General features: G+C 37.1%; 2 protein-coding genes across 3 annotated transcripts; one reads left to right on the plus strand and one right to left on the minus strand.

Moving 5' to 3' along the window:
- Positions 1-10,968: 10,968 nt before the first annotated feature.
- On the minus strand, positions 10,969-40,646 carry hace1 (HECT domain and ankyrin repeat containing E3 ubiquitin protein ligase 1). The gene is made up of 24 exons (XM_084089590.1): positions 40,343-40,646; positions 39,160-39,214; positions 38,899-38,988; positions 37,630-37,734; positions 37,341-37,416; positions 36,396-36,527; positions 36,240-36,322; positions 33,801-33,897; positions 32,518-32,619; positions 30,908-31,014; positions 30,667-30,817; positions 28,403-28,710; positions 26,027-26,095; positions 25,287-25,374; positions 23,660-23,771; positions 23,473-23,570; positions 20,296-20,383; positions 18,707-18,856; positions 17,601-17,797; positions 16,654-16,785; positions 14,394-14,492; positions 13,980-14,050; positions 12,526-12,639; positions 10,969-12,334 (listed from the first exon to the last, which is right to left on the minus strand). Exons 1-24 carry the CDS (start codon positions 40,431-40,433, stop codon positions 12,232-12,234), a joined length of 2,718 nt encoding a protein of 905 aa, XP_083945716.1. The 5' UTR covers positions 40,434-40,646; the 3' UTR covers positions 10,969-12,231.
- Positions 40,647-47,053: 6,407 nt separating this feature from the next.
- Positions 47,054-57,862, plus strand: cyb5r4 (cytochrome b5 reductase 4). 2 transcript variants are annotated; one of them, XM_084088610.1, is made up of 17 exons: positions 47,054-47,255; positions 48,212-48,330; positions 48,429-48,582; positions 49,404-49,504; positions 50,954-51,038; positions 51,224-51,259; positions 51,347-51,419; positions 51,855-51,912; positions 52,008-52,101; positions 52,190-52,222; positions 52,631-52,753; positions 53,376-53,516; positions 53,615-53,764; positions 54,576-54,726; positions 55,952-56,038; positions 56,358-56,519; positions 57,666-57,862. In XM_084088610.1, the coding sequence occupies exons 1-17, from the start codon at positions 47,144-47,146 to the stop codon at positions 57,718-57,720; spliced, it is 1,734 nt and encodes a 577-aa protein (XP_083944736.1). In that variant the 5' UTR covers positions 47,054-47,143; the 3' UTR covers positions 57,721-57,862. The 2 variants fall into 2 exon arrangements, with proteins under 2 accessions (XP_083944736.1, XP_083944737.1); XM_084088611.1 differs by lacking the exon at positions 47,054-47,255 and adding an exon at positions 47,902-47,923.
- Positions 57,863-59,760: the final 1,898 nt, after the last annotated feature.

Below are 59,760 nucleotides of genomic sequence, written 5' to 3' on the forward strand. Positions count from 1 at the left end.
ATGTGGATCTTTTATTTTTATATAGTCCTACCTACCCTGCCTTTAAACACTATTTATATGTACAGTACATATAGAGAACACATGTTGATTTATACTGCTGTTCACTTATTACGTGTGGGCTGACATTGAATCTCATGCCCTCGGCTGCTGCATTTTACTTTGATCTAAAGGTCACAGGTCAACATGAATACAGTTTCCACCCACAGAAAGACTCACCTCTGCTTTTCAGTGGCATCTGAATCAGTGGATCTCAAAAAGTTTACATTGAACATCAAGTGGTCACCCAATACAGTAGCCAAATTATTTATTGCATGGAATTTGCTAATTTCACACATGAGCAACCAATGTTTATGCACATAAATACAAGTTCACCAGTGTGGAGGTGGAGAAGGGGGCAGGATCCTATAGGGATTATTGCTTTAGCACTAAGTCACTTAAACATTCACAATAGTGAGCAGTAGTTTTTAGTATCAGGAGTAATGAATAATAAAAACATTGAAGAATATAATGATAATGAAAGTTGAAGCCGAACCGTCATTTTAGATTGAATATATCATGCAGGCTTAGCCTCCTACAGGGAAGCAAGGTCATGGACAAATCTCTCAGTGTGACTGATATAAATGGAACATTTGTGAAAGTGAAATGTGTGTCCTAAGCAAACAACCACTTTATTGGCTTCCATTAGTTGCATTTATTAAAAAAAAAAAAATTAAAAGTTATGAGTGAGATTTGTGTGTGAAGTGACCCTTGTTTAAATAAAAATGTGAGAATGTAAATTACTAGATGGCAGAAGAAGATAGTATGGCAAAACATTCCAACAGCATGTCAAAAGCAATTCATGTAAGAGAGTGCACTCTGCATATTAAATGCTCTTTAAAACTATACAATCTGGCAATGCTTATTCTCGGCACCATCGTCCTCCCAGCTGCATGCGGGGAGCAGGCAAGAGAATTAATGAGTGAGATCAGCTCCTGTAACAAGAATGCCACAACATGTTACAACTGTTTGTGGATATTTGTTTTGCATTAACATCATAATTAACATCATAATTCAAATGACTTTTTTAAAAACTATACATAGGTACATATATAATTGGAAACCACTGAATTATGCTACAATTTTCTGTCATAATCCTTTGTTAACAAACAAGTATTCATTACTTCAATTAGCTCATTGTTTCTGCCTTAAATTATTACATTGTTTAAATGCATTTTTTGCATAAATTATTGAATTGTTTAGTACACTTTTAGATAACTGTGATTTGTATATGTACATTTCTGAAATACATAACTTAGACAGTAACCTCTGATGACAGATCACTCTAAATTGTAATGTGGAGTCCATGAAACGATGTGTATTGTGAAAAGTGCCATACAAATAAATGTGAATTGAATGTAAATTGAATCAAACATGCAATGTGTTGAGGTCAAGTGACAAATGTAGTTAAGTCATGTGATAAGTATACTAGTTTAAAATGTCTATATTGTGGAATAATGACTTGGAAAATGTCACCTCTTGTTTGAAGTCTAAGACTAGAATCATCCCTGATGTAGAAATCATTGAGTTATGCATATAACTGCTGTTCCCAGAAGGAGGGAAACGCGGTACAACATGTGACTGTGGGATATTGCGCTCTTGTGCCATTCACTGAAGACACCTTTAGTTGCATGCCGCCGTGTGTAGACATACCTGCCCAAAACATATCATTTATCTTGTTCAGTCCCGCTCTTCACCGAGCCTCTGAGGGGATCAGAGGGGTTGTACCTCGTATCCCATCTTCTGGATCCAATTGGTAAAATCGAAGAAACGTGTGTAGTGGCAGCACAAATATCTTCCACAGACACCCCTCTAAACAATGCCCGTGCGTCACCGTGCCGCTCATAGAGTGCAGGCAGAGCCAACCCTTTACTTTTAGATGCTATAGAAATAGCCTCCACAATCCAATGAGAAAGACTTTAGATGACGGCTTCCCACGGACCGGAGTTGGCATGCAAAAAGCTGGTAAGAAGAGTGAACAGATCTACCATCAGATGAGCCCATAGAGACCACAGTTCCAGCCCAGGGTGTAGATTCTGTTCTTTGAATAATGTTTCGGGAACAGTCTTATAATGATTTCGTAGTTAAAATACATTCTTGTAATGTTAAGAGAAAACCTTCTTAGAAAAAAAAAAAAAAAACATTGTTGGAACGTCCTGTGATGGATTTTTAAACATTAACATTTCTTTTCCTTGCAGGAATAACATTCATATGCTTCTAAATCCTAAATGTTTCCAGACACTTTGGTCAAAGTCAGTCCGTCAGCGAATCATCTCTGAATATAACAAAAGGGGAAATGAAACTAGACAGATGTGTAAATATATAAACTCATGACTTTGAGTAACAAAGCTTCTACCTAGTAACAGAAGGGTTTGCTGAATTGTGCATTTGAAGAACCAATCATATTGTAGGAAAATAATGTAATGAATCATGTCACCATTGCCATGCTCCTATTCTATAAAAACTGTTGTATTCTTTTTGCTGGTGGGATTCTCTCTGAAACTGGCCTGAGATCCTCCGGCCGTGAGTAAAGGATATTCTAGGAGACTGTCTGGAGACTGCTGCACATCAGGCTATAGGACACTAGAGATCTTGAGTGAAAATGTCCTTATAACAACGTTCTTGGAACGTTCTCACAATGTTATTTTTACTTGATGAACATTCTCATAACCGTGAAAGAAAACGTTCTTAGAACAACATTCTCGGAACGTCTTTATGATGTTATTAATATTTGCTAAATATTTTTTGGAATGGTTTGGTTGGCTGTTCACCTAACATTTTTTAAATGTTACTTGTTTGATCATTAAAGATATTTGAAGGGAACATGAAGTCACAAGACACATGCATAAGGAACAATGAATGCAAATTGCATATAAAATATGTTCCCTCAACGTTCACATAAAGCCTAGAAAAAAAAGAAAAAAAAACATTCTTATAATGTTAAAAAATTTTGTTTTGAACATTCATAAAACTTTCAGAAATAAAATTTTCATAAAATTTTCAAAATTACATCATGGAATGTTCCTTTACTGTTCACATTAACTAAGAAAAAAAAAAAAACTGGATGTTTTCAAAGTTTAAAAAACATTCAGAAATAACGTTATCATAACTTAATAGGAATGTTAGCAAAACATTATAAGAACATATTTTTGTTAGCTGGGATAGTATGATGCATTGTTGTAGAAACTAACTAGCTAGTCATGAATGTTTCCCGAAACCAGTCGCGCCCATGTCATTTGAACCACGTTAGTTCAACAATATAATGTACCCCAACCTGCGATCATAGATGGCCAACAATGCTTTTGGGAAACGCACCCCAGGTTAGTAAAACTGAGTTGTGATGGGAACCTGCCAAGCAAGCTGAATTCCATTCTTCCACCAGGCTTGGGAAACCATAGCATCTCACATGTCTGGACACTTCTCCGCCTCCCGCCCAGTAAAAGCTGCCGATCACCAGTAGACAGTAGATAAGGCTCTCTGGGAGACACGAGGAGGAGACTGTCTTTTCATGATAGAGCTGCATTTTACTCTTGTGGTTCTGGGGCATCCCTGGTTAGTAAAGCACATCCTCCTATTTGTTGTTGTCAGTATTCTGTCAGTATTCTGTGCCCTGCTGAAAGGGTACCTCTAGGCGGGAGTGTTGAAACCATGAACTCATGCCAACAAACCCAGAGAAAAAGGCATAGTTGGTCAGCTTTAGCTCAGCAGCTCATCAGATCTCCAAAACGTGCCATGAACAAGGGGCTGCTAAACGCAAGATGTTACCTAGACAGTGTCGGCCTAGATCCGGCCCACATCTGGACCGTGTGGAATCCATGTGTACCGGATGTGGGCCAGATCTGGGCCGACACTATGTTGCTGTCTGTATGTTACCCTTGATCCTGGGATGGGACTGGCCTAGCTAAGATCTCTTTATTGTTTTGGAGAAAATGACTACAAGATGATGAAGCCTACACACTACAGCGTGTACAGGCTCCTGATTTAGGAAATCTCCACTGTCACTGTCACAAAGGATCATCCCAGATGGTTGCATCATACTTCACTATAATAATTAAAGATCCCCAGACCTCAATGATTATCCTTGTAACATTCATTCAACAGACAACATCGGTAACACTTTATATTACGACCCGCAAACAACTGCGTAAGTAAACCGAAATTACGGTGTACGTTTCTGTAATAATAGTGTACTTCCGTGTAGGTATAAGGGAACAATATGTTAAGTTTTGGGTAATAAAGGGTTACAACCAGATATACAAGCAAATTATTTATAATGTAATTATTTTAAAACTAACAGGTACCTATTCTGTTAATATATTCCAGGCAAAAATTGTACGTCTGTTGTATATAAAAGTTTTTAATCACATTTCTGGCAAAATATGTTCTTGTGCAATGTAGTTACAGGGTAATTTTGACATCTGTGGGTTGTAAATTAAACTTATATATATATATGGCTGCATGTAAGCACAGTATGATAAAAACTGAATTTATTGGCTTTTCTTACTAAACTACTTAACGTTAAGCCAAAAAAAATAGTTTCTGCTATGATTTTAATTTAGAACGTACCATGTAAAACGTACCACTTACCTTATCACATTGTATTGCAATGACACTTAAATGTCAGGGCAAATATACTGTGTAATTAAAACGTTTTTTTTTATTTTATTTTTTTTAATAAGAGTACCTTTCTCTGTAATTACTGTGCAAATAGTGTTGTTTCGTATTGTTACATAGTAAGTAGTGTTTGTTACCCCCTTGTTCTGTGTAGTTACAGGGTAATTGTAACTCCTGCGGGCTGTAAATTAAAGTGGCTCTTGTTACCCCCTTGTTCTCTGTAGTTACAGGGTAAATACAACATTAAACCAGTATGCTGAAACAGACAAACCTAGCTTTACCATTAGCATTATCAACAAATTTCTAAATTAGTACTTAGAAGAACAGTAGCACAATTAAACCAAAAACATTTATTAAAACAAGTTTAACAATAAACAATCACAATGTTGAAATGACATCAACACTGTACAAACTGTAAACAGAACAGAAATAATCTTGAAATCACACTGTACAAAGTGTATAAATAACAATAATCGCCAACAGTTGAACAGAGAAAACAAATATTGGTTTAAACAAATTGTACAAAAAAAAAAAAAAAATCAATGCCGAAACGTATTTTTTATAGGTAGCAGCTTATTTTCTTTTTTCATGTCCTCAATTTTCTTCCGAAGTTGGGCGCAATGATCATTTTCACGTTTAGCGCCATGTTGTTTAAACAGCAAATGCATTTGCGCCCAATTTTGCGCCCATGGGCGTTCTGGTCTGAAAATGAGGTGTGTTCAGGCACATTGTTGGCGTGTTGCTATTTTGAGGCAACTGTAGACTTGGAATTTAGTCTTTCCCCTTATTATTAAATTCACAGGGCCGGACACCAGTTATCTTGCCAAGAAGAATTTTATTCTTATATGTCAGGAGAGAAACTTTCAGAAGATGTTACATTCATGCCAGGTCTATGCGTTCTCGTGTTTCTCTTCCCTCACATCTCTTAGTTTCTCTGAGGTTGTACAGTAAGGTTGAGCTTATATACATCACTGAGCGGATTCCTTTTATGGTAACAAACTATGTTACTTAGCTTTAAAAATGGAACGTATATGTCATGCGACACATGGCACAATTCACTTCCATATTAAGAATCATCTTTGTTGCTTACATCTGCATCAGTTGGAAACATGTTACAGTACACACCCTTCTGTCTCCCTCTGTCTCTGACATATGATCTTTACATGCATCCATGCTATCTATAGTCTCTCATACACTCAAACTCATGCACATAAAACTCCATATGATAATACAACTGATTATGAATATTAATAAAGAATAATAGTACAAATACATAATATAAAATAATAAAATAATATTAAAAGATGAAATTTTAGTCTTCAGCAACTAAAATAGACTACGCCATTGACCAACTAAAACCTGCTCTAAAGTCTAAAGTAAATGGCGCAATATTGTTTTTGTTATTTAATGAGCGCATTAGTAATACGGGACCATACGGGACGACAATGCGCGTTTGCTTATCACACATGGATGCGCAGCAGCACACAACCCTTTTTATAATATGAAAAATTAAAGGATTCAAATGTAAAATATTATTATTGAGTCTCTTGTACATAAATGAGGACCGAATACGAGACAAAGCACAAGAACATATTTTGCCAGAAATGTGATAAAAACTTTTATATACAACAGACGTACAATTTTTGCCTGGAATATATTAACAGAATAGGTACCTGTTAGTTTTAAAATAATTACATTATAAATAATTTGCTTGTATATCTGGTTGTACCCCTTTATTACCCAAAACTTAACATATTGTTCCCTTATACCTACACGGAGGTACACTATAATTACAGAAACGTACACCGTAATTTTGGTTTACTTACGCAGTTGTTTGCGGGTCGTAATATAAAGTGTTACCACAACATCTATAACAAGAGCTTTTTAAAACAATGGAAACAAGTGGAAACTGACTGTCAATTGGAGTTTTTGCAGGTTGAAATTATTTCTATGCTCTACAATACACTCACATGAGAGAAAAAAGAGAGAGAGAGAGAGAGAAAAAAAAAACCTTTAGGAACCCCGACTTTCACCTATAATTTGATAAAAGACCCCAAGGACAAGGTGAGACTTAATAACAATGTATTCCTCCCAGGAGGGAATGTGCTGGCTTCTGCAATAATTAAAAAAGGGACATATAATGGTGACAGACATAAATGATGTCATTTCCAACCACATGTAATTGCTTTGGTTTTTTCTTCTTCTTCTTTTTTTTTTTTTTTTTTTTGGAACAAGTACTAAGAAGCCCTTGAAACCTCTACTTGGCAAGAGAACATGTATTCAGTTATCTAAGACATGATTCCAATGTCCAGGGCTGAGAGTGTCTGTAGACAGATAGTGTTGAGAAAGAGAGGAAATAAGGATGTTTCATCTTCCCTTATGTAACTTTGTATTCAAACACTGTAGTTTACATCACAGTGGGACCTTTTTGATACGTTCAGAAGATGCAGTCATCAGTTCATGCAGTTCAAACAACCCAACAGAAGGATTGCATTTTATAAATTGTAAAATATTTGTGTCTGGGACGCCGTACGTTTTTAAAAGCTTCGCTTAAATGTCTAATAGGAATAAATTAAAAAAGCAGATTGTTTATTGGGAACTTCATTTATAGGTTCTTTTTGAACAGTGGACAAAAGTGTTGGTTCTTGCATGTCACGTGACTTAACCAACACAATCTCATGAAAGTGCGTATCTATAGCACGAATGATAATTCTCGTATAATTTATACGCCAAAACGAGTTTTAGCGTTCAAATGATACGCACTGCAAACTCCTTGGGTAGGATTAGGGGTGAGGAGGGCGTGCATATTACATGCCATAAAGTGCGTATCATATACACGCGAAAACTGCGTACCATATTTACGCTAAAACTCGTTTTGGCATATAAATGATACGAGATATTACCATTCGTGCTATAGATACGCACTTTCATGAGATCGGGCTCGACTTAACACTGTGACATGCTTAACACACATCATCACACAAGAACCAACAAGGTTTTGTGTTACTGACATTGCATTGTTGGCCATAAGTAAGGGTGCTTCTTATTCGGATACTTAAAACCACTTCAATTTTACCATTTATAAAATTATCATATTGCTTCAGACTTCGATTAAATACTAACTAGATCGCCAAAATGAACACGGTAGAGGTGGCCGTTTGTTTGCTTCTTTAGTTTTTTACTTTTTATTTATTTATTTAAAGTCCCCCTGTAGTCAATAATTGTATCCCTTAAAACTCATCTTTGATCACCAAAATGATATTTAAACATTTTTTCTTCGAAAAATAGATTTCTTCATGCCTAGTATACGTGGTTCTATGAATATGCAAATGAGCCCCGCCTCCACTCACTCACAGCAGCTCAGAGAGCCACTCGTTGACCTGATATGCGTATACTAAATGAGGCAAGGGTGTAGAATTGCGTTCAGATGCATTTCTTTCTTTTTTTTTGAGTTTTAAGTGATACACTTATTGACTACAGGGAGACTTTAAAACGTTGATGTTACAATCGCTGGTAGCCTGATAAAAAAAAAAAAAACAGGCATTCGGTGGGCCAACAAGGCACTCTGAGGAGGCAGCTTATATGCCGTTGTATTTGACCTTATATGTGTCATCTTGGTTGCTCTCTGTAAGTTAGACCCCTGGGTGTGCAGCTTCAGGGTTTGTGTGATGCATCAGAGAAATGTAAATCTACCGGAACCACCTGCAGGTTAATCAGATCTTATTAGGGCGAGAGCAATCATAAATTGTGTCAAATCCTGAGTGTTTTGATCCACAGATAATGATGGTCTCAAGAAGACCAAATCTCCAACCCCACACAACACTTGTTAGTTTTCAGCTAAATTTGAAATGCTAATATAAATCTCGTTTGCATTGTGCCTGAGGAAACTGGAAGTATGTGTGTAAACAGCAATTCCATGTCATATTTGGTGTGTTAGGATGATTCAGCGGTTGATTACTGTACAATCACATGAGAATCAGAGTTTGACAGAGAAAGAGCTGTTAGGATGAAGGTGTCTCAGTGTGAAGCGAAAACTCCCCCTTCTTTCCAATTTCATGGACTGGAACTTCAGTTGAGCTGGAACAGATTGCAATGGAATGGGATGCAGGAGTCATACGTGTCACACAAGAGGGTGTGGACCGCCACAACTTCCTGGAAACGCACAATAGCATGAAAAGTACAATCTGTATTCGTTCCGTCTGTCCACTGAGGACACAATAAATGGCACGCACATATACAATACGAATCTATATGTGACCCTGGACCACAAAACCAGTCACATGTGGCCCGGGTATATTTGTGGCAATAGCCAACAATACATCGTATGGGTCAAAATGATTGATTTTTATTGTATGCCAAAAATCATTAGGATATTAAGTAAAGATCATGTTCCATGAAGATATTTTGTAAATTTCCTACCGTAAATATATAAAATTTATTTTTGTGAGCAACTTCATTTGGGCGATTTTCTCAATGTTTTTATTTTTTTGTACCCTCAGATTCCAGATATTCAAATAGTTGTATCTCGGACAAATATTGTCCTATCCTAACAAACCACACATCAATGGAAATCTTATTTATTTAGCTTTCATATGATATATAAATCTCAATTGCAAAAAATGTACCCTTATGACTGGTTTTGTGGTCACATATTCTGTTCTACTCAAGCTTATTCTAGTCCCCCAGCTTCTCTGACTCTTTCGGTCTTGTTTTTGCTCGTCTGTCATGGTGACATATGTTTAGTTGGCATCTGTCCCAGCTCCCATGCCGAGTCGCTCTTGCTCTGGATGCTGCGTTGCCATGGAGAACAGCTTGCAATCACAATAGCGCTACCGTAGTGAGCAGGTGATTTCAAAACAGCACTTTCACCGGCTGCCGAGGGCCTCATACACACTGCGGTTATAGTAGGCAGAAATCGATGTGTGGCATGTTGTGAGGTGCTTGGTCGTGTTCAAGATGTTGAGCTTCAGCAGGAGAAAATGAAAGCTAAGATTGTGTTTATGTAGGTTTTTGAGAGAATCCAGTGTCAAGTGTAGTTTTTTCTGAAAGCTGTTTATTATTAGTGCCGTTGAATATTCATCACTGCTACTATGAAGCGCTGCCCTGGAAATCCAGAGTTCTCGCGAGAGCACAAGTTGAATTTTCTCAGCGAGTTACTCTGGCGTCGAGTAATGATGCTCATTAAATATGCCCCTCGATCTGAGCTGCACCAATCACATCGGGTTATCTGATATAGGCGGGCCAGAGGCGAGATGACGACAGCGCTGTGACGTCGAAGTCATTAGTTAACATTGCAAGATGGCTATGGATGAACACCAGTTGTTTGAAACGGCTTTGGCCGCTACAATGAACGAGTTAGACTTGGCTTTTTATCTAAAACAGGAACAAAAGAAGAACCCTTGAACCTTTGCAAGAAGGACGTTTTTGCTGGTTAGTCTAATCTACCAGTTAGCTCTGCTGGTAGCTGAGCGTATGGGGCTTGTTGTGATTGGTCGTAGTGTTATCCAATTGCGTGCAGAGACATTTTCAAATGCATGCTTGGTGCCGCCCCTCGAGCTGGCCGATTTTCATTAGTCAATGCCAGACCATTAATCTTTCAGATTTAGGTCTGGATTTCCAGGCTAGTGTCAAGTGTAGTTTTTACTGAAAGCTGTTTATTATTAGTGCCGCTGAATATTCATCACTGCTATGAAGCGCTGCAGGCGTGACGTATTTTTGTAGGCCAAAACCCAGACCGTTTGCATTTTAGCATTTCCGGTTCAATCGGCCTAAATTCAATGGGTTTTTGGTTAAATGCCTGAAAGATCAAGATATTTTTATGTATTATCCTACAACATAAAATAGACCAGTAAAACCGCCTTGATTTTAAAAAAAGCTTTTGCTCGTCTTGCTCCGAGAAGAATGTCACGTGTTGTAATTTCAACATTTCATCGTGCTCTTGCAAATTTTCAGGGAAAATGTTTTTTTGTTTTTTTTAATGAAGAATGATGGTGATGTTGAAGTCATGTGACCATGGTTTAGTTCGTTCATAGCTTACGTTTAGCTTTTTACTTCTGTCGATTGTATCAAATTTCATAAAAGTTTGTGTTCAAGATTATCATGATAAAAAAAAAAAAAAAAAAAAAAACGTGTAAGAATCAAAAACATTTGTTGGACAGAGCTTAGTTTCTGCTATAATCCAAAAGATAATACAAAAAAAAATATCCTGACTTCACGGTTGGCCTACAAAAATATGTCATCGCTTGTCATAGAAATGTATTATGCTTGTTGAAACCTGCTAAAATGGTATAACACAAACAAATAATAATTAGCTTCATCTGTAATAAAATCCATACTTTAATATTTTTGATGCCCACCTGTAATATCCAAAAGATTGTGCAGTTTACTCTGTCATTACAAGTACAAAAACAAATTTGAATCCCAAATCATAATGATAAATTAGAATAAATAGATTTATAAATCTACATTTTCACTTTAATTCACAACCAATAGTAAAGATATTGTACATTCCTAAAATGATCCGACTTCCCTTTTCAAAATCATTTCTTGACATGTCCGTGTTTTACAAGAGGAAACTATGATTTGTTGGTGAGAATATTTGGCACACCCTGAACACATTATTTGATACTTTTACAGAATAACTTAATTGCACAGAAACGATTTAGACAAATATAAAATGAAGAATTTTTGGACTATGATGACAACCCCATATATAACTAAATACATTTGAGTACATGAAAAATATATATGGCACAATAATCATAAGAGTAAAAAAACAGTCAAGAACACTAAGTGAAAGTGTGCCACAACAGACAAACACATCAATGCAACAGAAAAACTAATTTCAATAATGTGTTGACTATCAGCTATAAATATTCAACCATCTCACATGCATCCACACACACACACACACACACATGCAACTGAAGCATGGCGTGAGTTAAACAGCATCAAATAGCTGAAATAATACAGCCTGGAATACAGTTATCAACGTAAAATAAAACGGACTTTTGCATGAATAAATCCAACAGGCCATAAGAGTGAATCTCATGAAACCGGTCAAGAACATATGCGGGTCACATTTCACCAACAAATTAAATTAGAAATATTTAAATGCATTGCCTATTTTTATGATAAATTAGATTTTGTGGAAAAACAACATCAAAAAAAAAAAAAAAAGTCAAGTATTTATCCATCTTGGTAATTTATGCTGATTTTAATAAGAAAAAAAAAGTATAATAGTAACGATTTTTGATGCAATACAGAAAACACGACTATTACAGCAATGGGAATATCTAAAATGAATTGTAAAGGCCCTAAAAAGGCTTAATTTTCTTTATGCAAAATATAATTTCTTATTTCGAATTGATGGTGAAATGTGACCTGGACTTCCTTTCATACATGCACATCAGCCTCTGGAGTGTCATGAACTCGTGAACTCGTGTCATTTCCCACTGATGTCCTTGTCATAGACTCTAATTTAAAGGCTTTTGAATTGTAGTGTTGAAGAATCCCTGAACTGAGTCGTGTGTGCGTTGTGTGTCCATACAGCAGAAGTCTCAGCAAACGCAAAAGCCTGCGTCACGCCATGGTGTATCCGTAACTCCCACAATGCAGTGCGACCAGCAAACGATCACGCAGGACGTCCTTGCTGGGGTATTCTGGGAGTTTCAGCATGTTAATGCTGTGAAAACAGAGAGATAGGTAAGTGATGCTACATTGTGAGAGTCACACTGGTTTCATTACATGCACTTTATTTTGTTTTTTTTGTTATTCTTTCTTCCTGGTCCCTGTCCTTCATCATCCATGTTATAAAGCAGCTCAGAAACACGAGAAGAGCCACAGTGCCCTCTAGTGCTCCAGTCTCACTCTCACCATGTGCTCGAGGTAGGCAGTAGGTTTGATGTGTAGGGCACAGCGGCGATAGTAAACTTCTGGAGACCACTGCCGCCCATCAGAAAAGCAAATCCTCCGTGAGGGACTCTTGAACTGATAGACAAAGAAAAAAGGGTATTATGTTGCTGTTTGAGCCTGAAAAAGCTCTGCAAAGCTCCAGTTCTTCTCTATGTCAGTGGCACTGTTTCTGAACTCCCTGAAACGCCTCCATTGAATTATTATTTAAATGAGGAACACACAATTTTCCTCATTTAAATAATTAATACGCAGAATAAAGGGGCGGGGCCTGGTTGAGTTAGCTATTAAACTGACGGTTACTTAGATCTGTCTTAAATAGTGTAAATTCATAAATGTTCATGCATTCACGTCTTTTCTGATTACTGTATCAGGGATTTACATCATTTGTAATTATATGAGGGTTATTATTACTATTGTACATAATAAGTGACTTTCCTCACAAAAAAGGTATTTGTAGTCTATAAAATATTTTAAGCAAAGGGGAAAAAAATTGCTATAACAAGGTTTATTGTTTTGTGGGAGGGAAACGAAACACTAAAATACACTATTTTAACAGGGAATAACTGTAATAGCTAATATTTCACAGTAATGTCAAGAAAATAAGATTTATGTAAAATGAAGGAGATTCTCTAAGATTCTCTATATCAGTGTCAGTGTTTCTGAACTCCTGAAACGCCTCCATTGTAGTCTTGAGTTTCCTCCGGGAACGAACGTCACAATATTCCTCATTTAGATAACTCATACGCAGAATAAAGGGGCGGGGCCTGGTTGAGTTAGTTAGTAGTGGTTATGGTAAGGGGCGGGACATTTCCAAAACACACTCAAAGCACTCGACCAATCACAACACACTGCTCCAGCCGACCAATCAGAGCACAGTGTGCTTTTCAGAGGGAGGGGCTTCATAGAGACAGGAACTAAACAGAGCGTTACTGACAGACTGGGAAGAGAGGAGCAAAATGATATATGCATCATTTTGCATATATTTATATATATATATATATTTATATATATATATATATATATATATATATTTATATATATATATATATATATATATATATATATAATATATATATATATAATATATATATAATATATATATATATATATATATATATATATATATATATATATATATATATATATATACACATATATATACAACTATTTTAAATATATTACCAAAATATTTTGCATGTAATGGATTTACAAAACACGCAACCATTCTTAAAATTGTGACAACAAAGAATTCGCCATTTTTCCTCTCTTTTTCTCAGCCATTTTTTCTTTTAAGGCAGAAGAGAGAGAGAAACTTAAAGCTTAGTTTCAGGAAGGAACTATTGTACCCTATAAGTGTCACAAGCAATTCCCGTTGCAAGTGCCTGAACACAGCATGAGGAAATATCGATACGTACCTTCCGGTAACAAACTGCAGGAGAAGGACTCTTTCTTCTTGAGTGAGATTTTCAACCACTTCCCAAAACCACTGCAACAAACACACATGTAAGTCTGTGACCGTAGTCTGGCTGAAACAGGCTGGGCTATAAAATCACTGAAACTATGACACAGCAGATATTTGTGAAATGACACATTTTTGTGTATTGTTTTTAATCACTACAACATTGCAAAAAAATAAATAAAAGAGTGTAACAATTATTTTGTTCAGCCATTTACCCTTTACTACTATTGCTAACTCAACAGTGCTCTCACTATTAATAAATGTGTAAACTGCGATGTGTAAAAATTGATAATATACTGTGTTATTAAAAAATTGATAATATACTGTCTAATATAAGAGAATTATAGCTGTGTATGTGCTGATGGGATACCTGTATCACCGGCTCCTGCAGGTCATAGCCACTAGTGTACTCGGTGTTCCTCTTCCAGTCCATCACATCGATTTCAGGCATGCCTGACAACAGCAGCTCCTACTCAAACACACACACACACACACACACACACACATTCAATCCCATCAAGCATCCGCAGCAGATAAACACACACACACAGAGACTCTGATTTAGGCATTTATAACATGGCCTAACACTTTTAAAGAAACAGTTCTCTCAAAATATCAATATTTTAGAGACTGTTTATGATTTTGTAGTGTAACACCGTGTTCAAACCAGACGTGCCGCGACACACGATACAAGGCACCTTTTAATCTGAGCTTTTGTCCAAACCAGCCACAACGGCAATACGCGTCGATTCTATTTAAGAAATGTAAAGTATAAAGTATGACAATGATAATCTCGGGTTCTGATTTTGTGCTTCATTTAATGCTAAAAGAATTTAACGTGAGTTTGAATATCATTTTGCATGACCTTTGCAGCTATACTGAAAGCTGCAGTGAATAATTTACCTTAGAAATTGAAAATAAATTAAAGTAAACAAAACTGTTTGAACTGCAAACTCAGTTTACAGACATGAACAAACGTGTGTATTCTTTGACAAAGATTGTTTCAGTCACTCAGTATGTATTTTTAATTTTTAATGTTAAACTTATATGGTTCCAAATGCAGTGCACTTGCAGAGAGACTCCGCCCACACGCTCTTCTGATTGGCTGTGGTTTTTGATTGATTTGTTTGCGAGTGCAGTGCACTTGCAGAGAGACTCCGCCCACACGCTCTTCTGATTGGCTGTGGTTTTTGATTGATTTGTTTGCGAGTGCAGTGCACTTGCAGGGAGACTCCGCCCACACGCTCTTCTGATTGGCTGTGGTTTTTGATTGATTTGTTTGCGAGTGCAGTGCACTTGCAGAGAGACTCCGCCCACACGCTCTTCTGATTGGCTGTGGTTTTTGATTGATTTGTTTGCGAGTGCAGTGCACTTGCAGGGAGACTCCGCCCACACGCTCTTCTGATTGGCTGTGGTTTTTGATTGATTTGTTTGCGAGTGCAGTGCACTTGCAGAGACTCCGCCCACACGCTCTTCTGATTGGCTGTGGTTTTTAATTGATTTGTTTGCGAGTGCAGTGCACTTGCAGAGAGACTCCGCCCACACGCTCTTCTGATTGGCTGTGGTTTTTGATTGATTTGTTTGCGAGTGCAGTGCACTTGCAGAGACTCCGCCCACACGCTCTTCTGATTGGCTGTGGTTTTTGATTGATTTGTTTGCGAGTGCAGTGCACTTGCAGAGAGACTCCGCCCACACGCTCTTCTGATTGGCTGTGGTTTTTGATTGATTTGTTTGCGAGTGCAGTGCACTTGCAGGGAGACTCCGCCCACACGCTCTTCTGATTGGCTGTGGTTTTTGATTGATTTGTTTGCGAGTGCAGTGCACTTGCAGAGACTCCGCCCACACGCTCTTCTGATTGGCTGTGGTTTTTAATTGATTTGTTTGCGAGTGCAGTGCACTTGCAGAGAGACTCCGCCCACACGCTCTTCTGATTGGCTGTGGTTTTTGATTGATTTGTTTGCGAGTGCAGTGCACTTGCAGAGACTCCGCCCACACGCTCTTCTGATTGGCTGTGGTTTTTGATTGATTTGTTTGCGAGTGCAGTGCACTTGCAGAGAGACTCCGCCCACACGCTCTTCTGATTGGCTGTGGTTTTTGATTGATTTGTTTGCGAGTGCAGTGCACTTGCAGGGAGACTCCGCCCACACGCTCTTCTGATTGGCTGTGGTTTTTGATTGATTTGTTTGCGAGTGCAGTGCACTTGCAGAGACTCCGCCCACACGCTCTTCTGATTGGCTGTGGTTTTTAATTGATTTTGTGGCGTCACATCTGGTTTAGACAGACAAATTGCTTGTCACTGGAATCGCGTCTGGTTAAGAAACCGTGTGTCTTGATTCGTTTACTTGAGCATTCACAGCAATAGCAGTGCAAATGCAAGTGGTAATATGTTTATTTTGTGGATTAATCTTATATATACAGGATGTGTTTGACAGAACTCATTAACCTGCTGATGCTCAGCTCTATCGTCTTAATCCATACTACAAAACATACTATGATTTTTTTTCTTTTTCTTCAGTGAGCACAGGAGAGAAAAACAGCAGAGAGAAACTCCAAATGAAAACTGCAACATGAGAATATAAAGAGATCTTTGCAGGAGTCTCATGCAGAGATGAGAGGAGGAATCCACTGACCAGCTCATACTCATCAAAGAGCTGAATGAGCGAGGGAAGGATGAAAGTGTGAAAGCCCTGCAGGAAAGCATTGATCTGAGGCTGAATGGCTCGGGTCATCCTGAGCTCCGTCACCAGCTGCACATACTCCTCCTGACACACACAGAAACAGCACAAATCAAACCATCACCACCATCCAGACAGCGCTTTGTACTCGCTAGTCTTGGGCGACTACAATGAGGACGAATACCACTAACAAAAAAACTCATGTAAATGATTTAAACTGCTTTTTTGAAAATTACAATTCATCTTTTTTCTAAAGTACCTTTGATTTCATGTGTGAAAGTTTTTAATGAGGGAAATTATTTAAAGCATGATGGTTACAAAGAGACACAACTAGCTTCAAATGGAATGAATATTAACTAGCCTGGAAACTGGCTCATCTTACCCCAATGTTCCCTTACAGATGATTCAAAGGTTTGATGTAGACATGCCACAAATATGTTTTTAGTAACACTAAAACGGTAACACTACAATAAGGTTCATTAGTTAATTAACTAACATGAACTAACACTGAGCAATACATTTGTTACAGTATTTATTAATATTAGTTAATGTTAGTTAATACAAATACAGCTGTTCATTGTTTGTTCATGTTAGTTTACAGTGCATTAACTAATGTTAACAAACACAACCTTTGATTTTAATAACTTATTAGTAAATATTGAAATTAATACTAACTAAGATTAATAAATGCTGTAGAAGTATTGTTCATTCTTAGTTCATGTTAACTACGGTAGTTAACTAATATTAACTAATTAACCTTATTGTAAAGTGTTACCATTTTAACCCACTGCTATTTTCTGCAAATAAATGCTCTAAATGACAAATCAGGATTGACTATAAAAGAGAACTGAGACACTTCTAACTGAAAACAATGACAATATATATATATATATATATATTACCTTGTTGTCTTGTGTGACCTGAATGGCAGTTCCTCCTGGTTTGAGCGGGAACTCTTCCATGTTTCCGAACACATCCGTCTCCACGGAAAAGGTGAGCTCGAGGCCAAGATCACTGATGTCATTGTCCAGGATCCACTGCAGGTTTTTGGCGTACTCTGGGTCAATGGACGACACATCCTGATAGCTCACTGGGATGCCTGCAGAGATCACACACAAAACACATTTTAACTCGTGATGCACGTATCAGACACTCGTTTACATGCACATACTTTTCCCACTCTACAAACCGTAATACTGGCTTGATCAGTGTGTGGCGTATTGGGTATATGATGCATAAGACAATTTCTGATTCTTGTGCTTGTAATCATGCGCAATGACAATGACCATCAGGGTACGAAATGTTTAAGTTACCGGCCATTCAGAACTTCTACTAGCGCCCTAAGAAGATATAAACCAGATTAACTACGTCACAGCTTTTTATATATTATATGTATATAATAAGCTTGATTTCATACATTAATTATTCTTATACTTATTCAAACAAAATCCTGTCATCCAGCATCTCCTCCCTTTCTATTTCATCCTCATCACCAAAAATGTGTTTTAGATGGACAATACAGCACAAAGAATATCCAAAAATGTAGGATGTTGGAAAATAACAATATCTGTTAATCAAAAGCTTTTTAATCTTCGCTATTGCATCAATGCAAATGCAGCGCACCGTTATGTGTTGTGTAGTGACGTCTGTGTTCAAGTAAGCCAAATATGTGCAGATTCTGCACAATAATCTGCACTAATAATCTAAATCTACACAGATTTGGCTTACACGATCTTCCCCGCAGAGTAAACATAACAAGTAACACGCCAAATTGGCTCGTGATTTGACAGCGTTACCCGCCACTGTCGATTTTTACCCGCATTTGGCGGGTGTTCATTTCAAACCCTGATGACCATGTATTGAGTTCACTCACTTGATTAAAGCGTATCAAGAATGTCTATACAAGTTCATCTGTACACATATGCATGCGAGAACAGGTTCAACAAACAGAGTCAATGTAAAAAGAAATGTGCTGATTCAGAGTGACTCTGAGAGTGGAGTGTGTTACCCAGTATGTGCTTGTAAAAGGAGCGTGTGAAGTAGATGTTCACCAGCTGTCGATGATAGAGAGCCAGACCCAGGATTTGACCAGCAAATCGGAAGTAGTTCAGATGGTCTGGATTTACAGAGGAATTACTGTTGGGTTGAAACGTGGTACCTGTAAATGAAAAAATAATAATAATAATCCATGCACACACATGCAAAACACATATATAAATATTTAAACACAACACAGTGTATCTGAGAAGGGAAGGGAATGTTATCTATTTCCGCATAAATCCCGGAGGAGATGATTCTTCTGAAGCCGGGTTCCCACTAGCCAATATCTCTTTGCTGATTTGAAGGCATTCATTTAAAGACTCACGAGTCCGAGCCAATCCCTGCGTGTGGCACATCTCTCAGCGGGTGATGATGATGATGTCCTCAGCCAATCCCAGCTGAGTTCACGGTCCTCAGACCCTCAGACAACATCAAGCTGCCCTGTGACAGAGACCGAAGAGCTTTCCCCACACTGAGAGAAGCCTTCTCTGCCTCGTCTGGCTCCGATCACCCCCAGCAAGCAACAGCCGTCATTTCACCGTCTCGGTTAACTACAGACCCGATATAGTCCGGCTGTGAGTAACACACTTCTAGCCAAAATAACCTTGAATTTGGTCACATGTCGTTTTTGCCAGAATAACTTGTGAGATGTATGATATCCCATCATGTAAGCAAAGTCAACAGTGATTACAAGGTGTTTGGTTTCATTTCTTCACTCATTTCATTTCTTTGTTAATTGATGACTAGTCTATTCTTTGGATGTGGTTTAGACGTCTATTAAATTTTCACTGACAGCTCAAATTCTGCCTTGTTTTAGCCTAGACGTCAGGCTGTGTTTGGACATCTTTTAAACGCAGAATAGCTCGCTGGGCCAGATCAGCTCCAAACCTTTCCCTCTTCAAGAGCAACATGGTAAAAGCAGACTCTTCCCTGGTGATTGTTCAATCCAGGGGGTTTTCCTGCACTTGTATTTTTATCCACCTTATTTTTAACGTAAGACAGTGAGCGGACATTTGTAACTTCAATTTGTCAAACCTTCCGGTCTCATCGCTTCCAGTTATTTGAGCTGTACTAAAACTGTCTGTCATGCTGCTTGCTATTGCAAACTGTTATTTGTTATATATTCTTAAATGTATTATTGTACATGCTGGTTTGTAGTGCAAATTATTTTTTCATTTAAAGCATTTTGTTATTCTTCCAGTTATTGAATAATGAAGGCTAATGAATAGCTCGGAAGTCACAGAAAATAGCTTCCACTTTGCAAAATGAGGTGGATGGAATGTAAATGTTTTTTCAGTGAAACTAAACATGCACATATAATTTGTATGTCCGTAAAAAATCAAATTCATATCACACCCATTCAAAGGGGAACTTAATGAACTGCATCCTTATTTTTTTCTTGACACTTTTTTGTCACTCTATGTCCATATCAATTGATGAGTAACACTACAGACAGAGGAGAAGATATTTCTGGCCAATATGAAGTTGGCTAGTGGGATCCTGACATGGGAGACGCACATTTGAACTACACTGCATTTTAGAGATGATGTCACTTACCATCGGCAGATTGTGTAAACAGCGCGTAGTCCGGGTTGATGATCTCATTGGACAGAATGTCAAACCACTCTCTGACCACACCCTGACCCTGAAAACAAGAATAACAATGTTCATGACATCAACCCTAGATCTTATGGAAGCTTGTTTCTGCCACACACACACACACACAAAAAAAGTAATTGCGACTTTTTACCTCAATTCTGACTTTTTTCTCACAATTGCAAGTTTACATTTCTTATAAAGTCGCAATAAAGTCAGAATTGCGAGATGTAAACTCTCAATTGTGAGATAAAAAGTCACAATTATCTTTTAAAATGTTTTATTCTGTGGTGGAAACAATAAGATCCTTGCATCAAAACAATCAAAAATAATCTAAAATCTTGTAAAATAGCCAATACACGAACACATATAGAAGACTCTTGATGCAAAGCAAGTTAATGCTGCCTTCACTGAACGTGTTCACATTTGGCAGGTTTGGTTGGATTAACACGAACTCTGCTGTGATTGCTTTGTGCGGTTCATTTGAATAAGTGCCCGTTTTTAGTGGAGTAAAATCTAGCAATAATATATTTGGGTCATAATGCCGGATTGAAAAGCCTTAAAGGGACAATCCAGCCAAAAAAAGTCAAATTCTGTCATCATTTACTCGCTCTCAAGTTTTTCCAAACCTGTTTTTGTTTCTTTGTTCTGCTAAACACAAAAGAAGATATTTTGAATGTTGGTAACCAAGCAGTCGATGAACCCCAGTGATCTCCATAATGGAAGTCAATAGTGCCACACAACTGTTTGGACACCAACATTCTTCAAAATATCTTCTTTTGTGTTTAGAACAAAGAAACGTATACAGGTTTGGAACAACTTGAGGGCGCGTTTTGAAATATATTAACCCTTTAGAACCGGCTGTGTCGTCGCCGACACACACCAGCAAGCTGTATTCATTTTACCGTAACTCTTCAACCGTTTGCACTATCAAAACCATTCAAATTGCCCCTGACAGTAGACAACATGCGCTTTTCTGCAATAAACGGCTTATTACGGTAATTTCATGCTTTCCGTCAGCAAATGACAGCAGCTTTCTGGCAGAGCGGGAAGGAAGGATTTGAACAGAGATACGAAGCGCGGCAGGTTAGAGTGTTTTGGATTAGGGCTGGTCCGAATACCATTTTTTGAGCTTCGAAGCTTCGGTAGTAATGAACATCGAATATTCGAAGCTTCGGAGAGAGGGGGCTGAACATATTCTTCTCTCTAATAAAGGCAGGAATCTCTATGTGTCTGTATGTCTGTTTGCATAATTATTATTTCGAGAACCGTTCATCCAATCGACTTCACACAGGAGTGCAGTGTCGCAATATAGATGGACACGCGAGACGACACATTCAGAATTTAAACTTTTAGTAAACTACAGAACAGCGCGAGCGGGAAGCGGCGCGCCTCACGCGGGCAGGGCTTATATTCTCCGAAAACGGACACTGCACTAGTGATATAAAACCATAGACTGTAAAAAATATAAAACGCACACACACAGGTCTGTTAAATTAAGCAATACTTTTAAGGTAGTCTAATATTTTTCTGACTAACAAATTGCTGACACAGTAAAGGGTAGATTTAAAAATAAAAAAAAATTAAATAAAGAAAATCGAAATTTAAATAAAGAAAAAATGAAATTTAAATAAAGAAAAAACGAAATTTAAATAATGAAAAACGAAATTTAAATAAAGAAAAACGAAATTTAAATAAAGAAAAAAAATTTAAATAAAGAAAAACGAAATTAAGTTAAATTAAAAACGAGATTAATTTAGATTGATAATAACGGGTAAAAAGGCTAATACATTTTGTTTCTATTATTCTATTTTCCACAATGTCAAAGCAACGCAGCTTAACCCAAAACACAAGCATTCGGTCCATACAAACTCCGCTGTTCTGCTCTAGTCAGAGAACACTCCCGTCGGTTCTATTTCTAGCATGCACGTTTTCCGCTTGGTTCGAGCCGCGCCTGAGACGTGTGTCTCATGCAGGCAGTGTGCAAACTCCAACCTGTTAACATGGGAGCCGAAATAAAAACGGACACGCCACGCAGCCAGTGAGTCGCCGGCCTTCAAGCGCGAATGAGAACCGTTTCGCGGGGGATCCCAAAAAAAAAATACCGTTTCGCGGGGGTGTGCAAAAAAAAACAAAAAAAAAACGAATATTCGAATGTCAAATTTTCAAATCGAATACCAACCCACCGAACGATTATTCGAATATTCGGGTCCAGCCCTATTTTGGATTGCATAAAATAATAGAAGAAACGAACAAATACATGGAGAAAGAAGTGGTAGACAGCAGAAGAGGGGATTGGGATGTTTTTAATGAAACTTGGGAGGCGGATAGCGTTACTCTTTTACGTATCTTAGCATGTGGTGTGTGCATGTGTATGTGTGCATGCCTAGTATGAATGCATACCCAAGACTTGTATATATGTATTATATACAAAAAAAGACTTGTATATATGTATTATAGTTCATTTTTCAAGTAAAAGTGTTCGTTCGTGATTTCAGTTTTTTTTCTAAATAAAAATTAGTACATTTATTTTGTTTTTTTGTCTATTTAAATTCTATTTACAAACTCACCATACAAAATAATGGTCAATAACTGTAATTTGTTGAAAGCTAATCTTTTTCTGAAAAAGCTTGCACATGAAGATAGCACATTGTTTTAGAATTTTACAGTCAAAAAATCTAAATATGTGAAAAATACCTATTTTAGCTTCAGGTTCTAAAGGGTTAATATTAAATGAGGAGAGAATTAAAACAATTTTGGCCGAACTATCAACCAATCTGATGTGCATGATCCGAATGAAATTTTGATCAGATAGGAAGGGTGGTGTAGACCTGGTGATGTGTATATTTACATACATTTTACATCTTACGAACACGCCTGTTTATTTGCATCCAGTGGAGGAGACAGAATATTTAATAAATATTGGCTATAAAGCTCTTGCTGTTGTATTTTTGTTGCTGCCATTCTGATACTTTTACCACTCTGCATTGTGCCAAACAACACCACTTAACTGTGGCAGAATCAGTGTAACGAGGCCTCGTTTGGTTTGTGGTTTACTCTCTTTTGACAGGGCTGCATGTCTGAGAGTGCCAAAAGATTTAAGATAAAGATATTCCTGGGCGACGTGAACAAGCTTACCATTCCCTCTTCACCGTGGAACCGCACGGCGATGCCTTGTTTGAGTTTCTCGTTGGAGGACTTAGACACAACCTCACAGCTGCTGCGGAATATAGAGTCTGAAGGAAGAAGATGAAAACATGAATCAAGGAAGTGGAGACAGAAATATGAAGGATCCTTTTAACAGATAATGTGGAAATTCTTCTACCTCTGTGAACAAGAAGAATATCATTTTCATTAACCGGCCGGTGAACCATATCCGAGTCAGGCTGTCCGGCCAGAAGATGTTCATAAAACCACTCACACCGGTCTTTAAAAGGCTGAGGAAGACAGATAAACAAAGACCCGTTAAACACGATGACGATCATTACGTCTTGATGTCACAGATGAAGCCTTAGGCCAGAAACAACTGAACACAAAGATGCAAGTGCAGACCTGAACACTTGAACAACGCAATGCAAGCACACAGCAGGTCAAACTACGGCTGCACGATATATCCTTTTAGCATCGGTATCGCGGTTACGAAGAGTCACATGATCGCAGGATGTGTCAAGAACAGGGATCGTAGCTAATCTGTACGGACCAGACACCACTGTTCAAAACGCACATGATTCTTGGATTAATCGCAGAGTTTAACCATCATAGAGTGAAAGTTCATCATTTTCATGTGTTTTAGGTCCTGTCAGTTTAAACATTCAAGTGCTTTTAAAGCATTCACACACACAGAGCAGCACGCAAACACCGAATCATCTTCTGTTTCTCGTCTATTTGTAATTGAATGGACACATAGATGCAAACTTATGATAAAAATGCCCATCTATTATGGCTCACACGAACAAACAACTGAGAAAGAAACTGATGCGTATCATTATACTGGATCTGTGCATTCGGTCTTAAAGTGACAGCAGCCTAATAAACCTGTTGCTGTCTGTGTCATTATTGTCAATCAAAGAACTAAACACAAAGTCAAGTCACCTTCATTTATTTAGCGCTTTTTACAATATAGATTGTTTCAAAGCAGCTTTACAGTGATTATTGGAAATTAATGCAACAAAGATTGTTTTGGCTGTACAGCAGATCTAGAGGAAAGTCATTGTCCAGCTTAAGTAGGTTTTGACTGATTCATTTCTGTTTCTGTAAAAATCTTTATTTATTAACTTGAACATGAGACCATTTTCAACTGAAAACAGAAAACTTTAATTCGTTCTGGCCGTTCATTTACACGACAGCGTTTTGGTGGCCTGAGAACGGTTTCATAGCGCACGTTTCTGAAACGGGTTTTGAAAGCGATGCCGTTATCATCTCCGTGTAAACTTCAAAAACGTGAATCTGTGAATCTTTCTTTACAAAGTGACATTGCCAATTACTTGTCTGGCCTGCATAATACAGCGTTTCAGTCGTTTCCACAGATCTGTGTGAACGGGAATCATTTTGATAACGTTTTCAGAGGAAAAAACTTTTGTCGTGAAACAAAAAAACTTTGAACAAAAACAAAAAGAAAATCACTTTTGTAGCTGTAACTAAGATTAATTATATTTAATTTATACAGTGAAGACTATGCAGTGTTATTTTACATTTGATTATTCAATTTCTGTCCCTGAATACAGTAAGACTAACCTGAAAAACATAAAGCTCTTTATTTCATTTGTATCTTTGTTCTACTGTATTCATCTATGCTTGCAATTTGTTTATTTTCTATGCAGATTCACTCCACCTACAGAATCACCTCAATCATTCTAGATTGATTAATTCTTTCCAAATAGAGCTTTATTCAAATCATCTTCTTCTTCCTAAAGTTGTTCAGGCACACGATCTGTTTCAGGATTCATGCTTACCTGGCCTTTGATAATATGCATGAAGCGAGACATGAGTTCAGGACATTCCAGCAGGAAGTGGAAGTGGTTGAAGATAATTTTGGGATTCCTGGGAATAATGAAAGCGCAATTGTAAGAAAGTGTTTTAAAAGTATAGGGCTACACATGCATACGTACACATATGAACTAAACCATAAACTAAAGTTTAAAGGTATCGTTCGCCTGAAAATTAAACTGCCATATTTACGCATATATATAGTAAAGTGTAATGTATTCCTGTGATCAAAGCTGAATTGCTGAGATGCTCAAGAAACATTTATGATTATTTTCAGTGTTGAAATCAGTTGTGCTGCTTCAGATTTTTGTGGAAACTGATTTTTGTTTTTTCAGGATTCTTTAATGAATAGAAAGACCAAAAGAACAACATTTATTTGAAATAGAATCTTTTGTATCATTATAAATGTCTTTCATGTCACTGATCAACTGAATGTGTCCTTGATGAATAAAATTAATAATTATAAAGAAAAATAATAAAAAAAAAAAATCTTCCTGACCACAAACTTTTGAAAGTCGTGTCGACTAGTTTTATGATATTGCTTTTGTGTTTTTTTAGAGCTTGTCAGATGCTGTCACTATGAACATTCATTGAATAGAAAAAGAGATGCATGAAGATTATTTCAAATGTTCTTTTTTCCTCATTAAACTATTCTTTAATAAGCAATGTAACAGATTTATAAATGTATTAGATGTTCTTGACTTACCTTGTCACAAAACACTTGAGTACTTCATCATGTTTACAGACAAACTCGATGAATCGAGGAGAGGTCATGCTAGATATCAGAGAAGGAAAGAGAGTATGCAGGGTCTCAGACTTGGCCATGAGAGTACATAAATCATGCATTAATTAAAGAGCGATTTAACAATCTAATAACATTATCATTAGAGAAGCGGTGGTGGTGTCGGGTGACGATTAAACCATATTATTAAACAATTCATAACGTAATAACTGCACATAATGTAATAAGCATTTCATTATTAATGCAATAACATTTTCATAATGTAATAACTTTCTCAAAACGCAATAAAATCTTGAGTTCAGAATTTAATAACCATCTTTCACCTATATGTAATAGGTTATTGTATGAGACATTTATTGCATCATGAACACACTGTAGCAAATAATGCAACCACAGTTCACAGTTGTTTACAATATAACTGTCTTTCAATATAATACATTTGATCACAAAATAGGCTACATTGTGAACTCAACATTTTTGATAAATATTGTACAAATTTTGTGATTATGACATATTTCATCATTATAAGTCATAATAACCCAGAAACACATTTTTTAAATCCTTTTTGAGATATAGTCATATAAACTTGTTTATATTCTACCAAAATGTATAATGCATTTATAATTCAAGGGATATGAGTGATTTTCACAACTAATGAACTAAAGACATTATTGACCAAATCATTAGGTGAAAGCTCTTCACAGGCTGTTATACTGATTATTTGGGTTATGTAAATAAAAGTAATGCACAGTAATAATAATAATAATAGTATGAATATTTGAATCTGGTGCCTTTCACAGGTTTGACTGGATTTAGATAAAAAATGCATTGTTAGGGAATATTAATACCTTTTTATGTTTAATAAAAATATAATAATAATAATAATAATAAAATAATAATAATAGTATGAATATTTAAATCTCGTGCATTCTGTAGGTAGTTACAGACTGGATTTAGATTTAAAAATGTTCTGTAATGGAATAGCTAAAACAATTATGAAAAATATGACGTTTTTGCCGAGATTATATTTTAATACATTTCTCATAAAGTAAATTTTTTGAGCTCAAGATTTTATTAAAAATAATTACATTATGAACATTTTATTGCATTAGTAATTCAATACTTATTACATTATGAGTTGGCACATTTCTCAGTTCTACACTTTTGAAGCATTTAGGTCCACGTATAAAGTTCACATGTAAATGAGAGTTGTTGATGGTTCTTTTATCCAAAGCCTACAGTGTATTCAAGATATCCATTTTGTCAGTATGTGTGTTTTCCTGCTGGATATCGAACGCATGGACATGTTGTCCCTTTCGAACAAGCCATTTTCTGCGGTTTATTTTGATCAAATGGTCTGTGGTTTTGAGGTGATGTTTCATGTGTGAAAATGATTCTTCATGCTTCATCACAACCATTCTCTCACAATTTTAACCCCGATGAATCTTGACATTGTCATCCTGGAATATGGCCATGATGTGTGTTCCTACATGGTTGTTTAACCTAAATATTAGGGCTGCACGATTAATCGTATTTTAATCGCGGTAGCGATATCTGCCGCTCTCGATTAATTTATTCATTTATTAGATATTTTCCCGCTCGTTTTTTATCCTGAAAACGTTTTTTTTTATTAGACATTTGCATTATCTTGCATTGTAAACAAGTCCCCACTAGCATTGATGTTTGTGGTTGCCAGATCTGAATAGCTTAAATCTCCCAAATTACCCAAACAGAGCTTTTCTCTTACATTTTATTCCCCGTGTTTTACTTGTTGTAGTTGGTTAAATGAAGTCTGATGGTTTGAAATTAATACCCGCCAAATGCAGCTAAAAATGAACTTTGGCGGGTATCGCTGTCAAATCACTGGCCAATTCGGCATGTTATTATGTTTACTCACTTTGCTGGGGAAATTCGTGTGAACCAAATCTGCTCGGATTTTGCGCAAATACTCGTGCAAAACCGTCAACTGTCTCTTCTCTTTCTCTGTAGTTTCTCAAATGAGAATAATCGTGATTAATTATCGTGATTATAATTTTGAGCAAAATAATCATGATTATCATTTTAGCCATTATCGTGCAGCCCTACTAAATATGCTTAAGATTAATTTTTAATAAGACTGATTCTAGACTGACTTTGTTTAATCCCCTTTCAAGGGTGTCAGAATACATTTGTTCCACAGAGGACTAGAAATATCACAGGACAAAAACTGATATTTTCTGTGAGTGAACCGTGTGGCATCAAGTGTAAAACGCTTGCTCCCAGCACGATTATCATTACAGAATATACAGCTTTTATACACTGGTTTTGTGTGGACTGGTTTGAGTTTGAGGTCAGTCTTACCCATGAGGCATCTGACAGGAACAGCACATGTAGAAGGCCTGGATCACGGCGCTCAGGCGACTGGCTATCATCGAGATGACGTCCTGACCGTCGGCATAACCCTCTGGTGTCTTCATCACGGAGCTGGCGTCCAGTAACAGTGGGCCACTTTCGCTGGATCCCGAGGGGTCGACCTCCTGCTTTTTCATGAAAAGTGAGGCGATGTCATTTCCTGAGGATGAGGTTGATGCGTCTGTGCTCTCCTTCTCCAGCTCAGTGGAGATGAGGACCAGCCATTCATCAAGAGAGTGCCATAACAGCTCCAGAGGCTAGACAGAAACACGAGAGAACGTCACTTCAACACAAGACCAGAGAAATCATGTTCCTCTGTGCAGCGTTCAGCATTAGGGCCAGGTGATATATTGAATATTTATACAACTCTTAGTTCTAGTCCTTGATTCTGATTGGTCAGTAGCTGTGTTTTATTCATGATAAAGAGACCGTCTTATATTAGGGAGATGTGCGGGTCTGTATCTCTTACCATTGGAGAAAGTGTAACGGCTAACTTGGATCACATGAGGCACCTCAGCCAATGGTGTAATGGCAGTGCCCGCAGTTAAATTTTATGATATTTTATGACCGGTCTGACCGGCGTTAGCTTCGATATAGCCGAAGCAAGTCGATCACAGGAATGCAGGAAGTATGGCCTCCGTCTCGTCCCCTTCTCAGGGAACTAGGGTTACAGTCGTAACCTGAGACGTTCCCTTTGACATATAGAAGATTCAGCTTTTCCTGGTCCTGAGTAGTAAAAGGAGGAGGACAGAAAGCTTGCAACACGGTAGGCCTTGGTAAATTGGTCGGCGCTTTAGGGATGTAGCCCTGCTTAGGGTAAAGAAATGCCTTGACCATCCCAGGTGCGAATTCAAGGCAGGTGGGAGAAACCGAAACGACCTGAAGGTCTCCGACTCTCTTTAGGGACCAAATAGCCAGAAGAAAAATGGTCTAAAACAGATCCACTTCCACTTGGCCATAAACTTCCCATATATACTCCACCCCCTCGCTCTCACCCAAATCCCCCAGCAGGTCAGCCTGATAAGCTCACTGTGCAAATCAGGAAAGACAATGGAAGGCCATAATGTGATGGAGGTGACACATTAGTTTGTGACAAAAAGCGATAGTCTAATTTGCTTTTGGGACAAGTGCCTTGTTTCTCGTCCGGCCACTCAATATTAAGTTTAGCCTCGGCACGAGTCATCCACCAGCTCCTCATACGCTGGGAAAGAGGTGGCGAATCCTCTTCCCCCTTGTTTTCACTTTCAATGCTCAGCACATCTACTTCCTCAGTACTAGAGCACTGAAGCATTGGGCTCTCACCCCGGGCGGAAGAAGCTCCCGACACCAGTGAGAGAGCACTGGATCCCTCGGGTAAAGGAAGAGAAAGGGCGGAGCCTGTCTTCTAACCCGGCCGAGAGATCCATTTGCGTTCCATAAGAATGCCTTCTCCGTGCTGCCTCCGGATCCCTGAGGATCGCAAGCCTGGCCACTTTCCTCCAAGAGTGACAGTTTTCCACAAAGCTGACAGTCAAGCCCCCTCGAAGGCTGACATAGCATGCTCCGCTCCCAAACACACAACACACAAATCATGTGTATCCCCACCCGTTAAATAACGCGGGAGAAGCGCACAATTTCAATGACTGCATTTGTTTCACCATGAAATACTGAGTGAACAGACAATACAACAGTAAATATGACAGACAGTTTCAACACAGAGCGCTTGCTGAGGCACAGAAGCTAACGCCGGTCAGACCGGATGTGATTATCCTTTCTTTTTCATTTTAAAGCGTCGTCGACGCAGCGAGTCTCCTCGAGAGGGAACTGCATTTAAGATTACACTAATCTTAATTGTAATTTAATACATTTAATTCATTAAAATATGTATTTTTTTACCATCATTCATTAAAAAGCATTATATCATCATCATTAGGCACACAGTAGTTGAGACAACAGTTCATGTTTTATTTTAATTAAACAACATAAAATTTAACACAATATTTATAATTAAATTATTAATTTTGTCTTTATTCATTATTATGAATTTGGGATACCATCGGCTCATGTTGCGTTCCCAAATGCAAATGATAAGCGACTCAAACACACAGAGTAGCATTTACTGCGAATCGAAAGTGAAAATGAAAAAGGCTTTGGTGAAACAGAACATTCCTTTCTTTAAGCATCTGAACATTGGCATTGAGTTAAGATTTGTTTGCAGTGTAATGCCCACTGACCTTGAACACCTGGCTACGGGGCGTCTTGTTTCCATTGTAGCACATGTCACTCCCGTTGTTTGGGGAGGACGGTCCCAGGCAGAACACGTGACAGAAGATCCGGATAATCCGGAGAAAACTCTTTGTTTGGACCTCAAAGTTACTGGACAAGCTGAGTGGAAACGGAGTGAGAAACTGATTTGAGTAAAGGATAGAAATAAGAAGAGGAATTTCTTGAAAACTGTGGATAACGCAGATGCACCTCAGCAGTTTATGTCCATTTGTGGTGGCCACGTCAGCCAGGCTGGTCAGGATCCTTTGGTAGTTGGAGTCGTTTTGCTGAGAAACATATTCTAGAACCTGCCGTAGCTTTGAAATAATGGTAACACTTTACAATAAGGCTCATTAGTTAACATGAACTAATAATGAACTGCACTTCTATAGCATTTATTAAAGGGACACTCCACCCATTTGCATTAAGCTTTGCATTGTTAGAAACCCAGTCATACTATTGAATGGTCGTGCAACACTCTCTCATTTTCCCCTGAGACGGGAGAAATCCGTTATTTACCTCTTACACTTCCTCCTACAATGACGCAAAAATCGTCATTTTGCGTCATTGTCGGAGGAAGTGTAAGAGGGGGGGATTTCTGTTGAGACTACAAGCACTAGTTCCTCATCTCTCCAATCTTTCCCAGGGGCGGGAACCGCTCACGCTACAGACCTATTACAGATCAGTGGGTGGGACTTTACTCTCTGAAACTGAAAGCAATATCCTCCATCTTGTTTGAAGCTAAGCTAACAGGCGCTGTGGAGACAGATGTAAAGTTATGACAATAGCGGAGGAGAGTGCTCAATATGATATAGAAGAAGAGGATTTCGGAAGTCTGATGCTTGAATCAGGTGTTTGTGGCTACCTTTACAAGCCGCATTATAGCGAAGAGCAGCCGAGGCAGAAGACCTGCCTGCCGTGGACGAGGAGCCCGGACTGGCTCGAGTTAGGGCGGACTGGTGGCGCCGGTGATCTCACTATGCAACTACGAACCGCTACGAACACAGAGATAGAGTCCGTCTGCGGCAAAGAATTTCAACGATGACAATTTCGCCTGGACGAAATCTCTGAATCAGACGAGGACACGGACGTTTGTGTTGTGAACTATCCTAGTTCCGCGCCGCATATGTTCTGACTGAACATCCAGGTACCATGCAATAATTCACCTTTTCGAAAGAAATACAAACGAGGAGTAATGCACTAATGAGTTTGCCAACTAACTAGACATTTTGTGTGAAATGAATTTCAAGCTCTGGTGGTAGCTAGCCTTGTAGACGGAAGAGTGATTTCTCTTATATGCAGATATGCGCTGTTCTGGATTAGTGGGAGTGGCTTGCGGAGCTGTGCAATGTGGTGCATTGTGGGAGTTGTTGTCTTTCATACAAATGCGTCCTGAAGTTATTTTTTGTCTTGGTCCTCGGTCACGAAGGCACCAAATTCAAAATTTATTTTACATTTCGACTACATATATGACCCACTTTCAATAAAAAACAATGTTCAAATGGGTGGAATGCCCCTTTAATCTTTGTTTAAATTAATTTCAACATTTACTAATACATTATTAAAATTAAAAGTCGTATATATTAACATTAGTTAATGCACTATGAACTAACATGAACAGCTGTATTTTTTATTAACTAACATTAACAAAGATGAACAAATACAGTAACAAATGTATTGCTCATGTTGGTTAATATATTAACTAATGTTAACAAACGAACCTTACTGTAAAGTGTTACCAAAGTAATAATCATCATGTAAAAAGGCATTTAGGTACATAAACGTATGAAGAAAGATAGATGAGGAAAAAAGAGGCGTACCATGTTTTCTTTCATGTCGTCATTCTGGGTCATCTGTATCAGCGTCTGGAAGAGTCTGCTGTGGTGCTGGATGAGAATCTCACACGTTTCACCGTAACCACCCTACAGTTAGACACACACGAGCTTTAGTGCCCTGCACATGAGTACCGCACTTATTATCGCTAGCTAAAACTAAAACTAGAGGTGTAACGAGGATGTAAACGATATGATTCGTGATATGGTCTAGACTTAGTTTTATCCAAGACTCAGCTTACTGCATTTATAAGGTAGAATTTACACCAAAATGTATATTCTGTCATCATGTACTCACTCTCATGTCGTTTCAAACCTATAAGATTTTCGTTCAACTTCCAAACACATGTGAAGATATCTTTTATGAAACCTGAGAGATTTCTGTCCCTCCATTTAAAGCCCATTCCTCTAAAACTTAAAAGATCCCAAAAAATGTCATAAAGGTATCGTAAAAATAATCAAGTGAGTGGTTTAATCTAAATCCAAGTCTTCAGAAGAGACACGACGGCTTTATATGATGTACAGATTCACAACGACACGCAGACTGCAGTAAACACGGACATTCACATGCTTAAACAACATGAGAGTGAGTCAGAGTACAGAGTTTCAGTGACAATACTAAATAAAACTACTTTATGAACATAATGTATAATAATTCAATGGGGGAATATTTGTGGGTCATGATAATAAAATAATAATAATCGTATTTTAATAATACAAGTAATAATAATAAAAACCTCTCTTCTTTATTTTGGCTAAAAATATCGCAATAGTACGTATCGTGACTTCAGGAAATCGAATCGTGACATGAGTATATCGTCACACAACCCTAACAAAAACTATTAAAAACATTAAGACGTTATTTCACTGTAAACTGATAATAAACATTTGTTGAAAAACTTAAACTAAACTAAAATTAGAAATGTTGCCTTGACAATAAATAATAAGTTTAAGATGAAACACTAAAACTGTTACCTGGAAATAAAAACTAAAACTGAAATAAAACTAAATTAAACTTATATATAAATATATTAAACTATATATTCTTTTTTACTGTATCGAAAATGTATCGAACCATGACACCACTGTGTCGTATCCAACATATATATATAAATGACTATATATATATTTACGATATATATATATATAAACAAATTAAATGACAAAAGCACATCACAAAATCACAAAAATTAAACAAAACTAAAAATGTAGAAATGTAAATGTAAGATGTGAATGAAGCTGTAGTGAAGCTGCAGTAGGAGTGTGTTCACCTGCACACACAGGTCCAGTGGCGTGACCCCGTTCTTGTCGGACAGGTACTTGGCTCCCCTGAGCAGCAGAATCTGCGCCGTGTCCCTCTGACCGTGACTAAAACACAATGACAAAAGCTTGACAACGGCACAATATCAATATCTTCCTTCCATGCCAACAAGTTTCGATCCCGCCTCATTTTTCTATGATGTTCTGCACTTTGTTCACTGCAAGTAAACAAAGAAGTTCTTATCTTGAGTGTGAAATGAACACGGCAGATTTGGGCGCAACAAAAAAAGTTACAACTTACACACTCTGAAATATTTTTGAATTGCACTATTAAACTTGAAAACATATAAACATGAAACGTATAAACGTAATAATTTACGGAAACCTCTGATCAGGGGTAATGGTTGGAATAAAACGGCAGATTGACTGCATAAATAAGCTTATTTTTAAATGCTTTAGCCATAAACTGTATGATAAAGCTGACACTTACTCATTTTAAGAGAGAGAACATTATGTGAATAAATGACTTTTTTAGCGGACCCGAACCCGTCCTAAACAGCGCGCCGCTGTATGCGTGACAAATAAACTCAGTCATAATAAATAAGTGTAATTTCTCATATTTTTGTACCAGTATTTATTTATTGATGCTTAAAAATGTAAAATACCATTTCTGAATGTTATTTGCATGTAAAACTACCAACTACCTTGTAACCAATCAGATCAACGTGTGATCGTCAACGAGTGATCTCTGAGCTGAGTGAGTGAGTGGAGGCGGGGCTCATTTGCATATTCATAGAACCGCGAATACTAAATGAGGCAGGGTGTCGAGTTACATTCAAGATATTTTAAGGCATGAAGAATTTGAAGGAAAAACATTTAAATATGTAATATCAAAGATGAGTTTTAAGGGATACAATTATTGACTACAGGGGGACTTTAAATATTTTAATGGAAACTTATTTTTACAGATAGTTATGTGAGGCAAATCAGCAGAAATTCACAGCATTTCAACAACTTCTGCTCACGTATTTGAAGGCTGCTATTGGATTATTGAGGATAAATGTCATATTATGTGACTTACGGAGAGCTTACACCTACTAGCCTTGAGAACAAATGGTGAAAAAAAAAAAAAAAATGGTACATTTGTTTGCTAGCTAGTTGTTACAGAGTCTCTAGTGTGGACTTTACAAATCGTGCCATGTTGCAAAGCATTCCCATCTCTCGTGTTTTTATTAACGACGTCATCAGCGATTAGTCGACTCAGATGAAACCGATGCGTATGGTTCATTTACAATACACGAGATTCACAAAAGCTGCGAGCGAGTTATGAAATTAGGCACAGAGCAGACCCAGAATTCATGTCTTAAAAACAATCATCCGTACGTTTAATTGCTCTTTCTAATTATGTGTTGTGAGGCATGTTAGTGTTGATCACATCATCATCAGCCTTGAGTGGACTGATATCAGTAATCAAAACCAGAGACGGATGAGTGCTGTTGCTCGGCAACCAAAGCAACGTTTCCTTATCAGGGCGATTCTTATTAGTCTGTTATTACAGCAAAGGAAGCTCACATCTCTTGTTATTCTCATTAAACTCACAAGAAAGGTTATATACAGGAAAGAAATCTGTTCAAACCCCTAATTACACTAATTATGTTTCTTGTGCGGTCAGAAAACTGTCCAGATTCAGTCACTGAGAGGAAGTTGATTTCTTAAAGGGGTGGTATAATGCCCTTTACACAAGATGTAAAATAAGCTCTGATGTCCCCAGAGTGTGTATGTGAAGGTTTAGCACAAATATTTTTTTTGTTAAAATTGTCACTTTTTGAGGGTGAGCAAAAACGTGCCGTTTTTGTGTGTGTCCCTTTAAATGCAAATGAGCTGCTGCTCCCGGCACAGAAGGCGAACTTCAAGAGCTTGTGTGTGTGTGTGTGTGTGTGTGTGTTAGCAGCTCTGATTACCTCACAGACAGGCTCTGAACATTTAAAAAACGTTTGGCCTTTTAATGTTTAAACTGGAGTCGAACAAAGATGGAGAGACTCATGTGACAACATGTAGAAGCAACAGGACATTTCTGAATGGTTAGTAATTTATGTAGCTGATGTGTGATCTTCTAGTCATTAATTAGCATATTCTGTCATGATAGTGATAGTTAGTGATGTCAACAACCCAGGAAGACTGTAGTCCCTATCAGCCGTTTGTTGTAGTCCTTAAAAAGCGATTTCTGTGAGAGAAAATATCTCCCTTTGCTTTGAGCGTTGTAACTTTGCAGATGTTGTTTATGCTCAATCAGCAACATTACACACTAACTAAAGTTAGAAAAGTGAAATCGTAATCAACCACCCCTTTAAGGGCCACATTGGACCTGTTGACGGTGTGTGCCACTTTCAGGCCGGAGTGAAACGGACCGTAATCATGGTAAACGCTGGTAGTTGTGTGAATATGATCACCTGCAGGCGAAATAGAGAGGAGTCGCTCCAGACACATTGGGCCTGTTGATGTCCGCTCCACTGTCCAGAAGACACTGCACTGTCTGTGGGAAACATCATTAGTAAAAGGACTCTTAGTTCTAGTGTGCAACTGTGGTAGACTGACAGTTTTCGTACCGTCTTGTGTCCGTTCTGGCAGGCCACATGCAAGGCGGTCTGGCCCATGGCGTCCTCCACGTCCACATTAGACACGTGCTGGACCAGGTCATGAAGAAGCTCAGTCCTGCCATTCACTGCCAGCCAATGAATCTAAACACACAAGAGGAAGAACTTAATATCGGTAAATAATAGTATAGGGTCATTCCGTGTCAACTCAACCAGAGGGTCGCCAGATAAACATTTTGATTATTACTTTTTTTTGGTGAAAGAAATAAATTAAGAAGAAAGACAAAATATTAAATGTCATGGATGTATATTTAGTGAGTAACCCACTGTTTTGTAGAGGAGGGTCAACAGAGATTTGGAGCCAGATTACAGCCGGGGGAAAAATAACTTTAGAAAGATGCAGCATCATTATTTTATTTTTACACAGAGATTGGTAGGTCTATTAGTAACATTTTGAATTCTAATTCTATTAGAATTTTGGCTTTCATCACTTTTTTTGTTCGTCTTTCTTCAGAAAAAATATAAACACACTTAAACATCTGAGCTGGGGAAATATCTGAAATTTTGTTGATTTGACACAGAATGACAAAATATTGGTTACTAAAACACACATACATATATACATATATACATATATATATATATATATATACACACACACATTCATTTGTTAACATTAGTTAATGTATTAACTAACTTGAACTAATAATACATATATATACACACACACACATATATATTTATATAGTTTACACATATACAATATTGCACATATTAAAACTATAAAAATGTTATAATATAAACCCTAAAATGTAGTTTTTTTATATATATTTGAATTCTAAATATATATGAATTCTATATTAATTGTCAGAAAGTGAAGGAGTGAGGATAGTAATAATATTTTTTGTTGTCGTTGTTATTTCAGTCTCAACTGTGCAGATTTATCATCATACTCACAGCAGTGAGACCTTCATTATTGCAGATATTAACATCAGCATTGAACTCTAACAGTCTGCCCATACACTTCTTCTGTCTGTGAAAACATAAGAAAACATGGGAAAAAAACATCATGGGTCTCAACGTAAATGTATTAAAAATGACTGATCAGTTACCATTTTTTGCATGCAATACATACAAATGCTCAGGCTATATAAAACAATCTTGAAGGGATTAATAGAAATGCATGTGAACTGCTCTGCTTCCAGCAGGAGGCAGAAGCGCAGGAGTTTATTAACCCTCCGTTTACCCGTTTCTTGCAGCCAGATGCAGAGGTGTGCAGCCGGAGATATCCTGATAGTTCGGATTCGCTCCACGCTTTAACAGCAGGACGAGACACTCTACTGATCCACAACTGAAACAAGAGCAACAACAAATAAAAGAACATATTCAATCTGGGTGATTAGAAAACACTAACACTACTGGAAACCGCTTAAAGAGGACCTGTTATGCCCCGTTTTATGAGATGTAATATAAGTGTCAGAGTCCCCAGAATGTGTCTGTGAAGTTTCAGCTCAAAATACCCCACAGATCATTCATTATAGCTTGTTGTAAATGCCCATTTTTAAGCCAAAGCAAAAACAAGCTGTTTTCGTGCATGTATCTTTAAATGCAAATGAGCTGCTGCAAAGATTAACCATCATAGAGTGGATGTTTATCATTTTCATGTGCTTTTAAGTCCTGTCAGTTCAAGCATCAAGCTCAAGAAGACTGGAACTCGCACTGTTCTCTGTGCGCACACACACACACACACACACACACACACACACACACACACACACAGAGCAGAGCTGCAGGAAAGCCATAAAAGCCAGTCTTAAAGTGACAGCAGCTTAATGTACACACACAAGAGAAAGAGAAAATCACTTGTAACTTTAACAAAGATAAACTGAACTAATTATTTAAATAAATTATTTAATTTAATTTAAACAGTGAAGACTATGCAGTGTTATTTTACATTTGATTATTCAATTTCTGTCCCTGAATACAGTAAGGCTAACCTGAGAAACATAAAGCTCTTTATTTCATTTGTATCTTTGTTCTATTGTATTCATCTATGCTTGTAATTTGTTTGTTATTTTCTATGCAGATTCACTCCACCTACAAAATCACCTCAATAATAAGAATACATTTCTTCATTGAATGCCTCTATTAAATGCTGTGGCGAGGAGATAAACATGGCGGACTGTGTACGGCTCACTGAGGGGCGGAGCTAAGCTAATAGGGCAGATCATGTGCCAGTTGTGGGCGGGGCCTAAGCATTGTGATGTCACACTGGAACACATTCCTGAACGGCTCATTTTCAAACACCGTTTCAGATTTATGTGGAAAATAACAAACGGAGTGGATGGATTTTTACCACAATAGTGAGGTTGTGTACAATTTTGCATAATAGGTCCCCTTTAATGAAGAGTTTCAGAAAGACATATTTAAACAGTGGTGGCAGAACAGGGAATACAAAAGTGGTTGAGTCAATTCTGTAATTTTGTGAGAATGTGAAACAAACAAAATGACTTACTTGGCAGCAATGTGTAGAAGGCTTCTTTTAACACGTCCAAAGGCGTAGTTGACATCAAACTTTGAGTTCAAAAGCAATTCAGAAACTGACCTAATAAGCATAAAAAAATTATATTTTAAATAAAAAAAAGGCAATAAACAGTCATAGTTTTAGCATTCATTAGTGTGGCCCAAGAGATAGAGGAGTTTAATTGTGTTCCAGGTTGTTGCATTCTCACCGCGGTCAGGAGAAAAACACATCGGACTAACGAGAGACACGCACCTGTGCTGGTCAGCCATGACCATGGGCATGAGTGTGTACACCGCCGTTTCACTGTCTGCAAGAACAGAAAGACAGAGTTTCTGTCAAACTAAGACCGACCCAACATGGTGCACTTGGAAGATGGAATATCTTATGTTAAATATAAAACACATCAGGGTAGTGCTGCATTACCTTTAATTTATGTATTAAAATTACGGGAATACACTGAGAATCGCCATCAAGAACAAAGACAAAAGTACAATATCCCGAGTTATGAGAGCCAGTCTACAATTAAGGGCACATTTCATTAATGTCCATTGGTGATAATGATATTTTTAAAACACTTTTTCAAAAATTAAGGGAATACATTTTATACCCTCAAACATATTGTGTGCAGTGCTCCCTATTGTGTCTGTTTGTTTGAAATTGCCTTCATGTCCCTTAAAGTAAAGCGAGTGGGTCAGAATGATCTATATTCTTATATACGTTTGTTGTTTTTGTGTCTTAGTTTGATTTTAAATTTAATTTAGGAACATCATATAATGTTATTTTCTACTGTAGTGGACATTTTGAACACATTACTGTAAGTGTCCTCTCTCGCTCTCTCTTTGATATTTGATCTACAATAACCAATTGTCAAGGAGTATATTAATTGATCATCAAATTTGTTAGGTACGTTGTAATGATTTACAATATTTTTATGATTTCAGTTCAAATATATAACTTATTCAGATTTGAGGTTAACATGTGGTTGGCCAGACCAGGCCTGGCATTGAGATAATTGCTAACTCAAAGAAATTGTCAACTATGTTGTTATCGCTCAACTAGTTGCCCTGCAGAGCAACTCTCATATAACATAATGTGTGACTGTCATAAGACAATATATAGCCTATATTAAATTGTGAATAACTAGAATGATTCTTCTCCTATCCTTTAACTGTATATTGTATTATTTCGTTGTTGTTTTTTCTTCTTTATCGTTTCATTTTGGGGTAAAATATATCCTGACCTGAGAATCACCCAAATACCCAAATTTGGTAGTAATTGACCATATTTGGATAAACCCGAAGGAATGTGTATGGCCGTGGAGGAGTCCTTCCCGGAAGCAGAGATGATTACAGCATACCCACGGTCGCCTTGACAACGTCAGAAGTCTTCATAAATTGGAATGTTTGTGAATAGAATGTAAAGCGTGACGTCTCACCCTCGGGGAGCTCCACGGTCCTCGCGCGACGCAGGGAGCGCGTCAGTCGATTCAGCTGTACATTAAAATGCTCCATCGCCCGTTCCATCATATGAGACGAACAACACAGAAATCAGCTCATCGAACTCTTACTCTCTCTCTCTTCCTCTCTGAAAAGCCAGCGCCTCGATCTCTTCCATCGGCTGTCGGCGGATGCGCTGTGTTCACGACTCATTCCACCGCACAATATCCCTCCATCGCTCTATGATTCATTTTGGGACAATATTTCCTCATGGTGCCTTTCTTCCTGTTATCATTGCAATGCATTATGGGAAGTGTAGTCTTGCTCGGGACAGGCACGCATGTAGACGCAAGGGGTCAACGACGTGACGCCATGCCATTAATCAGTCTTTAAGCGATTCATTCATTTATTCTTTCTTTATTTAAACAGGTTTAAAAAAAAAAAAGATTCTGATTTTAAGATCTTAGATCTTAGAACAGTTAGGCCTAATATTCACAACTTAAAGGTATTTAATCCCTTTTTATGCATCACATTACAGTGTTGTGATGTTAGTAATTTCCAGTTTTCCCGGAAGATTTGATTATTATTACTCTGAAAAGAAGTTTAAAAATATAAGATGGGGCCTTAAGAACAATCTGCATTTACTCTCACTCTTCTCTCTCACGCCATGAAACATGACAAATTGTGTATACGTATCATTTTTGGCCAGGCTGTCATATACAATTATGATCACATGCAAAATTACATGTTATTAATTAACCAAATATTAATAACTATGTTGTCGTCATGGTGTGCTTTTTCCTGTCAGTTTCTTGTTTTTTCTATTTTTTATTTTTATTTAATTGTTTGCATATAGTGAAAAAACAAACAAAAAAACTTGTAGCTTTAGTTTGCCTTTTTTTTGCCAAATCATTTTGTCAGATAAATACATTAACCAAGACTAGTGTGTTTTGTTATTCCCACATATTTAAAATATTTTGAAAAAACATTTCTTCATATTTTGATTGTTTAATCGAACATGTAGGACCATTAAAATCAAATACCCCCTGCACTTCTGGACCCACTGCATATATGAGGTCACAAATGTTAAATATAAAAGTAATGTTTTTACTGCTGTAGGATTTTTAGAGCTCATTAAAGTCATTAACATCATAAAGCCCACTATTTCTGCATTTGTGCATGTAGTATTTTGCCAGCAAAATATATTAATAGTATGATATTGTCGTTCACTATCTCAATGTTTGAGTAATCAAACATTCAACAACAACAACAAAACAATCTTTAAAACTAAAATAGAAGTCACGTAGCCTACTACATGAGACTAAAATAACACATTTTCTGACCCAGATTGCTGTGGATGGGCATCAGTACTAAAACAACTGAGAAATATTTTCCACTGAGAATCTGACAAGCCTCTGATATCAAAATCTTACAGAAATCTGACACGAGTCACCAAATGAAGAGGAGAGGGATCTATCGCAGTGCTTCGTTTAATAAACCGAACAATGAAGATACGGTAACTCAGAGGTACAACACAAGACAAATAACTGAACTATTAATAACAATAACAGGGAACACAGAACACAACAGCAATACAACAGAAATATACAGAGCAGAACCTGCTGGAAAGGTGAGGTTGTAATTAGCTGAATATTCAGATTTACATGACTAATATAGCCTAATAATCTGAGCAATAAGCCATCATTTTGAAAAGACACCACTTCATTTGATCTTTTTCTCTCACTGTACCGTTTTATATTCTTGTTTTATACTAAAGCCATTTTAATGTGAAAGATAACACAGTAAACACACACACATTGCTGACTGCATGTGAAGTTAACCGTCTGTCTGTGAGAGAGATGGGAGTCGATCCGGATGGATCTAACTAGCAGTTGAGTGTCGTTCTCTGAGGAAACGAGCATGTCGAGCTCCTCCGTGAAGTTGCCCTATTGACCCGGAGAAGAGAAACATTAGTAGGATGTAAAATATAATATAACAGCACGGCACACGGCACAGCATGTGTGATAGCAGAGAGAAGAGACGTTCATTTCCAGTCCAAACTTCTCTTCAGCCTCCACTGAGTTTAGATGAAGATAGTCACGCAGAAAACAGCAGTATCAGAAATACTGGGATTTTATGATTCATTCATTATGATTAACACAAGCAGATTTTATTGTCATAAAAATGTGGGTTACTGACCTTTTTCTCTTTTCTCACAACTACTGTTATAAAAGTAGCAGTATGTTCAGGTATGCATAAATTACATCTATCTATCTATCTATCTATCTATCTATCTATCTATCTATCTATCTATCTATCTATCTATCTATCTATCTATCTATCTATCTATCTATCTATCTATCTATCTATCTATCTATCTATCTATCTATCTATCGCAAGTTCGCAACAGAAAAGATCAGTGTTAGAGATTTAGAAATATGTTTTTGCGATTTTAATTTCCACATACTTCCAGATATAATTTTGTGTTTCAAGAGATTGACCTTCAAGATAAGACATTGTGTTTGTCGCACACAGAAACTACAGACTACAACAACATGTGTTCCAGTGATGTAATAACAGCATTAGAGTGTTCAGCTGTCACTGTAATGACTGCAGCTCCGCGCGATGACGTCAGTAGAATGTTACACGCTCTGCTGTTGTACAAACCAAGAAAAACAAAGCATGTATTCCAGAATAGCCGTCATTTATTAAATGGCCTGCAGTGTGTGTTCGGTACAGGAAAAGTTCACAAAAACAAAAACTATTAAATAAATAATTAAATAAAAGTAGAAAACCGAAGTAGGCCCATGCTGTCGTTAAAGCTCCACCGCTTGAGATAAAACAAACACAAGTTATGTCTAATAATGAACAAACAACTTTTACCTCCAGTGTCAGTTGATCACTTTAGTACAGGGTTCCTCACACTCGGTCCTGGAGGGCCACTGTCCTGCACAGTTTAGCTCCAACCCTGATCAAACACAGCTGTGAGTTTCTAGTGATCCTGAAGACATTGATTAGCTTGCTCAGCTGTGTTTGATCAGGGTTGGATCTAAACTCTGCAGGACAGTGGCCCTCCAGGACCGAGTGTGAGAAACCCTGCTTTAGTAGTAACAGAGCTGGGGAAAAAAGCAGGAAAGTTTTCAAAAGTTTTCTCTGGAAAATAGTATCGACGGTTTCTGTTATTTTTTCATATCAGCTTATTACATTCAAGCTGAATGTCTGTGTGTAAACGCAAGAGGGCAGCAGAGCATCACTCATGCTCTCAACACCGAGGACATAAAACACCCCTCAATTACACATCTTAAAAATAATATTAATTACAAAAACAGTTCAATAACATGTATAAAAAGGATTGGGTATATGCATGTACTGTGTATGTGCTCAACACATCTTTTTTTTTTTTTCAGTTTCAATTTGTCGGTCATAATATGAAGTGTTAATAAATTACATTGTGTCATCTCAAGCTAAATTATTAAATGAATGTTTCCTAATTGCTCCATCAGAAAAGTAATGTGATTCGTTGCCATTAAAGTACAAGCGTCTTAGAACGATAATTTAATGTTGATACTTGTACAAACATCTCATTTGTTAACTACTTCATGGTAGTGTTAATAAGAGGTGCTTGTTCTTGAGGTTACTTGCTGAAATTTGTTTGATTTGTGATCTCATTACTAAAGAAATACATCCACACATGCTTAGGTTATTCCCATTTATTGACTAGAAAGTCACCATGAAATAAAAAATTATATTCTCTTTTTTTTTTTATGGAATATTGCAGTATTTATTATAAATAGTTTATTAATGCACATTTTTGTATTGAATGAGAATAACTTCCCATCCCTCTTGCAGCGACATCTCTCCAATCTCTTCTCTTCTCTGATGACAAGGGCGGGGCAACCTGTCACTCACATGAGATCAGCCAATAGCGAAACACCACCATACAATCAATTCCCCACAGACACAATCAAGCCCCGCCCACATTTGTTCTTGTTCCAGAAGCGTTTCACTCGGATATACGACACAATAGAGAAGACCAGCACACCTTCACTTTCACAACAACTTTAAAATCTTAAATTTACTTTTAAAAATTTAAGGTCTTTAGCAAGGGTGCAAAACCAAACCATTATTATCAAATTCAGACTTTGAAAGAGTAATCCACACCGTATTCTAGCGCATCTAGATTTCTGTAACTCTATTTTCTGGAGTCACCACCACATCTTTGTCTCAATTACAATTGGTAAAAATGCCACGGTGAGGCTTTAAGGGATAGTTCACCCAAAAATTTAAATTTGCCCATGATTTACTCACCCTGAAGTCATCCTAGGTGTATATGACATTCTTCTTCCAGACGAATACAATCAGAGTTATATATTAAAAAAAATGTCCTGGCCCTTCCAAGCTTTATAATGGGAGTGAATGGGTGTCTGTATTTGAAAGTCCATCAAAGCGCATCCATCCATGATAAAAGTGCTCCACACGGCTCTCCGGGGGTTAATAAAGGCCTTCTGAAGTGAAGCGATGCGTTCGTGTAAGAGAAATAAAATAACTATCTTACGGCAGACGGCCGTACACATCGATTTAAGCCAAAAAAGTAACCCTTGAACCTGACGCACAACCTAATGACGGCAATCTCGCGGTTCAAACAAACAGGGCTGGGAAACCGCGTTCGTCATTGCGATATCATGAATAGATGAGCTTTAATGGACTTCCAAAGACAGAAAGTCATATACACCTATGATGACTTCAGGGTCAGGGTTCAGAGTAAATCATGGGCTAATTTTCATTTTTGGGTGAACTATCGCTTTAAGAAAGGTAAAGAAACACTAATCAACTAATCTAAAATGGCTTCCTGTCCATCTTAGATTTAGGTACACACTTTTATTGTCGGTGTATAAATCTTTAAATAACCAGGCCCCACCGGATCTGGCAAACCTTTAATCCCACATAACCCCTCCAGAACATTACAACATCATTTAATGTTTAGCACGCAGAGGTGGACAGTAACGAAGTACATTTACTTGAGTACTGTACTTAAGTACACTTTTTGAGTATCTGTACTTTACTTGAGTATTATCTTTTCTGGAAACTTTTTACTTTAACTTCACTACATTTGAAAGACAAATATCGTACTTTTTACTCCACTACGTTTCTGTCAAGGTCCTTGAGTAGAAAGTAGTAACGTCAGTCAGGAGATGATTTTGGTTGGAAATGAAAGTCGGGTTGACGTCAAAGCCAAAAAACTAATCCAAGGGCACTATTTGAGGGAACAGCCATTTGGGTGTCCGAAACCATTGTAGACATTATTGAGTGAATCATTCAATTTCATATTCAATCCCACTACTGGAACTGTGTTCTAGAAATAAATGTGATATTGATATGAGGGCAGGCATAGATTCAGAGGCATACGGTACTGTAAGTATTACATTCAACAATGCAACAATAATAAAACAATGCATTGACATTTACGTTTTACTTTTGATACTTAAGTACTTTTAAAAACGAGTACTTCTGTACTGTTACTTAAGTAAGAATCAGTCTTTACCACTTTTACTTGTAACGGAGTAATATTTGACCGGTAGTATCTGTACTTTCACTCAAGTAAGGAAGTTGTGTACTTTGTCCACCTCTGCTAGCACGTAACAGTTAAATGTTGCGTTTTTATATGTTGTAGTTTTATTGGTCAATTCATGTCCTTATTTTAGAATTTTTATGTAAAGCACTACTATTCAACTTTGGTTGGTTTTAACAGTGCTAAATAAATAAACAAGACAAGACAAGACAAAATGCCCAGTTTTAGCCTTTATCTTCGTGTCTGGGAGAAAACTATCAGAAGCGTCTCCTTCAAGCTGCATTCATGCTGGAGAAACATCCTTCACATGACTCATTCTGTGCAGAGTGAACACCATATATTTCTGTGACTGCAAAAAGTAAAAGATTATAATAACCAGGGTGGCGTTTCCCACAGCAAAACATAGAAACTAGAAACCATCATTTCTGATCTACTTAGGCTTGCAGTGTTTTTGGGAAAAGCTGGACAGATCAATGCACTTTATACTGCATTAGGAAATAATGATATTTTTCATGATGATTAATTACATTTTTTATCAGTTAGTGAGAATTCATCACATTGCATAGATTCCATTTGAATAGACATCTTCTTCTATTCATCTTACATCTTTCTCCTTTTTTTTTTTTTTTTTTTTAGGCCATCTGCTGTATATTGTGTCAGAATCAGAGAAATGAAGTGTCCAATAGAAAGGGTTCTTCTTCTCTCTCTCAGTGAATGAACCCATAACTGAACCCAAGAAATCCCTTCATGTAAAGATGCAAATGCAGTCAAACTCATCTCACAGTCTTCGGGACGTTTTAGTTGTGCATTAATTGATCAAATAATTTGTTAAAAGTAGCCTAACATTTTGCCCAATGTAAAACTGTACAACTCAAGGATTCAGAGTTTGTTTTTCTTCTGCTTCCTATTCATACAAAATATGAGTGTTTGATTAAAATTGGAAGGACATAAGAGGATGTTTGAGGTTTCACAATGGCATTAGAGCAAATTTAAAACTTTGATTCTTTCTTTAGGACTAAGGCTTTTATTTTGAAGTCCTGTGTCATTCAGTATAATCTCTACTAGTTCCTATTGGTGGGATTAAACAGATTAGCCAATAATAAAGTCATGCAAGATCCGCATGTATCTCCTGTCAAAATATAAAGCCATGCATTTGTTTGATCTGACTGATAATTAGGTGTAATATAAAAAAATATATAAAAACACTGATCGTAAAAGTTGTATCATTGGAATGGTAAAGGAAGATGAAGAGGACTTTGAGGAAGAAGAGGATGAATATTATAGAGTTGAAAACAGAGGGAACATCTCAACAGTCTTTTCTTTCATCTCCAGTGTTTTGTCTGGTGAGTTTTTAAATACATAATAACCAAGTTTGAGAAAGAGTCTGTATGTGGAGACAGTAGTTGCTCTTAGTTTCAAACACTGTCACCTGTTTGCATTAGGCTAAAGATCCGCTGAAATAATGATCATACTTATATTAACTTAATTGACACATTATCCATACATCTTAACAGATTTTGTTTCTGAATGTTTCGAGTTTAGTTTAGTTGGAAAAATATTACGGGTAATATAACAATATAAATGTCTGAGAGACATCTGGTAGATGTCAGAATTAAGACATGTATGTTAATTCAAATATTACACAGACAAAGTCACTGAAACACGCATAACTGCTTTGGAGCTGTACAAATAAATATATCAATAAAATATATGCACAGGTTCAAAAGAATAAATAATATACTTCCAAACACAATAAGACCCATATCAATGATTACAAGATCAACACAGGGGGAATTAAGAAAATATTATAAAATTAAATAAATAAAATATATTTATCAACTAAATCCAGCAAAATCCCATATTTTAATTTTGACAGGGCTTTTATATGTTAGATTTGTCATAGATTCGACTTTTATTATGAAATCTTTACGATCACCCGAGCACAACAATGACGTCATATTTCCGCGACAGTTTCTCGAGCGCTAGGAACTAGGTGCTGCTTTAGGTGCTGGTATGACAGCAGTGTCATCGCTACTGCTTATTATTTTCCTCTTATGTCGGTGTGTTTTTAGAGCAGCTGAATTGGACCATGTTGTCATGTTTGATAGGTCAAAAAAATTATAATAATAAAGCCACCTGCCAAAATGAGGAAGTCGCATCTAATTATAACACTCTCATAACACTTCCTCCTCCTCCTCACAAATAAACTCCCACGATCAGTGGCACTCAGTGTACTTTTGCCAGTTTTTATTTATCTATGTTTAGCTCCTGATTAGTGATATCCAGTGTGTTCGGGCAGGTTTTGTCAGGAACTGGGGTTGTTTTAGAGCATCAGAGATGTTGAACGTGCCGTCGCAGAGTTTCCCATCAGCCGGATCCCAGCAGAGAGTCTCGCCGGCCGGACAGTCCAGGAATAAGGTTAGAGCCTACGCTAGTGTCATTGATACTGATGTAAGGGGTCTGTGTCTGAATGCAGCTGTAAATATGCTGTGTGTGTGTGTGTGTGCTGAATCCAGGTGGCACTGAAGCCCGGGCACAGTCTGCTGGACTGGATCCGACTGACCAAGAGTGGCCGCGACCTGACCGGACTGAGAGGAAGACTGATCGAGGTGACCGAAGACGAGCTGAAGAAACACAACACCAGGAGCGACTGCTGGACCTGCATTAGAGGTACGACCTCAAATATATAAGCAGCACTACTGTATTCAACAGTGACAATAATCATACATGTTTCTTGAGCAGCAAATCATCATATTAGAGTGATTTCTGAAGAATCATGTGACACTGAAGACTGGAGTAATGATGCTGAAAATTCAGCTTTGATCACAGGAATAAATTAGTTTAATAACATATAAAATATTGATTATAATTTAAAAAGATTACTGTTTTTACTGTTTTTATTTTGTAAATGCAACCTTGGTGACCATAAGATACTGTGTGTGTGTGTATATAATATATTTACATGATCACACATGCAAGTTTTACTTTCATACAGAAAAGTACTTTTACAATATTCTTACTTTTAATGGAATATTGCAGTGTTTATTATAAATTGTTTATCTATATCATTATTATTTTTTTAATTCTTGTGACGATCTCTTCTCTGATGATGAGGGCGGGGCAACCTGTCACTCGCATGAGATCCACCAATAGCAAACCACAACCATCCAATCAATTCCCCATGGACAAACTCAAGCCCCGCCCACATTTGTTCTTGTTCCAGAAGCTTTTCACTCTGAAACACGGCACAATAGAGAAGAAAAACTAGAGCAGCTATCGCTTAATGCTGATTTGAATACAAGTGTTGCATTTTTCATCTTGTTGGCACTGTCTTCCTTCCATAGAATGGTCTAGTTTTCTAATGCTTCATCAATCCAATAATAAGAGATCACATCTCCCTCAATCCCACCAGTGTGTGTTCCTGTCTTCCTCCCTCCAGGCTGTATCGTTCTCATGCACACATGCTCCCTGTGTTTGTGTGTTTGCTGTAGGAATGGTCTATAACGTGAGTGCGTACATGGATTTCCACCCTGGTGGGGAGGCGGAGTTAATGAGGGCTGCTGGGATTGATAGCACTGACCTGTTTGACCAGGTAAAGTCCTGCAGGAGCCGAGCATTTGAAAACTTTCAGAAAATAGTCTGTTTTAATCTTGAATGCTTACAGTGATAAAGCACTTGCAAGTCATTTGTACACTATTTATAGTTGATAGTTCATAAATTAAAGTCTCTACATTGTTGATACATTAATTGGCGATATACAACTGTTTAGTTCTTCATTTATTGTCATTTTAATTTTCAAATGATCAGTGTTTAGCTCATATGTGAAGAGCTAGTCTGTTTTTGTACAAATATTTCCATATAAACAGTGAGGCCAAACCAGAGTTGCTGGTAGTTCATGATTTTTTCAGAATTTATAGTAATAAATAACAAGTGTAAAGAAATGTGTATGTATAAAGTGAATTTATGCTTAATGTATTTCTTAACATTTTAAGAACCATTAATGTCCGTCAAAGTTGCAAATAAGTTTGCATAGACACAAAAACATACAGTTTTGACAGCATCTAAAACATGAATAATTTATGTATGAACAGCTTTACTGATGTACAAATGTTTACAAATCTTTAAAAAATCTATGATCATTGAATTCATGGAATTAATCGGAGCATTCTGTGAAATTTGTGAATGTCAGTGACATTGGATTCAGTTGATTTAATTACTTCATTATAACATTTATTTTCTGAATATCTATTTTTACAGTATATTGTAACTGTGTAAACTATATGTATCCAAACAAAGTTAGTTGCATACGCACATCTACATATAAACAATAAGGCCAGTCTTATTTTAAACAGATTTTATATTTATTTTATTAACAGAGTTGTTAATAGTTAATGAAAACTTTGAAAAGCTAAATGAATAGTAATTAGTAAATATAAATGTTTATGTATAGAAGTGAATTAATGCACATTTTAGGAATCATTAATGTCCAATAAAGGTTAGTTTTAGTATTTCCCATGACCTAATCTAAAGTGAGGACTATTTACTCTTAATAATCATCAACACATTGGTTTAAAATACTGTACATCTGTTAGGAATGGTTAACAAGTTGTTAACAAAGGATAAAACACATTATCTAACTCTTTACATATGAGCTAATTAAACAATAATAATTACAGTGACACTGAATGAAGACTTCACTATTTTTATATAGTCTATTAATGTATCAACAATGTAAAGACCGCAATTTATAAACAATGAATCAAATGAAAGCTAATAGTTTGTAGATGATTTATAAGGGCTGTGACCTCACTTAAGGACTTATTTAGTAAGGTGTAATTTAGTAATGTTAATTAAAAAAAAAAAATCTTGTATAATATGACTTGCTGTTTTTGTTTGTTTGTTTTTTCTTGTATTTATATGATATTTGTATTTTTGTAATTGAATTTTTGCCATGAAAGTAGCTTTGAATGCTGACATGGCACTAAATAAAACAATCTGAATCTGAATAAGGGCTGTGTTACTGTGTGTGTGTCCACCGAAGGTGCACCGCTGGGTGAACTACGAGTCCATGCTGAAGGAGTGTCTGGTGGGCCGGATGGCAGTGAAGCTCAGTCCTGCTCCTCAAGGTTCTGTCAGCACTTTCAGCAGTACATGGATGTCTAATGACCTGGTCGTTTCTGGGCTGAAATGATTTTCTCTTCTAATTAACTGATGCTGTTGTTTGATTTAACCTGAAATGTTCACAATCAAACCCAAAATAAGCTTTTTTTATGTTTTAATTCCTTGTTACATGGTTCTTTGGTTATTACAGCTCAGACGGAGAAGACTGAGAGCACTCATGTGAACGGTATGACAGCAAAGCCATGTGGATTTCTAGTTATAAATGCTGAGTATGTATGAGGAGTAATTGTGTGTTTGCTACTCTTCACACCAGGTTTGTCTACTCCTCCACCTTTAAGACTGGAGCCTTTATCTGCTCCTCTCCCTGCCAAAGATCATCGCCCTCGGTTTGTTTGACATTCATTATATCACTATTATACAGTGGCAGTGTTTCACAGAAATCTAGGGTATGGCATGATTCCTTCTGGCGGTACAACAACGACATTCCCAAGTATTCATATCATATCTAAACAAAATGTGGACAAAAATCACCTTACTAAAGGTGTCCACGGACATGCACAGACTTAAAGGGATTGTTCACCCTAGTTATTTTAGTTGATAAAGTTATAAATATGGATATTCTTCTTACACAACCGCATTGCTGTGCTTCAGAAAGCCTTCATTAACCCAATGGAGCCGTATGGATTACTTTTATGATGGATTGATGCACTTTTTTGGGCTTCAAAGTGAGAGTTTATTGTGCTGTCAGTCTTACAGCACTCTAAAATATTAGTATTTTATTCAGATTAAATAGCTTTTTTTTTTTTTTTTTTCATCTTTAGGTATGATTGGTTCCAGACAGATGCCACGGTCAATATTGTTGTTTACACCAAGCGAAAGGTTGGTAAAGTGCAGTTGGTTACGTGGTTGTCTTCTCTCAGATGTAAAAGAAGAAAGGTTAGTAAAGTCAAACACTGTTGTTTTCCGCCCTCCAGATTCCCAGCTCCGGCTGTGCGGTTGTGGATCTGCAGGGTGAGACTCTTCGGGTGGAGATGCTCTTGGGGAAGATGTCGTACCTTCTCTACTGGCGTGAGTCTTTCACCAGCCACACACACACGAACATTGTTGTGTGTCTGCTAACTCAGTTATCAAGCTGATAACACTGTTTCTTTTTCAGGCCTGTCCAGTGGAGTTCAAGGACGTGTTGATGGTGAGTAGTATGTTAAATTAGACATGCTTTTTTGTGTTGAATCTAGAACTATATTGAAAATGATCTGTAAAAAAAAAAAAAAAAAAAAAAAGATGGCGGTACCATGATACATTGAAGGAATCAGCTAATATCACTGTGGTCCTTTGAGATGTACAGTACCACGGTGATGAATCGTTATATTTACGTGGTACTCCAGGGTACTTCAAAGAATACCATGGTGTTACTATGAGACATATCCTATAAACATGGTAATGTCAGGGTGCTTTTTGTTACTTTTTTTTTGTTAGTAACATACAGAAATAGCCCCGAAGATAAGTAAAGGAAAAAAGAAAAAGACAATTTCAATGCTTCTTGTGAATTATTAAAACATGTTCTCATAAGTGTTTCTTTATTTTTCTCTGCTTATAGTCCAGACGGCTCACTCTGTAGGAAAAGTACAGGTGTGTCTGCGCAAATCTGTTAAAGACAAGTGGACGAAAGTGGGCCAACCACTGGAACTCCATGACACATTTACTCAGTGTAAAGATCGTGGTGAGTAACACACCTGTGAACTCAATTGTCAGACACAGATCTAATTTAGGTTTGTAAAGATAAAGGTATATAGGAACACATTTGAGAAATAACATTGTTTTGTAACGTAGCTTGGACTAAAGGGGTTTTAAATGAGATCTAAATACAAAGAAATAATGATTTTTACCATTTAAGGTGTTCATATTCAATCAAATATTCCTGAGTACTTAAAATATAAGTGTTTATTATGTGCATCAGTACCTAAAACGAGGACTGAGTTCGCAAAGAAAGTGTTTGTTTCTTCTGCCCTTTTTAGAAAACTCTTAAACTCTAAAATCACAATTTGTTAAACAGTTCTAAGACGGAGTAAAAGACTATTTAAACGGATATTTTGTCTGATACCAATAATTTAATAAAAATGTAGATAGTACATTTGCCTGTTTACCCAATTTCCTCCTCATTGCATCTACTTTCCTGCTTTATGTGAAATTTCTTTATTGTTGTAATATGCTGCTCTCTCTCTCTCTCTCTCTCTCTCACTCTCTCTCTCTCACTCTCTCTCTCTCTCAAATAAATAAATAAATAAATAAAATCAAAGAAATAACTTAGTAAAACATAAAAATGAATGTGTGTTTTATCACAGAGCTCTTCTACAGGGAATGTGTGTTGGTTTCGAAAACAGAAGTCACACACGACACGCAGGTCTTGCGTTTACAACTTCCTCCAGGGTCACGTATGCATGTTCCTGTGGGGAGACACGTCTACCTCAAAACGCCTGTCCAGGGTAATCATTCACGTCATGTCACACATCAAATGCTCTTCTAATCTAGAATAAGCGGATGGAAGGTGACCTGTTTGTGGTTTTGTGTGTTTGGTGAACAGGTACCGATGTTGTGAAACCCTACACACCAGTGGATCAGACACTCATACCTCCTGCACAGTCCAGTGCTGAAATGGGCTCAGACATACATCTCATGATAAAGATCTATCCTGATGGAGTGCTGACCTCACACCTCGCCAGCCTTCCTATTGGTTAGTATTTCTCATATCTATTTGTTTTTAACCTGGAAGGAAAGAGTATTATGTGCTTTTGCATCAGGACTGGGAGAAATTCACCCTTTGAGTTAATGAATTGGAATAACTGAGAGTGAATTCAAATACTTTCAACAAGTCTTCTGGGATATTCCACCCTCGTCAATAAATATGCCTGTGAGACCTTTAAAATCTCAAAATAAATGAACAAATTGATTTATTTTTCTCTTATATTTCAATTATATTTCCCGTTTGGTACCTCAGTTGAAATTAGGATTGAATTGGATTTTTTTTTTTTTTTTTTAAATGTCTCAATTAAATTCTAAATGGCAAAAACAAAAACTTTTTGCAAATAAATAGTACATTTATATACTGACATTTTCACTTTTGTTGACTTTTTTGTGATATAACATAAAATTATATCATTCATTTATGTCGTTCATTTATTTATAATATCTTATAAATTCACTTGTCACAGCTTTGATATGTCAGTTGAATTTGATCTATTTTGTCTATTACCTTTTGGAAGAAACATCACTTGTAATAACTGTATGTGCCAGATCATTTGCACCTGCTATCAAAGTTCCCTATAATTTCTCTAAAACATGTATTTATTGAACTGTGATGGTTGAAATTTCTTGAAGAAATTGTTTTATTCGGCCCACACTTTTGAAAAGATTATTTTCACTGTACATTTCTTATTACATTTTAACCCGTTTTCCTGTTTGAAAAAAGCCGTGAAAGCTGGAACTGCATTGCATCAGAAGCAAAGCTCTGTAGCTCATCATGTGCTGTGTTTGCTCTGTTCCAGGAGCCGCTCTGTCAGTGGGCGGCCCTGAGGGCTCCTTCACGATGCGTGTCCTGCGGGACGTCACTCATCTCTACATGTTAGCAGCCGGCACAGGATTCACACCGATGGCTCGCCTCATACGACTGGCCCTACAGGACCTCACATCTATCAGGTCTGCCCATACACCCACCCATTTACCCATGTTGAGTAACCGGCAAGATGCCAGAGACGAGAATCCATGAACCGCATTATCAGACCGTTTTCTAAGCCTGCACGATGTATTAAAACCATTAGCATAGTGCTATTGTGAATTCACAAAGGCTGCAATTCAATTAAATAACTAGATGGCCTGCAGGTTTAATATACATGTGCTTTAAAGGGGTCATCGGATGCAGAATTCACTTTTATATGGTGTTTGCATATAAATGTGTCTTTGCAGTGTGTGGACACAACCACCATGAAAAAAAACTCATTTTTTTTAATTCTCAAAAAGCCTATACACACTCAATAATCTCCATCTCTGCATACGCTTTTCATCAGATTTGTAATGTAAATCATTTATAAACCTACGACAACACAGGAGAATACATCAATATGTTTCTAAATATGCTAAATGTTCATCTGCATAAAAAAAAAAAAAAGTGTAACCCTTCGCTCTGAGATTGCATGTTTTGATGTCCACATGTTCATGTTCAAGAAATTACAGTGGCTGTAGCAAATATTAAAGATTAAGTGGACATTTGAATTAAATGTCGTTTGGCCAGTATTAAACAGGGATTTGATTTTGACAGTGTTGTTCTATAAAACCATATAATTACTTGATTTTGATACTTTATTTGAACCAAACATTATTGCTTCATTGTTATTATATGTGCATTTTAAGTCATTTTAAAGGCTTAGGTCTTAATAATCATTAGTGACAGCCTTATTAAAGGGTTATTCTGTCATTCTTCACTCACCCTCATGGTCCAAAACACACAAGACTCATTCTTTCTTGTAACACAAATGAAGATATTTTTAATAAAATCGGAGAGATTTCTGTCTGCTCGCCCAAAACTCGGACAGTTCAAAACGTACATAAAGACATCGCAAAAGAAATCCGTATGAACTCGTTCGTCTTTAATATTAAGCATTTTATCCATTGATTCCATTTAGATTTAGTATTTTCCCTCCAAACTGTTTGTTTTTAGCGGCAAGAAAATGAATTTATTGTCTACAACATGGAATAACATGCGTGAATGTCATATAGCACTGCTGTAACACACAATTTTAACTGATCCTAAAGTTTACATGCTTTCCATAATTTAAGCATTAATACTAAACTCAACATTTGTGTGTGTGTGTGTGTGTGTGTGCATTCAAGCAGGCATGTTTTTTATGTTGGCATGTCTTTTCAGAAAAACCAGGCTGATGTTCTTCAACCGCCAGGAGAGGGACATTCTCTGGCGCTCTCAGCTGGAGGAACTCTGTGCGGAAGAGGAAAGGTCTGATTTATCTCAGTGACTGTTCTCTACTTTGTTGGCTTGGCCACATTTAGCCTTGGCGGTGAAGTACAGTCATCTCAGTGGGAATCTGTATAGTATCGCTGTGACCAAACCTTACGCTCTAAAACAGTTCATTTCCTTTGTCAAGTCACCGTTATTTATAAAGCTCTTTACACATTACAGGTTATTTCAAAGCAGCTTCACAGTAGAAATGAATGTAGAAAAATTCCTCAGTTTCGAAACGCCTGTGGTTTGCGCTGTAAAGCAGAAAACAGTAGTGTCATTATTCAGCTCACTGTTAGTCATGTGTGTTGGTTAGGTTTGAGGTGGAGTGTGTTCTGTCCGAGCCTGCAGACTCATGGGAAGGCAGAAGAGGGCGGATAGATGCTTGTGTGCTGCAGAACCTCCTCGAGAGACCAGAACACTCCAAGTGTTTAGTGTGTGTGTGCGGCCCGACCGGATTCACAGAGCTAGCAGTGCAGTGAGTCATTTAATGGTTTACACACACACACACACACACACACACACACACACACTCACTCTCTCTCACACACACACACATTCTTGTACATCTATCTTTATGAGGACATTCATTGACACAATGCAATCTCTAGCCGCTTACCCTAACCTTACCCATCACAACTAAGTGCCTAACCCGACCCCTGACCCTAAACCGACCCTTAACCTCATTATAACCTTATCCCTAAAACCAAGTCTTGACCCTCAAACAGGCCTTTAAAGGCTCTCAGAGAGTGAGGACCGGCCTAAATGTCCTCACTTTACTCTCTTTGTCCTCACTCCAATGGTCTAAAACTCAAACTGGTCCTCACAAAGATAGTTGTACAAGTACACACACACACAGACACACACACATTTTATATATTAGTTGTTTAAGTGAGTGCCTTGTTTCATTTAACCCATGTGCATTATTTGTTAAAAAGTTACACAGAGTTCCTAGAGGACAAAAAGGTCATAAAATATTATATATATATTCATATTTGTGTCCACTTTTTGATAGTCCTGATCATAACTTCCAAAACATACCATTAATTTTTAGTATTTTAACCCTTTAAATACCACTTTGTTTACATAATGCCACTAAAACTATATTATTTTACATTTACTACATGCTAAGCAGAATTCTTTGGGGGGATTTTTACAGTCCCAGACCAGTCTATCACTCACACACGATTTCTCAAACAAAACACACATTTATAGGCGCTTCATTTACTGGCGAGTATTTGCTCCATTGGCCAAACCTGAGAAATGGCACCATCTAATAGAAAATAGCAAAAATTTCAATTTCGAAGCCTTGCCTATGAACAAAAAATGCATGATTTTATGCTTAAATGGAAACAATACAATCAAATTTTGTTGTGAATTTGCAATTTTTTAATGGGTTTAAATGGGGACATTTTTGGGTACCTAGTGTAACATAGATTTATGAAAAGAAATGGGTGAAATATAAAAATTCCAATAAAAACACACACGTTTAGCAAAAACTATGCATCACCAAAAATGAAAAAGACAAAAATGTCCCTAAGGACACACAAGTGTTAATGTATGCTTCATAAAGGTTTATGTACTGTTTGGTTAATGAATTGCTTGTTTCTCTCATTGTATCCAGATTGGTCAGACAGCTGGACTTCAGTGAAGAGGAAATTCACATGTTTCAGGGCTGATTGAGACATTGGAGTGTGACATGGATTTCTGATACACACACTTGCAGACTACTTCTATGCATATACAATGCACTTTCCAGGTAATAATGAAGCTGCGACAACCATTCTACCACATTGTCTTTTCATTTGTGGAAATCCAGTGTACATTCAGATGCGTGCACTTATAGATTCTCGTAAAACACCGACAGAAGCTCTTGCTTTCTAGCATTTCTACTAGAAGATTGTCCCACCCACTTCTGTCACCAAACCATTGAAACACCAGACCGTGTAAGACAGCAGCCTTAAGCCTTAAGAATCATTCTGGGAGTTTTCTTCTTGCGCTGTCATAATGCTTTTGGCCATTCACACGGTCGATGTGTAATGCAACTGAAGCATAACTTACTTTTAACTAGTTTTGTTGCTGTGTCTCCATATAGAAAATTGAAATGTCAGTAAATCAGGATGCAGTACATCAGTAATTTTACAGTGAGAAAGTATAGTTATTGCTGTTCGGACTGCCAAATGAATAAGGATTCTTGGTAACAGTTTACTTAATGCCTTTATGTGTGATGCATTATAAAGGCATTCATAATGTACATTATAATGCATGATATTTTGTTATTAATAATTGTAACCAAAATTAAAATGCATTATAATATTTTCAGATAGATCTGAAATTGGTTGTTCGTCATGCGTTTCACACTTTTTTTTTAAGGTATAACAATGAATAGATGAGTATTTTAATGTATTATAACGGGTTACAATTATTCATGAGACCATACAATGCATTTTAAGGCATAATTAATGCATTAAACATACTGTTATAATGCATTTTATATATATATATATATATATATATATATATATATATATATATATATATATATATAGCATGATATAGGCATTGAGTAAAGCGTTACCCGTTTCTTTTATCTCAGAATATGTGCAGATATTGTTCTAATATGTTAAATGGAGTGCAATTTCCCTTCACAAATGTAAACTCCTTGAACATGTTTTGTGCCTCTAGTGCTGAAATGTGCTGGTCCCCCGTTTATCTGCGCTGTAAACTCATATCACAGCTCTGATGTCATGAAATCCGCTACAGAAACTATTATAGCAAAGCACTTTCTGTTATACAAGCAGACCATGCTGTTCTGGAAGTATCTGATCATGCAATGTGTTTATCGTATGTTACTTAGGATGACGTGTTTGAATGCATTGCAGTCCAATTATTTATTTTTAGAAGAAAGCTCTGAAATATGAATGACTGTATAAAACTGATCATTATTTGACTCCACGGTCATCTTTATACAAACCACTGATGGCTTCCAGCAGGAAGCTTTCACAGGATTTCCTCTTTATCCGTTCTCACATGTAAACGGGAGAATGGGATATGTGGCATTAAACTGTCAGGAAGACAGTGAATACAGTGAATTAAATGGTTTTTGGTTCTAAAATGTTAATTGTGTCTTGAGACTCTTTGATTAAATGAAACACTGTTTTAGAGTATTTATACTGCTGTCTGTCTGTCTGAAACTAGTCTTCTCACCTGCGGGAAGGACCATTACAGGGCAATTTATTCAGTCAAATCATCAAGTAAAACTAAACACTTTAGTTGGAGTTTTATAACATTCATACTTTTAAGGTAATTACCAGCTAACAAAATATATTCTAACAATGTTTTCTATACGTTCTACGTTATGAAAACATTATCTTCGAAACACCCATACAAAACATTAAGGGAACGTTCCATTTGATCATTCTTTAAACATGGGAATGTTAGTTTTGAATGTTCTCTGAAAATTCTGAAACCATCTTAGATGAACATCCACATATAACATTTCAGGAAAAACAAAATCCATGAACGATGTATAAATAATGTTTTTGTGCTAATGTTTTGAGAGCGTTATTAACCCATTTGTGCCCACATTTTTCTGAATGCTTTCATGCATATAGTCGTGTTAATAGTGTTTTTTGTTTTGTTTGTTTTTTTCTTAAAAATCATATTTGAATGTGCTGCCGGGGGGCAAATATGTTGTATGCACCCCCCTCAATGTAAAA

The sequence above is a fragment of the Abramis brama genome, assembly GCF_963993115.1.
Source record: "Abramis brama genome assembly, chromosome: 17".
Lineage (NCBI taxonomy): Eukaryota > Metazoa > Chordata > Actinopteri > Cypriniformes > Leuciscidae > Abramis > Abramis brama.

What these genes read in the sequence shown, in the direction of transcription:
- cyb5r4 (XM_084088610.1), top strand. Translation starts at nt 47,144, where the DNA reads ATGGTAAAGGAAGATGAAGAGGACTTTGAGGAAGAAGAGGATGAATAT. An exon ending in GTCGTACCTTCTCTACTGGC is followed by an intron (nt 52,102 to 52,189) that starts GTGAGTCTTTCA and finishes TTTCTTTTTCAG; the next exon opens with GCCTGTCCAGTGGAGTTCAA. An exon ending in CTCTGTGCGGAAGAGGAAAG is followed by an intron (nt 56,039 to 56,357) that starts GTCTGATTTATC and finishes TGTGTTGGTTAG; the next exon opens with GTTTGAGGTGGAGTGTGTTC.
- hace1 (XM_084089590.1), bottom strand. Translation starts at nt 40,433, where the DNA reads ATGATGGAACGGGCGATGGAGCATTTTAATGTACAGCTGAATCGACTG. An exon ending in GACCGTGGAGCTCCCCGAGG is followed by an intron (nt 39,215 to 40,342) that starts GTGAGACGTCAC and finishes CTGTTCTTGCAG; the next exon opens with ACAGTGAAACGGCGGTGTAC. An exon ending in CTTCTACACATTGCTGCCAA is followed by an intron (nt 37,735 to 38,898) that starts GTAAGTCATTTT and finishes CTCTTGTTTCAG; the next exon opens with TTGTGGATCAGTAGAGTGTC.